The sequence below is a fragment of the Dendrobium catenatum genome, unplaced genomic scaffold (genome assembly GCF_001605985.2).
Source record: "Dendrobium catenatum unplaced genomic scaffold, ASM160598v2 fragScaff_scaffold_1638, whole genome shotgun sequence".
Taxonomy (NCBI): Eukaryota; Viridiplantae; Streptophyta; class Magnoliopsida; order Asparagales; family Orchidaceae; genus Dendrobium; species Dendrobium catenatum.
Window position 1 is genome coordinate 1,882,902 of NW_021320100.1, and position 66,489 is coordinate 1,949,390.

The 66,489-nt window shown below is 35.5% G+C and overlaps 2 protein-coding genes across 5 annotated transcripts; one reads left to right on the forward strand and one right to left on the reverse strand.

Annotated features, from left to right (window-relative positions):
• The first annotated feature begins 15,645 nt into the window (after positions 1-15,645).
• Positions 15,646-60,301, forward strand: LOC110113468. Of its 4 annotated transcripts, none has more exons than XM_020846089.2 (24): positions 15,646-15,957; positions 17,624-18,008; positions 18,311-18,427; positions 18,500-18,582; positions 27,326-27,472; positions 27,698-27,846; positions 27,928-28,058; positions 28,187-28,309; positions 28,483-28,556; positions 45,189-45,773; positions 45,982-46,093; positions 46,247-46,384; positions 47,686-48,015; positions 48,159-48,432; positions 48,517-49,802; positions 49,897-50,296; positions 50,392-51,326; positions 51,403-51,468; positions 51,544-51,669; positions 57,387-57,631; positions 57,703-58,833; positions 58,965-59,088; positions 59,162-59,381; positions 59,755-60,301. In XM_020846089.2, exons 1-21 carry the CDS (start codon positions 15,833-15,835, stop codon positions 58,820-58,822), a joined length of 6,951 nt encoding a protein of 2,316 aa, XP_020701748.1. In that variant the 5' UTR covers positions 15,646-15,832; the 3' UTR covers positions 58,823-58,833; positions 58,965-59,088; positions 59,162-59,381; positions 59,755-60,301. The 4 variants fall into 4 exon arrangements, with proteins under 4 accessions (XP_020701748.1, XP_020701744.1, XP_020701757.1 ...); XM_020846085.2 differs by having other exon boundaries at positions 59,767-60,301; XM_020846098.2 differs by lacking the exon at positions 59,755-60,301 and having other exon boundaries at positions 57,703-58,844; positions 58,962-59,088; positions 59,162-59,473.
• LOC110113189 lies at positions 59,708-60,555 on the reverse strand. The gene is made up of 2 exons (XM_020845652.1): positions 60,388-60,555; positions 59,708-60,232 (listed from the first exon to the last, which is right to left on the reverse strand). Exons 1-2 carry the CDS (start codon positions 60,553-60,555, stop codon positions 59,708-59,710), a joined length of 693 nt encoding a protein of 230 aa, XP_020701311.1.
• Between the last annotated feature and the right edge of the window lie 5,934 nt (positions 60,556-66,489).

A 66,489-nucleotide genomic window follows, 5' to 3' on the forward strand; every position in this document is an offset into this window, starting at 1 on the left:
ATCCTTCGGCTGTGGCGTGTACTAGGGGATTTGGTACTAATTCTTTTTATGGTGATTTGGAAGCATGGGTCATGGTTCATCCTGAATCTATGCCAGTGGTGGGGGGTGATCCAATGGATTTTGGTCCTGATGTGGGGGGTGAACCATTAAATTATGTTTTGCATATATCAAAAAATCGTGCTATTAATGAGGTTTTAGGGAGGATTTGGGAGCACTTACTTATTTGTTTAACGGTATAGCTTGTCCTATTTCATCCGATCTTGGAAATGAAGTCATTGCTCTTGTGGATTGTAGTATTTTGAGTTTTATTGGAACCTGAAGCATGTTCTTTGATAGTTTTGGTTTATGATGAGTTTGTGGAGGGTGATCATATTGTTATTTCTTCTGGTATTCCCTGTAACACAGGGGAGGATGAGAATGTGTCATTTTTTCATGTGCTGGTTGAGCTTATTTACTCTAATGAATTGAAAGCTAAATTGTCTTCCAATTTAATGGAAACTCATGTGGATCACTATGATTGGCTTGATGAGTTTAATTTTCTCTTTTTGGGAATGTTGGGGATGATTTGGATGATCCGATGGATGAGTTTCAAGAGTTATATGATTTGAATCTAAATCATATTGTTATAAAAAGTCTTTTTCTCATGGTGGAAGCAAACGTAGTAATTGAAAATCTAGAAAGAAGTAATTGGTTTTGGGTTTCTATATTCTGCTTATGGGCTTCAATTGGGTGGTGGGTCTTTAGTGTCTGGTTGTTTTACTTCCTTTAGCTATTGTTATATTTTTGCCTTTGACATTTGGGTGGATGGTTTCTATCTTGGTTGTTTGGGTTGGCCCTTTTCTGGTTGTGGGTTCATTTATGTTATGGGTTTGTTTTGATTTTCTCTATTTAGTCTTGTGCTTTTTGTAGGTCAAAGACTTCATGGTTGCAGCGGCATCTTCTGAGGTCTTTGATGGTTGCTACCTCTTTAGTTGGTTTTGTATTTGAGCTAGTTTTCTTTCAGTTGGAATTTTGTATTTAGTTTGTAACTAAGGCTCATAGGTTTTATTTATAATGATGTATTTTAGAGGGTTTTGGTTCCTTTAAGGATTTATAATTTTGCTTTTTATTAACGTGTATGCCCCTTATGTGGATTTTATCCAAAAAAAAAGTTGATGATAAAGAGAATGAGAAACACTCCCTTGTGTTCAATATTAAAGGGAAGCACATGAGATTTATAGTAGTTGAATTTGCATTAATCACTAGGTTGGGATTTGTAGATTTTTCATATGAAAATAAATTCAATGAGATGAATAAAATTACTTGGTTTATAGATAACAACTTGAATGGAGACAAGAACTTTAAGAAAACAGACCCAAAGAATATAGAAGAAAGTTATCACCCTAAAATTTGTTTGTAAGTGCATTGGTCGCACTAAGGAGAAACCAAGAGAGGAAGCTAAAGAACAACTATCTACTAGTTAATCCATGCCATCTTTAGATCAGTCGAAGCAACTTGTAGTTGTTGAAGAACTAAGAAACAACTATCTCATACTTGAGAATAAGTTTGGAATAAAACTTGAATGTTATAAGTAAATTTGTATGAGTAATGTATAGAGGGGGTGAAGGAGAATAAATGTGGATTAGGCCACACAAATAAGTGTAGATAAGGAGGTTAATAAGGAGTTTCATATTGCTAAATCACCCATTCTCGCTTAGAAGGATGAGAGGAGGATATTGGAGCTCCTTGCCACTAATTATTCCATTTCCTTGGAGACTCAAGGTGATGTAGTATCAGAGGCAAGAAATGCTAGCTCATCACTTGTCATTATATGTTCACGTACTATGAATCTATGATGCACAAGGCAAGATATGTTAGCCCATATCTTGTCATTATATGTACAAATATTATGATGCAAGAGGTTGTATCTCTGGTCATTGTGCTAGAGATGATGAAATTAAACGATTATCAATTAAAAAGAACCTAGAATAAGAAGCATAATGATATTATTTTATAGATCCATTATGCAAGAAGTGAAAGCCAATGGATCCAACAATATTAATCACCTTCACCCAATTGATGAAGAGCAATTATCTTTCTTCAAAACTCGGTTAGCAAGATTGGAAGATAACTTCGAAGGGAGGGAAACAAAAATAATTGATGAAAGTACAATGTGATTATAGCTAAATACAATCATGAATTGACTAAAATAGTATGATAAGTATTCATTAGTATGTTGATTAACTAACTTTTGACTATATAATTATATTGTGTTTCTTATTATAATTTACTCCTTTTTTATAGACCATAGATGCTTCATGTTATCTAATAAGGAAGTAGATGCTGAACTACCAAAAAAATGTGGATCATGCATCAGTATCTTATATGAATGATTCAATTAGAGCTATAAAGTAACAATCTTTACATACAACAAGTTTTAGAGAGAATGTCTCTGTGGTATCCTTAAGCCCGATATGCAGGTTATTGGGCTGTGGATTATGATGATCACCTGCTATCCACTTTTTGGATGGCCTACGGGCAACCAAAGTGGGAAAGACCCTACGATGAATGAAGCCAAAAATATACTTAGTTCCTCCCAGATTTACAAGCTCTTTAGTCTGTATATTTATGTACTGATTATTGTTTCATCTTTTTTTGCATATTCTGGATTTTTTTCGGACAACACCTGCTGGGAAGGACTTGATATGGACTGGACGATTATGGATGGTTGCAAATGCTGGAAGATGGAACGTAGGAGTTTGAGGATTCTGGGACATGGGGACTACTTGGATTGTGTTGATGATTTATCCTTTGATCCTGTCTTTACCTTCGGGTTTTCTACGGCTTACTTGGATCTGATATATCTACCTTCTGCTTGGTTGAGAAAGTCTGAAGTCTGATGTTGTCTTCTTTAATGTTCTTTATTTCCTTAATTCCTTTTATGTTGGTTTTTTAATAGGTTTGGTTTTCTTCATTCTATATTAGTTATAGAATGATTGGTTGTAGCTGTATTTTTATTCTTTTATTTCCTGCATTTGTTTGGTCCTTATTGTTGAACTTTTTATTTGTCTTTTAATAAAATGTGCTATGCCCCAAATATCCAAAAAAAAAAAAAATAGTTTTAGAGAGAAAACTCATTCAAGTGGCTTCATTTATGCACCTTATTGAAGATTAAGAGAGGTACCTAAGATATTAGGCTAATGCATATCTCATATATCATCCAATGAATTAAATGACACAGAATTTTTTGAATAAATGTCTTTTTTAGTATACTTCAACAAGTACTTCTTGAATACAAAAGGGGATTTTTATTAGAAATAAACTTTTGGGTATTTTTCTCTAATTAATGACTAATATGAACCATATAAAATTAAATCTCACAAGTAATTAAACTTTTTAATAACATATAAATGATTTTAAGAGCTCTTTTGTTTTTTTTAAGGAAAGTAGCCTCAAGTAATGCCTAGTAGAAGTAAAGTAACACCGCAGAAAAATGCTTTGTTATCGGTGGACAAAATCTGTCGGCAACAAAAAAAATCCGCTGGAAATATGTGCTTTCCGACATATTTTCGACGCAAAATGATCCGACGGTTATTCACGCGTCGGAAAATCTAAACCGGCGAAATATTTTCGCCATAAAATATTTTGATGGGTGTTCCGGTAAAATTCCAGCGAAAAGATTGAGGAACCCAACGCCATTTTTTCGTTGAATTATGGCATATAATCCATCGGCATTTCTGGCGAAAATATACGCCGGCAATACCGGCGGATAATCCTCCGTATAAATCACTTTTCACTCGAAAAAGGTATTATGTCAGGCTCAGATGGATGATGTAAAAACTCAAGAGATTTTGGGGCGTTATTATCTGGAGCGAAGACCTTGCTCCAGTTCCTCGGGAGAGAATTCAGAATACCATCAGAAGATGGGCCTAGAGGAGGGAAATCCTACTTACTAAAGGTTGTATCCATTACGAGGGGGTCCTCCGACCTCGCCGGAGGAGGTGAGCGAGGGAAAGTCTGCAGGAGGCGACGACGCAGAGAGGAAACCCTAGCAGGCTCGCAATTCATTCCTTCTGAACTTCTTTATTGTCTCTTAAAACCTTGGAGCTCATGTGATTGATGTGCTAAAATTTAAAAGCCATGTTCTCAACTTTCTGACCATCGTCTATTAAATGGTGTTTAAAGATTAGTGATGTAATCTGTTTTTGTTATTTAGGCTTTGGTGTATTTATTGCTAGAAATACCGAGTTATAACATGGAGACAAGAGGAGAATCATATGTAAAAAAAAAATGCGAACTTTTTTTCAAATTTTATTCACGTACTAAACCCTAAATCCTAAACCTTGTTAGATATTATAGTACATGCTATAACTTTGTTGAAAATATATTCAAACCTTATTTGAACTACTTGTGAAATGGTTGAACTTTATTCAAACTATATTAGGAATATGCTCAAACCTTATTCAATCAATGTTTGAATCTTTTTTTTAAGTTCAAATAATAGTTGAGTATGGTTAAAGAAAGTTTTTAACATTGTTAGAATAAATTCGATTATGATTCAAACATGGATAGAACTATGTTCAAACAAGATTGAAGACATTTGTTTTGCCTCATTATCTTGTATAAAATAAATTCATTTGAGATACTTTACAGGATACTTAGATGACCACTCTAATTAGATTTGTAGGGAATCGTTATTTTGCTCAGGTAACATACAAGGTCGAGGGTGTAATGCATGAATTTGCTAGATACTATTTGTGGCATTTAATTCTATAATAAGGGATAAGAACCCCTCTTTATGTAGCTTTTCAAATCTCCTAAGCTATAGCTATTTGCAATCCTAATTAATAACCTAGTGTTGAAGATGGTTGATGATAAAGAGAATCAATTCCTCATATCGAAAATGTTCACTCCGTTAGGATTTCTCGCTACCCCTCTCTCGACGCTGCTAGCCATCGCCACCGCTGTCGCTGCTGGTGTTCTTCAGGTAAGCTTCTCTCCTTTTAATTCTTTATCTTCTTTATCACTTTGTTATTCCTGTTTCGTCCACCTCTGGCCCGTTGCGGCTTGAATGGCAGTGAAACGTTTGAAGGACCCTGGTTTTTTATATGTTTTGTTAAAATCGCGTTCTTTCTTGGAGGCAATATCTGGTATTTCTTCTGATGTTTGTTTTCATGAGCTCAAATCGATTGTTTTTTACAATTTTCCCTCTCTGTGGATCTCGGAAGAGGAAATCCTCTGTTGGCTGCTCTTAAATTTATCTTGCTTGGCTTTTTTCCCTCTCGTCACCTCGTCGCCCTAGCCTTGACTCCATTAGAAGGTTTTTCTTCAATCTTAAGTTGAATGGTAATTTTTTGATTATCCTATTGGATTCGTTGCATGTGCTTATCAAATTGGAGAATGATCTCGATTATAGTAGGATTTTCTGTCACATATCCTATTTTGTTAGCAATTGCTTCATAAAAAATTACTAAATGGTCCCTTTTGTGAATATTGGTGTGGAGTCACCTATTATTCAGATCTAGATTTCTTTCCCGAACTTGAGGCTGCACATTTTCTCCCCCCCCCCTATGCTTTACGGCTTAGGATCTCTGCTTGGTCTTCCGTTGAAGGTGGATAATGCTACTTCTATTGGTTCATGTCCATCTATAGCGCATGTGTTGGTTGAGCTTGACATCACCAAAAATTATTTTGATAGAGTGTGGATTGGTCCTAAAAAGTATGATTATATTCAACATATTGGGATGGAAGTGTTCCCCCACTTTTGTGTTCACTATAAATGCATCACCCATTTGAGGGGTGATTGTCATCTCTTGTCCTCTGGCCTGAAAATTGCTCCTAATAATGTTATTATTGTTATTAATTCTAATGGGAATGTCATTATTGCTAAGAATAATTATTTTATTATTGAGCCTCTTACTTAACTCATGCATTGCCTGTTAATGATTTAGTGGTGAACGATGTGAATGAGATGATTGATCCTTCGACTGTGGCGTGTACTAGGGGATTCAGTGCTAATTCTTTTTATGCTGATTTGGAAGCCTGGGTCGTGGTTCATCCTGAATATGTGCCCGTGGTTGGGGGTGATCCAATGGATGTTGGTCCTAATGTGGGGGGTGAACTGTTAAATTATGTTTTGCCTATATCGAATAATCGTGTTATTAATGAAGGTTTTAGGGAGGATTTGGGAGCACATACTTGTTTGTTCAACGATAGAGCTTGTCCTATTTCATCTGATCATGGAAATGAAGTCATTGCTCTTGTGGATTGTAGTATTTCGAGTTTTATTGGAATATGAAGCATATTCTTTGGTAATTTTGGTTTCTGATGGGTTTGTGGAGGGTGATCATATAGTTATTTCTTATGGTATTACCTATAACATGAGGGAGAATGAGAATGTGTCATTTTTTCATGTGCCGGTTGAACTTATTTCCTTTGATGAATTGAAAGCTAAGTTGTCTTCCAATTTAATGAAAACTCCTGTGGATCACTATGATTGGCTTGATGAGTCTAATTTCTCCTTGTGGGGATGCTGGGGATGATTTGGATGATACAATGGATGAGTTTCAAGAGTTATATGATTTGAATCTAAGTCGTATTGTTATAAAAGTCTTTTTCTCAAGGTGGAAGCAAACGTAGTAATCGAAAATCTAGAAATAAGTAATTGGTTTTGGGTTTTTGTCTTCTGCTTCTTGGCTTCAATTGGGTGGTGGGTCTTTAGTGTTTGGTTGTTTTACTTCCTTTAGCTGTTGTTATCTTTTTGCCTTTGGCATTTGGGTGGATGGTTTCTGTCTTGGCTGTTTGGGTTGGCCCTTTTTTGGTTGTGGGTTCATTTCTGTTATGACTTTGTTTTGATTTTTTTCTGTTTAGTCTTGTGCTTTTTACAGGTCAAAGTCTTCATGGTTGCAGCGGCATCTTCTGAGGTCTTTGATGGTTGCTGCCTCTTTAGCTGGTTTTGTATTTGAGCTAGTTTTCTTTTAGTTGGAATTTTGTATTTAGTTTGTAACTGTAAGTTTTATTTAGAATGATGTAGTTTAGAGGGCTTTGGTTTCTTTAAGGACTTATAATTTTGCTTTTTATTAATGTGTATGCCCTTTATGTGGATTTTATCAAAAAAAAAAAAAGTTGATGATAAAGAGAATGAAAAATACCCCCTTATTTTATAGATCCATTATGCAAGAAGTGAAAGCCAATGGATCCAACAATATTAATATCACCTTCACCCAATTGATAAAGAGCAATTATCTTTCTTTAAAACTCGGTTAGCGGGATTGGAAGATAACTTTGAAGGGAGGGAAACAAAAATGGGTGATGAAAGTACAATGTGATTATAGCTAAATACAATCATGAATTGGCTAAAATCATATGATAAGTATTCATTAGTATGTTGATTCACTAACTTTTGACTATAAAATTATATTGTGTTTCTTACTATAATTTACTCCTTTTTTATAGACCATAGATGCTTCATGTTATCTAATAAGGAAGTAGATGCAGAACTACCAAAAAATGTGGATCATGCATCAGTAATCTTATATGAATGATTCAATTAGAACTATAAATGAACAATCTTTACATACAACAAGTTTTAGAGAGAAAACTCATTCAAGTGGCTTCATTTATGCACCTTATTGAAGATTAAGAGAGGTTCCTAAGATATTAGGCTAATGCATATCTCATATATCATCCAATGAATTAAATGACACAAAATTTATTGAATAAATTTCTTTTTTAGTATACTTCAACAAGTACTTCTTGAATACAAAAGGGGATTTTTATCAGAAATAAACTTTTGGGTATTTTTCTCTAATTAATGACTAATATGAACCATATATATAAAATTAAATCTCACAAGTAATTAAACTTTTTAATAACATATAAATGATTTTAAGAGCTCTTTTTTTTTTTTAAGGAAAGTAGCCTCAAGTAATGCCTAGTAGAAGTAAAGTAACACCGCAGGAAAATGCTTTGTTATCGGCGGACAAAATCTGTCGACAACAAAAAAAATCCGCTGGAAATATGTGCTTTCCGACATATTTCCGACGCAAAATGATCCGCCAGTTATTCACGCGTCGGAAAATCTAAACCGGCGAAATATTTTCGCCATAAAATATTTTGATGGGTGTTCCGGTAAAATTCCAGCGAAAAGATTGAGGAACCCAACGCCATTTTTTCGTTGAATTCTAGCATATAATCCATCGGCATTTCTGGCGAAAATATACGCCGGCAATACCGGCGGATAATCCTCCGTATAAATCCGTCGACCTGTTAACGATGATCTTTACCGTCGTAATATCCGCCATAAATTCAGGCGCATTAACATTTTTTAATTTTAATTTTTTAGAATATTTTATTATCGGATTGAAAATGATTTTTCCTAAACTAGTTTGGTCTTAGCTCAAAATTGACTCAAAAGTTAGAGGATTTGATATAGAAGTCTTATTATGTTTGAATTTGTTCCCAAAATAAATCATAATAAATGATCTTAGTAAGAGTTTTATTTTAAAATAAAATCAATTTTTATTCTATTTTAAATTTTGAAGAGAAATTTCTCTCTTATTATGATTTATTAAAAATAACAGAGCTATAGATTTAAGCTGCAAGTAAATTAGAAAAAAAAAAATAACAGAGCCAATCAACACAATCTGTGATGATCTATTCGAAAATTATCTCAATATATTCTAATAATTTTTTCTTAATATAAATTTTAAATTATTAATTTCATTTTGAGGTGGATAATATAAAAAACTAATTAAAATTTTTCATGTATTTTATTTATCTCAAAATAATTTAATTTATTAGAATATTTAGACTCATGAAATTTATTTTTTACATAAATTTGTCCTCTTCGGCCAATCACCCATACTAAGGATAATATAATGTATGATAAAGCCAGGCCACGTGGTCGTTCAATGCCACGTGGTCAAACCTTTTGGCCAATGGCCTATTGGCCTCCAATGGCTACCAACAAATAAAATTTAGAAAATTCAAAATACTTCAATAAATAAACAATAAAAGAACATTAAATTTATGAAATTATTTAATTTTGTAGCTCAATTTTAAGAGCTTAAGGCTTCATTTTTATTTTTCTTATGTTTTATACATTTTTAAGGATCGTCTTTAGGAGTAGCCAATCATCATCCTTATCTTAAAAAGATAAAAGGTGTAGAAGTAGAATTAGCTTAACCTATGCGTGTAAGTGAGTCAAGTCGACTCGTGAGCTAATTCAAGCTTGGCTTGATAAATGGTTCATGAGACGAACACGATGAGTTGACAAGCCAAGCTTAATCTAGCCTTGACTTGACTTTTTAGCTCACGAGCCGACTCATTAGCTCATCGAGCTGAATACAATCATGAATTAAGTTATTATTCATTAATTTTTCTTTTAATTTTCTCATTCTTTCATCATTTTATTATAATAATTGGTAGAATCATAATTATTTTTTCTATTTCATAGTAAACGAGCCGGCTCGAACTCGGTTAATTAATCAGGCTCAAGCTACACAAGCCAAGAATGACTCGAGCTCGAGTTGACTCTTACACCCCTAGTTTAACCTCATCCCAAATGGCGTAAAATTTTATTTAGATGATCCCCTCAACCTTATCCTAGAGGATAAATTTTAAATATATTTGTTTTTTGGGGGCCAGTGGGGTTGAGTCTATCCACATTTTGCAATTTGTTAGATTTAGATGTTCTGATGTGTTTTTTTAACCTAATCCCAAAAGATATCTGAATTGATATTTGTTTATTCTAAAAAAAAAAAAAGAAGATATTTGTTTATTCTAATCTTAGAGCATTGGAATTTGATTGTATTTTGATGTTTTTACTAGAAGTAGACCGTCTACTAAATTTAACAATTTTTTGATCAGAGATTGATTTGTTTTGGGAATTTTAAGTAAGCAACAAGACATATAAATATGACAATACTACAATCAAATCAATTGTGACATAGAAAATTTATTAGGCACAATTGGGGAAAGCTAACATGAAAATTCCATAAAATTTTGAATTTTTTTATGATTTACTTTAATTTTTTGAAGACGCCAATTTGTTAATTTTGGAAATTTAAGAAAAAAAATTGTTATTTATGGCTAAAATTTTGATGGGAGATAGAGAAATATGATATAGTTCACTACCATGTTATCCAACAATGTATAAAAATGATTAGTTCAATACATTATGAGAAGACCCATAGGGTACTTAATCCCTAACACTCGGGCCTTTGCCATGCTTGACCAAAGCTTGATCGAGGCTTACTTGAGATTGCGTAGAGCTTGACCAACTTGTTAGATTGAACTCATATATTTAAGTGGTGAGAAACTACTTATGGAAAACGTAGAGACATTTCCTAATTACTTTTCCTTCAAAGGCAGTCAATACGGGCACTCGTTCAATATAGTAATCTGAATTACACCTAATATTTGTCCAGTTTGTTCTTAACTAGAGATTTTTTTTTTACCTACACTCACTTCCGATAGGAGCTCCGGCGGCAGATTTCTCAAGGCGATACCGTCAACTCCTTACTGCGACACGACGCTCTGACGTTCTCTTCTATCTTGTGATGCATAATACGAGCGGCCTCCTCCCTCTCGCGAGTCCAGGCGCCGGAGGCAGAAGAAGGCATACGTTAAAACACGACAGGTTTAAAGGCCAACTATAGTTGGGGATTGGGACTGGAGGGAACTGAGGCCCAAGCCCTAACATTGTATGTCCTCCTCCAACAATGGGGCATTTTCCTTCCACTACTTGTGATTTTCATTCTTCTCCCATCTCTGCAGCCAATGCATCTGATGTCTTCGATAAGAATCTCCAGCATTTCTTTGTTCTCCACAAGGCTCCAGCTCGGAAATGCGAAAGAAAAACCTTCTCAACATACGGGAGAATGAAAAGAAAGATTGATATGTTGCTTTCTTCCCCAGTGAAAGTCGCGCATGAAGAGAATGATGCTATCTATGAGCAGCTTCGCCTAGAAGCCTTTGAAAATACTTGGTTGAAGATCGATTCTACTGTCAAGGAAGTTTTAGTCATTTTTTGTCGTTTTATGCTGTCGGCCCAATTCAGAATATTATCCGGATCGAGGTTGGTCATATTATGCTATCTCAATTTTCAAGAATAAAAATTTTTTATCTTTTTTTTATCAAATATTTATTTATGTTAGCAAAAAAATGCAGATAACTTTGCACCAGTAAAACTTTCATCCCGTAACTTTTTATATGTTATAGATATTATGATTATATACATTTTGAAAAATTTTGAAAAATTTTACAACGGGAGTTTTGAAATTTGTGAGATTTTAATATAAAAAAAAAATATTTTGACTATGAAAATAGTGGTGTAGTATGATAAAAGTCTTAAAACATTATTTTCTATAATCCATGATAATTTAGTTGTTTTATGAAAATGTGATTTTTTGTCTAGTGGGATTTTATGCTGCCTATCGTTATAGAAAATTTTGCAATTTTGACACATGCTCAATTACTTTTTAGCGACTATAATGTGATGATATATGTGCATATGATATTAAATTATATCTGTTGGAAGCCATAAGGTGCCATAATCCTTTTAGATTCTATTTGTGTCAATGAATATTATGGCGCCTATAAGGCACATTCTGGTGGCTATAAGTAATATTCTAGTGCCTACAAGCATGTTATGGTGCTATAGCCTATAAAAAAAAAGTGAGTCATATGAGGTCAAAATACTTTGAGATTCTGTTTTAAGTTAAGAAAATGTGATATAAATTGCTCTATGATATTAATTACAATTTGTTTATTGAGCATGTGATATAAAATCCCAATTTGATATTGATATAAAATGATTAAACATCATGTGTATACTAATTTGATAGTATTAATTTGAGATTTATATGATTTGTTCATTGATCTGATAGTACTGCCATAACGTATAACTTATAATAATGATTGTTTGCTACTTTATATATTGACATTCATACTCATTTACTAGTTTGTAGATTTTATTGTTTTTTTACTACACTATTTTATAGGTCTCTATATCATACTTATTTACTGTTTTGAAAATATTACTGCTATAACATGCGTTTTATTATTTCTATACAAATTCAGTGGCGGAGCCAGAATCATTTTTTAGAGGGGGAACAAATTCTTTTAAAAAATTCTCTCAACTTTTTTGCATTCGGGCTTGGGACCGGCATAGGCAGTTTAATTTTTTTTTAAAGATTGAATATTAAATATATGATAGAAAATACTTACAATTTATAGCGTCTGCTATTCATATTTTGAAAAAGATTATCAATTACAACATTTTCAATACAATACAATATTTCTTTCTCAATACATGCGAGTAAAGTATCATTCATCCACTGATCTCCAATCCTATTTCGCAATCGAGTTTTAATGATAGCCATTGCAGAAAATACTCTTTCTACTCCTGCTAGTTGTTGCAACCGACAAAACTAAAGTGAGTTTTAATAGCCTGAAAATAAGAGGATATAAAATATCTTTCTTATTATGTATCATTGTCTCAGCAAGATCTCCAATATCTTTTAACAATGAGAAATATAGATCTGACTGCATATCCATGATATACATTTCCAACTGATTGTCTAGAATTTCCAGTTCAATAGGAGTAAAATCACTCCTCGTTCATATTATTTGCTCCATCATATCCTTGATCATGCAATTTGGATATACTTAAACTAGAAGTTGAAAGCAATTCTTCAATGGTTTTTTTTAGACTTCTAGCCGTTGTATCAGGAACATGAATAATGCCTAGAAAACGTTCAACCACCTGACCCTTTTCGTTAACGAATTGAACCACAATAGCCATTTGCTCTTTTTGAGGAAATATCGCGTGCTTCATCAATCAAAAGAGGGAAGTAATTTTCTCCAATTTCTTTCTTTATGAAGTCTGTGATTGCAATCGAAATAGCTCTGGTGATGTCCTTTTGAATTTCTGGTGCAGTTAAATTTAAATTTTCTGGAGCATTTTTTAGCACCACATTATTTATCTCATTGTTATGTTCAGCTAAAGAGTGCAACAGCCGAAGGAAATTTCCTTGATTTCTGGATGTGTCAGACTCGTCATGGGCTCTAAAAGCTAGCCCTTGCCTTAAAAGAAAACGGACACAATCAAGTGATGCTTTTAGATGAGTTTGATTTGCAGTTGTGGAATAATATGTTTGCTTTTTAAACATAAAACCAATATGTTGACTTTGATTCATCAAGTCTTCACAGTTTCGTCGTGCAATATTGTGCGCACTATTATGACTCACAACATGAAGTTCAAATCTATTTGATTTTTTTTTTCAATTTGAAAATCCTTTCTTATTGAATGCATCAGCATCCTCATTTCCTCTACCTGTTGCTTTAAATAGATAACAATATAAACATTAAGCCTTATCTTTGCATATGCTGTATTCTAACCAATTAGAATATTTATCAAACCACGCAGCATTGAATCGTCTATCATTTGCCCCAAATTTGGTTTCAGGGAAATTCATGAATGCGAGGTTGGAATGGTCCTCTTTGCAAGTAAGATCGACAAACTTGATCTTGAATATTAAGAGAAAAGTCATAGATAGGAATTCGCAAACCAGGATCAGATGGAAGGTTCTCTAAATCTACATCTTGATTTCTTGATGATTCAATTTCCATGCAAATTCTTTTTTGACTTTGCTCCTCATCTTTTTTGTTTGTTTCATTTGAACTATGTGAAATCTTTTTAAAATATTTCTCCATGACAAAAACCTAGTTATTATTTTGCAAGATCAATCGACAATCGGTTAAGAACTTTACAAATTATAAGACCTATGTTAATTAACACATAAGATCCATAGGAAAACTCATAATATTGACATCCAACAAGAATGCAATGGAAGAAATAATACAAAGATTATTGAAAGAATAACTCATAAAATCAATCAATAATGCAGTAGAAGAAAACATAAACTTGTAGGAAAAATTTCAGTTGACCTAAATCTTGTAGTGGAGGCCAAACGAAATGAAAGAATATGGATATGAGAACAGGTCGGCGCCAAATGAAATGAGAGGGTATGTAGGAAAAATTTCAGTTTATCTAAATCTGATCGTATCTTTGGCCTTCGTCCATCAAACAATGAACGGCGTCAATTCAAGCTTCGGCGGGAGGAGAAAACTTAGAACAGGTCAGTGCCTCGGGCCCTCGGTGGTCTTGTCTCCTCTTCAAGCTTTGTCCGTTAGAGTTGGGAGGAGCGAACACAGGGCCAAACCGCCCAAACGCATCGTCGTTGGGAGCCTGGGAGGCGATTCCTCTGGAGCACCGAGCACGAGCAGTCCGCAATCGGGTTAGGGCATAGGAATTAGTTTCTTTTTTTGTTTGTTAAAGCAAGCGAATGATAGGAATTTCAATTTACCGAGGGGGGGCACGTGCCCCCGTGGGCCCCCCTCACTCCGCCACTGTACAAATTCATGATCATAGTAATTGTTAATGTTATAAACTGAATGATTACTTACACTATTTTTTTTACTATGCTTTGAGTTTGGTTAGAGGATGTCATTGACCACTTAGCTTTTTAGCTTATTATATATGGTTAAAATAATTTCAAGTCATAGAAGATAAACTAGAGTGCGAGACTGACCAATTACCGGATTTCTTAGGTTTCTTGTTATTTTGTTTCTTTTGTCCTTTAATTATTCTTTAACTTAGGAGGTGTTTTTTCCTAGTCCTAGTGCTGTGGGCCCCTTAGTATCTTCTGTAAATTTTGAGTTTTTTTTGTTCAAAATCAACTAAAATAATATATTTTCACTGAAAAAAGAATAGATTAAACAGTACATAATTTACACTTATCAACTCGTAAGTATTATACATAATTTTTGTATAGTGATTACAAATGTATATTAATATTTTAATCAATAAATTTTACTTTTGTTGATATTTTATTAGTAAAAGATATTAGATAGTCCTGATTATTATATAAAAGATAAAAAAATAATTCTTCCAAATTAGATGTTGGGGCAAGATAGTCAGAGAGACCGTTGTTGTGTGACAGTGGTAGGAAGAATCATAGTCGGGCCAGGGAAGTAGGAGGGACTGTAGGCGACAAACGACGGAGTAACGTTCATTCAACATTTAACAGTCTGAATGATGTAAAAATTAAGCGTTTTTAGGCTTGTTGGATTCGTCTCGTTGAGCCGCTTGATTCAACTACAAGCATGTCACATTTAAAGATCATTTGGTCATCCAATTAAAGCCTTGAAACTTCTAAATATACTTTAGATCATTGGTTTGGGCCCATTGGGCATATATTGATCTGATTTTTTTTTTTTTGCGTTAAGTTTGTTTTATCAATAACTATAAATTCGTTCAAATTGAAGTTCTTAAAAGTTTCTAATTCAAATGTATCCCCAGATTTATGCTAGATCAAGATAATTTTTGTGATGTATCATTATTATGTTTTCAATTATAGAATTAATAAAATAGTGCTTGACATAATTAAATATTTGAAATTTAATAAAATAAAATTAAGATTTTAAATTTTTTTGTAAAATGCAGGCTTACTTCTTAAAATAATTTTCTAGTAAAAAATATGCCCCAAACTAAATTTTAATATTTAGATAATTAGATGAAAATAAAAACTCAAAAACTTAAAATAAATGTAAGAAGGTATTAATTTTACGGATAATTAAATTTTAAGTATTATTAACGAATTTTGCCCTATCACCGAAGGTTCGATCCCTCCGAAATCTCTCCCATCCGTGTTGCCCTTTTCCAAAAACCTCTGCAGATCGAAGAACAGAGACAAAAATTTTGGATTAGGGGAAGGATAAAATCATAAGGAAAGGGCGACCCCCAATCAATAGGGCTATATCCAGGTCGCGCCTCGAACGAGCTACTATGGCGAAGAGGTCGTGTAGCAGAAGAGAACTACTCGATCGATGGATGGGTATTCAAGAAGAGGAGGAGGACGATGATCCGTCCCCTGCGAAGCAGGAGCAAATTCGTCGAGCCAAGGAGAGTTGGTTGGATTCCTTCACCTTCTCATTTCTTAATAGCTTTGGATTTGTTCATACAATTTATACATTCTGGGTTTTGGCTTCGTTTCTTTGCGGTTTTATTTCACTATATTCTGATTCTAGGGGAGAAAATTGCGGTGGAAGCTCTTGATACAAATTTATATGAATGCAAGCTAAACGACAAAACTATTTTGCACAATGAAATGGCACTCATACGTCTTTTTTTTGTTCGAGAGAAGATTATGGTGTCTAATATGTCAAATTAATTGATTGCTCTTTTTATCATTTTGCTTGCAGTTCTACAGAAGTTAGCATCATAAGTTTCTTACTAAAAAATTCACTAATTTTAGTAGCTGTTTGGGCCTTCATTGGCAGCGCCCATTTCTGTAGCAATATAGAGTCGACATTTATAGTAAACTATAACTCTGCAGCAGTTTATACCAACAACCAATGCTGGAAGTAGGTTTTTAATATTTTCTGAGGTTTGAGAGAAAGAGGGAGAGAATCATCTTCAGCTTTGAAAAAAGGAAAATCAAGACAGCTTGTCTCACCTAGTAGAGACGCAACATGAAATAACATATGGTGAGCCCAGAAGCGGTAAATCATCTAAATACCCAGTTCAAGCAAGGAATGTTCTGCTAGGAAGTACCAGCCTTTCATAAGATAGGTGAAGAAAACTAGGCGCATGTAAGCTTATGATGGCCTCAACCATAACAATCAGTCAATATACCAACAAACGGTGAGGATTTTTCGTAAGTTTGATTTGTAACAGGCAAGCAGACGGATTTGATTCATTTGGATGCTTCAGAATTTGAATGTTCACTGTTAATTTTCTAAAAAAAGCTGAGAATACTGTAGGAATAAATTTGAATGTGAGAATAATGAAGGAATATGAAGGGCTATGATTCAATATGAGTGGAATTACAAGTCACTTTTTTAGTAGTAATATGGGTATATAATTATCAAGTCAAATTTGTGTTGAATCAAACTTTTTTTTCAATTAGCCATCCTTGAGTCAAGCAATTAAATTTGATTTGATTAAAATTCGGGAGATTATTGTTTGAGTTTTAGGCATAATTCCCTTCTTTGTTTTGTGATTATTCTTCTTTCTCATCAATAAAACAGGTCAAAAATTGATATCATGTTTTATAGCATATTTTTTTCTTAAAAAAAAAAAAAAGAATCATAGTGGGTACTGTTTTTTTTTTAGTTCCATTGATTCTTGTTTAATTATTTAATTTCTCCCTTACATTCATTATTTGTTGTACTAGGGCATTATTTTTATTTTGGTTTTGATTTTAAAGATCTTTAAAGTGAAATCTAAAGCCTCAGGAAATTTAATACTATATTTTTTTACTTAATTCTGATAATACCGGAGGAATTTATATTCTTGACCTAAGCTTAGGCATTTTATTTAAATATAAGCTTCTTATTCTAACATGATAAGCAACATGATTTTCTGGAAGATTTGGCATTTTTTATTTCTCCAATTTTAGACATCTAGAAACATATCACAGTTCAATGTACCTCTCCCGTCCAGAAAGATAATTTTGCAGGCTTGCAATCCATGCATGCATACTTCTTTATATTTTTAACAACCATGTGTTACTATCATCTAACCTTTTGTAATTACTGCACTGTTCTTAAGCCATTTTTCCTATTTTGCCTGCAGGTTTTCTGATTGTTTTAAATTTTTAGCCAATTTGCCAAAAGAAAGTCATATATGGTGTGGCTATTCCGATTTAATGGGACCTCTTCTTGAGACTTTTCATTATTACTTCAATGACAAGAGCAGCGATTCACCTTTGAAATATATATGGAAGAGGATTTCTATGGAGTTGGGGCAGTGCATGCAGTGTATATTCCAGCATCATCAGGCTCAAGAATCTTATAATCTGGAGTATGAATCGGATGCTGTTGGCCCTCTTCTGAAAGTGTTACGTAGCCTTGATGAAGAAAGGGTTGCAGAGCATATAGAAAAGATAAATGCAAGGATTAAACATGGGGAATATGATGCAGACTCTTATAGCGTTGAAGTTATTAGCATAATGTTTGAAGTATGTTATCAGGCTTAGATTATTTATCATTTATATTATTGCAAAATCATAAGTGATGAAGTTTTATAAATAAGAATAAATATAGTTCATGAGCCAGCTGACTGCCTTTTCCATTTATATTTCGTCCATAAGAAGTTTTCTTAAAATATTGAATTCTGCTTCTGTTTTCTACTAGTATTACTTGATTACTTTGGAGGATAATAAGCTGTACTTTACATGTAGAAAGACATAAAATCCTGTTGAAAATACTTAGCAACCAACTGTATTCTTTTAGAATTAATTTGATGGTTTAACTGATGCAGGTTTTGACATATCCATTGCTTCTAGAGGACCAGTCTTTGGTCAATGAGTTCCAAATTTTTCTTGACATAATCGACAATTATCATGATGTCACTTTAGCTGGTAGTCAACAATATATGGTAAATCTATTACCTGAAGCTTTCTTTTCTTGATTTCAATTTGACGCTGAATGTCTAGTCCTCTTTTATTAGGGTGTCTATGCTCTACTCTTTCTTAAAAGTGGAAGGGCTAGAGCAATTGGTTTTCGCCTTGCTGAAAGTATGGGAAAGTTGAGGTAATGTTTTCTTGAGTTCGACTAACAACTAAAAGATTGATGTGTGATATTCTACGACAATGATTCACTACAGTTTCTTCGTATCCTTATTTTGAGTTATAATGATTCCAATCTCCCTTTTATTCTTCCTGGAAATGATTTGCTATGTGTAAGTTGCCTTTCCAATAAGAATAAAACATGTCTTTGTTGTATTTTTATATACATTGTCATCTTGTTATTACTACTTCGCTACCTCATCTGGTTGATATGCATCTTTAAACAAAGCATTTTGTGAAGGTTCCCTTTCAACTGTTTTATTTGATTGAATGCAAATTAGCTTAAACAATCTAAAGACATGGAAATAACAATGTATAGGATTGGCCTCCATGCTTGTTCAATAGTTTATCTTCATTCATTCTTGAATGATCTGTAGTGGCCACATAAAAGTTTTGATTACATAAAATTCTCTGTGCTATAGGGAAAGTACACTTTAGTCTCTTCAATCTTCTTTCTCTGAGAGATATGTCAGCTGCTTAATATTAACTGTTTTTAATTACAAAGATTGTAATCATAAGCATTGTTATCCTTGCTTCAAGAATTATATGAGATATAAATAGACCTTGTAAAATATGTACATTTGAGGATTAGACGATTAGTGAAACAAATATCAGAAGAGATATTTATGGTTATATGGGTTTTTGCATCTCCCAGGAAGAAGAGTGGCGTTGGAGCTCATATTAATAAGTTATTTCTCAAGTATGATTTTTTCAGTGTTTGTGGATATGCATCAATGCAGAGAGTGAGTGCAGATATATAATAGATGTTAATGGGGAAGAATGTTGATTTTGGAAGTTTTAGGCGGAGAATAATTTAAGAAGGGATAGGTGTTACGCCTGATCTTTACCCTCACTATTAGACAAAATTGATCGCACAATTTGCTTGCCCTCACCTAGATGGTTCTACTAATTATATAGAAAAGAATAGGCATTATAAGGTAATATTTGGGTCATTTTTCATTTAGATCTAGCCAAACACGGAGGCTATAATTATATTCCAAAAGAACAAATATTTATAGCTATACTAATAGATTTGCAGCCATTATTAACATATGAATATCTATGGTATAATATTAATGAGTATCTAGCTGATATTTCCTCTCAAATTGATGTTTGTTTTTTAAGAAGTTCAGTTTGCTTGCAAGTCACTGATGTCGTTATTGTGTCATGACATTCATAACCATGTTTATAATATGAACATCTGTATAAATGGGATGAAGAGAAATTGTACAATTGTTGAAGGCTTCTCGAATTAAATGATAATCAATTTTAAATATTTTGTGTGCTCATGATAAACATGGTTGGCAACAATTTGAATGACACTAGTATTGCCTGCATATAGAGGAGTGAGCTTATTTTAAGAAAAACCAAGTTAAGGTAGAAGTTTGTGAAGCCAAATAATCTTTAGAAATGCAAAAAAGATGGCACGATCGAGTAATTGTTAAATTATTCTAGTTGCCTAATAATTCTTGAAATAAAGGGAAATCACCTTCCTTACTATGATACTTTGGGTTTACTTCTAATAGAGTATCTGCAGAGGGAACATTTTGGAGAACAACCAAAGTAATAGAAATATGTGTGTACCTAGTTGGTTTAGGAAAATACAGGAGGGATAAGCATGATCTTTGAAAACTAATAAGCGAGAGCATCGACTTTCTTTGTATGAAATGTGGTTTGAAGTTGCTTTTACAAATGGCTAGTTAGATCTGAATCTGTCTTAATAATAATTCTGTCATCAACATAAACTAGTAATAATAACTCTGTCATCAACATAAACTAGGAGAGAGCAATGCCATTAGATGTCTTGTAAAGAAATGGTGATAATGATGAGTCATATTTGCTCCGTTCGATGGAGAAATGAAGTAAGAGATCAAAATTTATTGAATTATGCATAAGGGGCCTTTCAAACTGTATTAAGACCATGTAAATCTCATTCTTTTGATCACCATGAAAAGTGGCCATTTTTAACATCCATTTGGTGGAATGGCCGTCCTTGTAATGCAACAATTAAGATAATTACTTGTGATGTAGTAATTTCTTGTGACTCTAGTAAAATTTTCTTTACGTCCCATATTCTTATTTTGTTTCCAATGAGAAATAATATGCCTTATAGCAATCCTAAGTACAATTCAAGTGACGCTTGATTGAGTGAGCCCATTTGCAGTCAATGACTTTAAAATTTAGAGGACAATAATTACTAAACTCAAGAGCCTGAAAATTTTCATCCATATCCTCCTAACAATCATGTTTGCTAGCATCTAAATAATGCTAATGAATGAGAATCGAGTCCAATGTGGTGTGAAAGTGATGAGGACATCGACAAACGTTTTCGATGAGTATATCAGCGCAAGAGGCGTAGATCGATGTCCACGATCTATAACCTTTATTTTGATGCTATGTATTAATTGATATTTCCGATTGTACCCTTTCTTTTAGTTGTCTTGAGTTGTAGCCTCAGGGGCATTTGCGTCATTTTACTTTTTTGTTTCCTTAGGCCTATATATTATGGCTGCCTCTATTGTATTTGATAATGTTGATGAATGAAATTTTCTTATTGTTGATCTCTTTGTGAGTTCGTGAAATTCCCAAGATCTCTTTGTGAGTTCTTGAGGAGGTGGTACTTGAGGTTTGTAGCTCTCTAAATTTTCCCTTTCCCCTACACCCATCTTCTTCTTCCCCTACCTAACCGAAGCCTCACCACAGCCACAATAGCTCCATCGCCGGCCTCCCTTGGCCGGCCCAGCCACCGGCGGCCCTCCCAGCTCCCACGGCCGGCTGCCAGCCCACCGGTTCCAACTCGCCCCCCCTTGGCCTCCCACCTTGCCGCCGGCTCTTCCTTGACCCAACCCCTTTGAATTTCAAATTCCCCTATATTAAATTACTTTCCTAATTAGTTTTTCTCTATTTAGAAAAGTCATTTAAGGGAATTTAAATCTATTTTGAAATTCAAACCTCTTCCCTCTCATTATAAACCAAATTAGGAAGTTATTTTAAATTTAATCAAATCTGAAATTAAAATCAGATTTGATTAGAATTTAATTAATATCTTTTGGGCCCCACTTACTTAATTCCCAAGCCCCTCTCTCCTCCCTATATGGCCGGCCACCCCACCCTCACACACTCTCTCTCTCCCATTAATAAACCATTAATCCCCCTTCCCTCCTAGCCTAATTTAAAATTTAAAATTCTGAATTTGAAATTAATCCCTTCTTTTATTGGAAATATGAAATTAAATTCAGGTTTATTCCCTCCATCTAGCCCCCCCGCTACTAGTCTCCCTCACCCGAGCCCCAACCCCTCCACCCTCACGGCCCACCTCCTGCCTCTCCCTCTAGCTCACGGCCAAGCCCATCCCCCTCCCAAACCGCCACTTCCACCTCTCCTCTCCCTCTTTTCTCCATTGGTGCTCCTTCATCTCCCGACAAGAATGCATGGCGGATCTAGAAGTTGATCACGGCTTTGCTTACAACGCCCATGGTGAGATCAACATTCTACTCTCGCCCTTCTACGAATTGGATTGGGAGTACGACGGCACAGTAGAACGCTACGTCAACCGCATCGTGTATTGTCTTGCCGAGACCATCGAGCTTCAACGACCAAGAACCCCGTGTTACCTCATCGGACACTCCTTGCCTTCTCCAACTCCGGCTACCTTCCCAACAACCAAGCTCCTCGGCTCATCCTTCCTAGTGGTTATCTCACTTCTAGTGTGGAAGATCTTCCACCGCTAAGCCTAGAACCGTAGAGAGAGAGTAAATCCTCAAGGTGAACATCTCTATATTAAATTCTGGATTTGTGTTATAAGCTATTACATTACGTTCGCCTTTGTATTTGATTGAGAGTGTCTTGGTCAATCTTCATGTATTTCTTTGCCTAAGCAAGTGGAAGACTACAAATTTTAACAACTTACTTTGATTTGATGCATAACTTTATGATGGTTAACTTTTAATAAATTCTCTTGTAACTCCATTTATGTATCACATCAGCAAGCTATACCAATTTGGAGGACAAGATATTTTGCAAGATTGTTTAGGAGCAATGACTGAATTTGAGCTAGCAAGTTCAAGTGGAGGATAAATTTGGATAGGATCAGTGGTGGGTTTAGCTTTGGAAGTGGTAAATTGGGACCTTTTCGTTCACATACAAATCCATGTTTAAATTGTTTTAGAATATAATTTAATTTATAGAAATTAGGAAAAGCTAACACGAAGGAATGAGAATTGAGTCCAATGTGGTGTGAAAGCTATACCAATTTGGTGGACGAGATGTTTTGCAAGATTGTTTAGGAGCAATGACTGAATTTGAGCTAGAAAGTTCAAGTGGAGGATCGAATAGGATCAGTGGTGGGTTTAGCTTTGGAAGTGGTAAATTCGGACGTTTTCTTTCACATACAAATCCAGGTTTGAATTGTCAGAATATAATTTAATTATCAAAAATAGGAAAACTAATGTCCAAGTAGTGACACAATATGATGTTTATGAGCTAGTATATGAACAAAACAAATACAACCTGATGTAGGGATGCTTTTGAAAGAGGTGATAATAAGGAGATTTAAACTCCAAAACATGAGAAGGTAATCTATTGATTAACTAGACTACCGTGCTTGATGCATCAACCCAGAATTTAGGTGTAATTGAAGATTTTAGGAACTAAGTTTAAATAAATCTAAAATGTAATGATTCTTATGTTCAATAAAGTCATTTTGTTGATGCATATAGGGATCTGATTGCTGAGAAACAATTCTAATTTTTTTATGCATGTCGTTAAATTCAAGTGACTTATCTTCACCCAAAAGCCCTATCTTATTACTTTGATGTGAGATGAGAGTATGAGTTTCAATATAAGCAAGAAATTTCTCAAGGAAAGTTAATGCTTTATATTTCTGACTGAGAAAATAATTAAATGCATGCTTATTATATTCATCTATGAATGTTACAAAGTATTAAAGTTTGCATGCGATGTAACATGAGTAATATCTTATACATCGCTATGAATTAAGTCAAAATTGTTTGTAACATTATGATAAAATCAAGTCAAGATAGTTAATATTTTAGATCTTAGAAATGGAAGGATGTAAAGGAAATAGTTGTCCAACTTTAGGATTCTTCATGAGCATTATTCTAGTCACCTTATCTCTTATAATGCAATCTTTATGAGAAAATTTAACACCGCTATTATTATGAATCAGTTTTCTTACGGAGATAAGATTACTAGAAAACATAGAAGTTACGAGAATAATTTTCACAAAAGAATTAATATCTCTAATAGCTTGAATAGGTGATTGAATAGTATTAAATAATCTGAATAGATGATGACATATGATATGAACATATATTGTGAATAATGTGTGAGGTATCAATCATTTGATTGGATGCAGTAGAATCCACAAGCTATATGATGAAGGGGGTAGAGTATCATACCTAGTAGCTTTAAGGTGATGTAAAATGGAGGGGTTGGCCAAAAGAGGGGAAAAAGGGAAGGCGTCCACATACGTTGAATGTGTCCACATACGGTGAATGTGTCCACATACGATGAATGTGGACTTAAGGAATTTTCAAACTTGAATTATTAAGATAAGGAAAGAGAAATTATGACAGATCTTTAATTAAATTAAAATTGGGAGAATTAAGGAAAACCTCTTAATATAATAAAAGAATATCAAATTCAAATTAATTTAAAATTCAATTTAAAAATTTTTAAAACTTAAGATGCATCGAATAAGGAATGCCTTCAATAATCAATTTGAAAAGTGGAGGAAAAGAGGAAATAAGAAGGTGGGTAGGGCCGATGGCTAGCATGATTATGGGTGATTGATACGAGGGTTAAAGATATTTAGAATCTTAAAATAGGAAAGTGGATTTAGATCAACTCCTATTTAAAATTTAAAATTGCATGATTTGAGAGACTTCCCTAAAATAGTTTTCCTCATTTAGGAAGTAAAATTCAAATTCAAATTCAATTGAATATGAATTTAAATAGTTTCCAAAATTAAAGGGAGCTAATTTAGGAAAGAATTTGAATGCTCGATTTTGAATCTTGGAGCCAAGGGATGGATGATGGTCGGCGGCTTTGGGAAGGAGATTGGGCTGGCAGTCGGGTGTCTTTTGGTCTAGAGTTTGGGTGGAGTTTTCGTCCAATAGGAGAAAGAGAGATGGGGAAGTGGCGGTTAGGAAAACAAGGAGAATAATAAAAAAAGAAGAAGACAAAACTGCGAGCCTTGGAATCTTCCGAAGACTAACGGGTGATACGTTGCCCATCTCCAAGGGACTTCAAGCCACTAGCCCGGACCCTTCCTGCGGCTGGTGAAAACTCTGATTCCTTCCCATAGGAATATCACTAACGTCCTCCCAAAAGAACACAAGTGCAGAACACATTTTTATTATAATTCAATCATACCTAATACAAGAGAAGTGGCCTCTATATATAGGCCTAAAAAAAAACTAAAAGACAAATTTGCCCATTAGGCTTACATAAGACCAGACTCTTAAATAAAAAGGGTAAAAAAAGAAAATTACAAAATTAAATCAAAATACAATTAATAAACTAAAATAAAATGGAGTGATCTCGGCCGTCGATCTTTGACTCTTCCTTTGAATATCGTCCACCGTCGGATGTCCGCATCATAAGGCTTACAAGGTCTTAATGATCATATGCTGAATCATTCAGAAGTAATACCAAATTTATCCATATTTGCTTAACCAACAACAAGATCATTAATAATGTCTTGCTTAGCATTCGATTTTCAATTATGATAACAAGTGCAACACTGGTTAACAATTTGCTCAGGCTTCTTATCGTAAATGCAACATTACTTTGCACGGTTGGCAACAAAATGTACATAGCCTTTGCAATTGAATCATTGTACCTGCTGGATCTTTTCGCTTTTCCTGTGGGGATGTATGTTGCCTTATCATTTACTCTTTCTAAGTAGTTTTCTGAAGCACACATTCAAAGAAGAGAGGTTAGATTCATCAAATTGGAGTATCTTCAAATTCAGATAAAAATTTTATTTCTTGCTTTTATTCATGACCCTCTTGAACAACCAATAGTGATTCACTAGGTACCTGCACATATATTATGTCAATCAATTTAGTCCATAAGTTTTGAAATGTAGAGAAATAATAATGGATGGAAAAATCTCCTTGTGTGTTACTAGCAATCTCATATTATAATCGAAAATGTCTAAATACATTGTTTTGATTATGAATTTTTTGTAAATACTCCCACTTATTTTTAGCTGCCTTACATAGCCTTAGATTGAGGATGATAACTTGATTAATGAATATTAAGATCCAAGTTATGACTCTTGCATCTTTGTTTTATCGTTAGGCTAATGTTGGAAATTCTGTAAGTGTAGGAACACTCCCATCATTATCACCACAATTTTTTCCCATAATAAAATGGCTTAATTGTTGTTAATATGATTGACATGATGCCTTTTGGAAAATCTCCTAACGACTTGATATGCCTAGAAAAAAATAACTCAAGATTATGACTCTTTGGCATAGTGCTGCATTTCCGAGATAAGGCGAGAGACAAGGTTTCGAGCAGTGCTATAGGATTTAGTGTTGAGGTGAAGCAGTGAAATGGAGACCATGACTCTTTGATGTAATGTCGAGACAAAGAGACAAAGCGAGATGTTGAGTTATGAGCCAATGCTATAAGACGAGGGCTGAGATGAGGCAGAGAAGAGCCTCTTTTGAGAAAAAGCATTTGCGGCGCAACCCCGTGAGAAGAACAATGGAGTGAGAAGAACAATGGAGTGTAAGATGGCTTGAGATGCGGATGCAAACACAATGCGAAGTGATGACATAACAACACAAGGCTGTTCATCCAAAGATGCACATTACATAGGTGTAGTGCTGCTTGCTCGTACAACGACAATGAGGCCACAAGACCTAGTGAGAAATATCGATAACTGTAGGACTAGTGCTACTGAGATGAGGAAGAGATGAAGAATTAAATCAATTGATTTGATATCCTAGCAGATGCAATTGCTTGCACTTTTTGCTTGTCCTCACCTTGAGGGTTCTCCTTATTATATAGAAAGGAACATATATTTTAAAAGTTAATGTTTGAATGATTTTCTCGTTTAGATCTAGCCTAAGAAGGAAGCTATAGTTATATTCCAAAAGAACAAATATTTATAACGGTACCAAAGATTGTGGTCATAATTAACAGATAGATATCTACGTTATAATATTAATACATATTTGGCTGATGCTCACAGTGACAAGATTATTATGCTGTTGTTGCAAAGGGTGCTTGTTTGTTCATGGAGAGGAGGCATCCTTTGTATCATTGTATTATCCAACTTGGTAAGTGGGCTTGCCTGCTAGACGATAGACAACAAAGAAGCTGCAAGCTACTCTTTTTTCTTTCTATTCTTATTTTTTTTGGCTAATGTAAAGTTGGTACTTATACGTATGTGTTAAACATGATTGTTTTGACAACAATTTCTCTCTTCGTTAATGTCATTTAATGCAATTGTTCCTTTTTAAGTCAATTATTTAAAACTGCTTTGCCACAGTTTTGGCGACTTTGAAGTGACACTTTTGCATTGCTGTGAGAGTGGTGTTACTTCTGTTAGATGATATAATTCCAAATCTTTTTGTTACTTTTATTCAAAGCTGCTGTTTTGGCAATTCAATATGCCTTCTTTGATACGCCTAAATTTTATTTCTGATGTTAATATGATTGTTCTTTAGGAGTGCAGCAGATTTGGATCCTTTGCAGCCTCTTTTAAAGAAATACATTGGCTTATTGGGTGCTGAGGTTCTTCCGTCAACCATTGATGATTCAAGGCCAAGAGTACAGCTTGAGCGGACAACTGTTTGGATTGGAGTTAAAACTCTGTATGTAAATGGAAACTAAGGAAAATCTGCCTTTGTTTTTCTTGCAGTAGAATTGTCTTTTCATGGAAAATACTTGCTGTAATAATTTCTGGTTTGTAGTGCTATCCTTGCATGGCTAATCCATGTAAAAGGTTAATTGTTTTGGTAGAATGTTTCTGAACCCACTCTTTCTTTTTGTTCATCTTTTTAACTTTTTGTCTTTTGTAATGCCTGTTCCTACAATAGGCTTGGCTTTCTTGAGGCCCCAGCATATGAAGAAGGGGTATTAGAGAGATACCCTGTTTTCCTGAACATTGTTCTTAACCATGTCAGTGGTGACACAGCGGATTTTTCCTATGCTGTTGCTTGTTTGAGGATATCCTTTGAAATTCTTGGTGAGTTTTCTACTGGTTTATTCTCTCATAAGTGTAAGCATCTAATATCTTATTTTCTTTTCAATCGTGACCTACTTTTAGGGAGTAAACTTTGGCTGAAGACTGCATTATCACCAAGCGTGATGCGAAACACTCTTTTGGGTCAGTGTTTTCATACCAGAAATGAGAAAAGCCACAAGGAAATTTTTGATCTTTTCCTCCCATTTTTGCAGGCAAGCCAGTTAATCTTATTATTCAGGCGAAGTATTTTGACAAGTGATTTTTTTTCTATTTCTCAACGCTTTGCTCTCACTTCCTGCAAAATATGAGTAGTTTGTGATTTCAATTGTACATTTTCTAGTCTCTTGAAGCCCACCAGGATGGCGAGCATGAAAAACAGAGAAGGAACTTACTATACTTTCTTCTTCATCAAGTAAACCAGAGTAGCAATTTCAGTGACCTCATGAGAAAGAATGCTCGCAAGGTTTGCTTTTTCATTTCATTGATAATTTAATTGATGATCGCTCGTTTAGGTTCATGTATTCTGCTTAATGCATACTTGTTATTCTTTGCCAAATTAAGTTCATTTTTTTATTTTTGCTTGTGTATTTCTATTCATATTGATCCTTTGCTTATCTTTTGGTAAAATATTATCAGATAGCACTTCTAATTGTACATCGCGGATACAAAATGGTTCCTCCCTGTCCACCCTTTGAATGTGCACATATGTGGTATGTACTGAACAAGTCTAGGCCCCAAACACGCTTTCTGCTGATTTTTTCTACATATACCTGCCTTCACTTTGATGCATTATTGTGCTTTCATTATAGAATATCTATTGAGAAATTCAGCTCTTATAAATTTAATAGTTTGTCTTCTCATTCTTTTCACAGTTCTACCTTGCATAATGAATTTTTTTTTTAGTTGGTTCGATTAAAAAATTATAGGAGCTTTCTTCTTAAAGAGATAAATAATGGTTTTTTTATTCTACGTTCTTCATTTTGGATTTCACCATGCTACCACGTGATTTGATTTTCTTTTCATCATCATAATTAGCCTTGTCTTCGTTTCATATATAGTCGATAAAAAAGTTTCTCCCTTTTACACATTTGAGCGTGCTTTTAGGTTATAATTACTTGAAAGAGTCTAAGCAAAAAATATGACATTCCACTAAAAAAATGTTCTAGCATGTTTTTGTTTAAAATTTAAAGTTATTTCTTCTTAAAAAGGTTTTTTTCTTTATTTTTTTTCATGTTTTTTATATCTTAAGCAATGTCATTTGTTTTTTTTTTTATTCTGTTTTTACAGTTGGGTATTGGTTTGTGCTAAAACAGTCAACACTGTGTTATCTACTTTTTTTTGGTATCTTAACTCTACTAGAAATGACCAAGTCCTTTATTAACTATTCTATTTTTTTTTGTCTATGTGCTCATGGATGCCACCTCACTATAGTCCGTGTGCATTATTTTATTATAATTAGTTATACAGCTAATTTTTAATTCCTGATTTTGTATACTCTTCTTATGTAACACTTCTAGGGTTGTATAAATAAGGGTCAAAGGCTGGAATAAAACTCAATCAATTTGTGCAAGTCTTCGTTTGTCATGGTATCGAAATAAGGACTCTAAGCCTTCTTTCTCGTCATGATCATGTGAGGGATTTGCCATCTGTTAGGAAGGCTTTATGAAGATCGGAAAGGATCCCGTGAACATTCTTAAGGATCTGGCTTTAATGTTTTACCCTATCTAAGCAGAGCCCCTCATCTTTTAATCCCTTTGATTGGGCCACTTCACACTTGTGCTCTGTTCTGCTAGTTTACCAATTCAGCTTCTCAATTCTCGTAATCACAATCCTGTGCTTCCCGATTGACTTTGGCTTCTTTGCAATCCGCAATGTCCATGTTTCGATAGGGTTTGGCTTCAACTTCTCACAACTTAATCAGCTTTGAATTCACAATTTCCATGCTTTGATCGTGTGATTTATCTTCAACTTTGCTCGATTCTACCTGCATTTCCATTCTACGAGTGTGATTTGGCTTTTCTTGCCCAATTGATGGATTCAATCTTAAATTGGGCTAATCTTTTCTCAGCGACGGTGCTGTTGAAGAAATTTAGTTATCCTCAACGGATTGCATATTTTGTGATCGAGCACGACATAAGAAATATAATATATTATCCTGAAGGATAAAAATATCATTTCCTTATATACTCAATACCCTCAATAACAACACGTGTTGGAGGAAATGCCCGAAAGCTGAGGGCTTATGATGTGATTGAAACCAACAACTGCCTCGGACCCTAAAACTATGGTGAGGACTATTGAGGGGTAGTGACTCGAATCTAAGTCTAACAGAGTGCAAATGATTGCAAACAACATCTTACGCGAGGCATGACCAGCCCAACCTCCAAATTACTTTTAAGTTTTAAAACCAGGAAGTCCGGTCTCAATGCATATGAAGAGTAAGAAGGTTGTTTTGTTTAGAGGATACAACTTACAGCTTGGCTTTGAGGCCAAGATGTGTCTGATCATGAAAGATATGCATAATGCTAACTCACAAATGTATATTTTTTTATTTTATGATTATGAATTGAGGACTTTTTTACATGAAACTCACTGGGCTATGCATAATCAATTAAAATTTTAGAAAATTTGGCTCTTTGAAGGGAGCCATGTAATTTTTCTTTTTATTTGAAAATCATGAAGCCTAATATGAATTTTAAGTTGTTTATATTTTAATGGGTAGAAAATTATTTTTGTCATAAGAGCCTACCGCATCAAAAGTCCAGGCCACCCCCAAGCAAAACAAGAGAAGAAACCTAGGAAAAAATATATTTTTCTATTGCACAATTAGGTAAACAAATCAGCACATGCTTGCATATATAAATAAACCAAAATAGAAGGGTAAATAATGTCCCAGTTATTACAATCAAATTTGACTGCTAAGTTGCCCGTTATTATACAAATTATTACAAACTCTACTTGGGCTTCATCTTTAGCAGATACATCTTATCGATCCACCTCTCTTTTAACTAGACCTCACAAGTTTAACACACAATTCCTAAATCTATCAAATACGTGTTTGAAAAGAAAAAGACTCAAAATCTGCAAGACAAATGATTACGAGCAGTTTATATATAAACTATGTTGCACCAATACGGATACGGCGACACGAATACGATATGATACGGGACACATCAATTCTTAAAAATACAGGATACGGGTACGACGCATACATGCCATTATAATTTATAAATCATACATAAAAGTTAAGAAAGCTATCAAAGCATAATATTTGAAATTATAAAAAAAAGAAAGTAACATCATTTGTATCCTTGTAGCTTATAATTTCAAAATAAAAGTAAGCATTAAATGTCTAGTATAACAACAAAAGCATAAACATAAATTGTCTAGCACATGGAGTTCAACAATTCAATAGAAGGAATGATATAATTAGCTTCTTCAGTGGTTTGTCTTTGAACTTCTCTATCATTTTCAATAAATATCATAGCTTCTAATTCAGGCTCATCAAGTGAAAGATTAGTAATTTCTAATATTCCCATATCATCAAGAGACTCAAATCCATCTCGAAAATGAGAGAACCTCACTCGCAATCGTGGAAGTAAACACGACGGGTCCTTTTTTTCAGATTTTTTTTTTGTTTTTCAATGGACACGCGTGTCGGATATGCATATCCTTTTGAAATTAAATAGTATTTTAATTGGATACTTCAAAGTCGTATCCGACACGTATCAATGCCGTATCGGAGGCGTATTCGTGTATCGGTGTATCAGATACAACACACCTTCATAACTAGGTGTATCGGTGCAATATAATATATAAAGCATGAGCAATCATTCAGAATTTGCTTAGCATTTAAAGTGCCAAGTCCATGTTTCTATTCTATTAGCCACATCTCTTGGTGGGTTTAAGCAGCATCTGTCATGCAAGCATTTTTATTTATGATTTATTGCGTATCCTTTTGGACATGAGTAGAAAAAAGAAAAATCATAATCCTAACATGTCTAAGGGGTTATGCACCTAAGTATGTGAGGCATGTCACAGTATGAAAGGTGTCTTAACAATTGAAATATCACTTAGAGTTTGGGTCTAAGAGAGAGATGTCCAACATGTAGCTTTTGAGTAAGATGTTGGAGGATTCTCCTTAGCTTTTGGAGCTAAAGAGAGGAAAAATTTTCTGCAACTTAAAAGTTTGATGAGATGAGGTGAAACCTGTAACTTTGATTCATTGTCCTCTATTAGGTCGTGTGTGTGAAATAGCTTTGATTTCTCATTGGCCTCGTCTCTGGGTTAGATCCGACACACAATGGGAGGAAGAAGCCCCCGGGAAGCTCGACCGACCCCAAGGATCACAAACAACAGGCCCATCTTCCTCCTCTCGGCTAGATGCGTGAACCGCACGTTGAGGTGGAGACTCCCGCTCCCTCTCGACTGGGGCAGACACACGCAAGCAGAAGGCCGGCCAAACAGAACTCCACAGTCACTCTTCACCTCTAGACGCACGCACAAAGCCGCCAGACGCACAATCTGGCTGCCTTTGGTTCGGACTTGCAAGTAGGTGCAGGCCTCGACTCCCACCTCCCTCTCGCTAGGTCGGACACACGCGAGCCATGTGCCTTCTCCCTCCTCCGGTTCTTCTCAGGACGGACACACGAGGAAGGGTGCTCACCTGCCGCTTTCTCTCTCACATTGGTTCAGATGCAGGAAAAACGGATATGCTGAATGAAATGAGCCGAACTGCTCTCTTTATACCTCTAATAAGGTTCTGCCGCGAGATGTGATTTATGCGCTCAGATGACTGCTATAACCGTAGAAATCAACAAACTTGATGAAAAACAGCTGCAAATATTTGAAAATCTGGACAAATCTCAAATCTTCATTTCAAACAGTTAATTGGGCTTGAAATTGAGTCTGAATTGGACCCAATTCGAATCAATTTTGGTCAATTCGGGTCCAATTGGGTCCGATCGAGCCAATTTTGCGAAATTGGACTCGAATCCGCGCCGATTTACACTGAATTTGTTTCGACGAGGCTCAATTCGGTTCGATTTGAACCTATTTTGGTCGATTCGATTGATTTGATTTTAATTTAATGAAATTGAATTTAATTTGATTAAATTGATGTTCAATTTGAGTTAATTTGCATTCGACGACGATCGATTAAGTCGATCGAGCGCGATCGAGTCCAGTCGGGCTCGAATCGACTCGATCTAGGCTAATTCGAGCTCGACGTGAAAATAAACGTCATCCGGTGCGCTTGCTTTCTCAACAATGATAGCTTGCTCTTTTTTGTTACAACAACTTTATTTCGCTCGGGCTTTATTGTTCTAATTGATTGGACTACAAGGGATGCTTCATTATTTTTGATCTCATTAAATTGGTCAGACCTGACCAACTTTTTTTTGCACATTGCGATGAGGCATTGAAATTATGGCAAATACATCAAATATAACAACAAACCATTTGTATGTTTTTTGGCGTGCAACTTACAGGGGAAAATTATTCTACTTGGGAATTTTAATTTTGATTTTTTTGTAATGGGAAAAGAATTACTGTGACGCTTTGATGAGAGTAATCCTGCTTTTTTTGAATTACCAAAACCAACTCATTGACAAAATAAAGATACAAGAGTTATGACATGATTCTAAGTATTCGTTAATCAGGTGATTGCTTTTAATCTGAGTCTATATAAGATGTTCAAAAATATTTGAGAATATTTATGTAAAATATGAAATAAAATTACAATCAAGATTATTGTGGGCTAAGATATTTGAGGCGGTAGAGAGTAAATTTCTTGTCTTAGTAATGCACAGATATCAAACACACAAGCAGAAAGAGAGAAAGCAAAACACCCAATCTTTTTTACGTGGAAATCCCAAAGAGGGAAAAACCACGGGGCCTCGCCCAGGTGAAAAGATTATACTAAATTTGAGCGAATTACAAATATTGACCCGTCCCTTGACTTAGGAGCGGTCAAATTACATTAGTTTGGAGAGTTAGGCCAAGATCTGGCAACTATCGGGCGGAAATCTGTCGGTGTCCGGGTAGAGGTTCGGTCGACTAGGAAAGATCCAAGAAAAGTTGGGTGAGCGTACGACGTCACTCGGCTGGGCGGTGGTCCGACAAAGGTCGGGCTGAAGTCCGGCGGTGGTCGGCGACCGGGAGAAGGTCCGGCGGTGGATCGGTGACCGAGCGGTGGTCTGACGAAGGTCGGGCTGAAGTCCGGCGGTGGTCGTCGGCCGGGAGAAGGTCCGACAGCGGATCGACGGCCTGGCGGTGGTCCGACGAAGGTCGGGCGGAAGTCTGGCGGTGGTCGGCGGCCAGACGGTGGTGGTGGAGCTCTAGTGGCTTAAGAGCTCTCTCCAATTTTTAAAGAAAAGTCCCCTTCATGTAGAGAGTGGGGGTCTATTTATAGGTTTTCATGAGTGACACATCCCATAAATATAGAGAAGATTCGGGGTAGGTTTGGAGTGCTCCATCGGATGACCCATATTGATTTCTATGATCATAGAGAATTTATCGGACATTTTAGTGTCTTAATGATATCAGAATTTGATTATCTTAGGCTCGTTGGATTCGTCTCGTTGAGCCGCTCGATTCGACTATAAGCATGCCACGTTTGGAAGCTGTTTGATAATCCAAATTGTAGTTTGAACCTTCCAAAAGCGCTTCATGTCTTTGATTTGGACCCATTTGAGCTTAAGATTGTGTCGAATTTGGTGTCGTTGGGTTCGTACTTTTGAGATGATCAATTCGACTATAAATTTGCTTAAATCGGAGTTCAGATGATCCCATTTTTAATTTTGGAAGTTTCCAACTTGATTTTGCCTCGAGATTCGTGCTGTATCAAGACTATTTTTTGGTGACATATCAAAGATATTGTTGCCATGTATTTTCTATTAGAATATGAGATTGTTAGTTGCTTCTAAGAAGATCTCTAATACAAGAATTCTTTTTTGAGTTTCAAAATTTAAGAATTGAGTTAGCGGATATAATTTATGTAAATGTACCTTCGGAATCTGTTTTAGCTATGCAAGAGGGTTAAGAATAAAATAAAAGAGATTAATTCTTAATGAAATTTCTTTTTGAATTTGAGGCGGTTTGTTCTAACTTAATGAATTGTGACCCTCCATCTTTGGAGGTGTCCTTTGGAGAACTACATTTGGAGCAATGGCTTGCACCACAAATTATATTTCAACATCAAGCACATGAGAATGTATTACATATGCAACTCACGAGGAAAGTATAAATGGAGAGACACGTAAATATGTAATATTACACTTGCAAGGGTTACCGGCATATTTAGTGCTAATTTTGCAAAGAAGTTTGCAACTATTGGAAGAGGTCAAGGCATGTGATCAAGGAATATCGAAAATGTCTGTATAATTGACAATTAAATTGAAGACAAGCTCCAGTGAATAATTAGGTTTTTGGTTTAGCAGCTATAGATAAATTTGAGGATCGAAACCTTTTCAACTTTGGGGCTTAAAGGTACGAATACGCTACTCTCCTCATATTAGTTTGTGGATTCTTGTACTTCTAATCTTATGATTGCTACTTAATGTTTACTCCATATTATCTTATCAAATGAATTAACATCCATTTAGATTGTTAATGGTAGTTAGTTACCTATCAAAATTATTGTAGATATTAATAATACATTGAAGTATGTCCTCGTATCTCTTATACACTCAACTAATCTCATCTCAGAAGGAAGATTGATTTATAATAATTATGATGTTCAATTTTATTGTAATGATTGCACTATGCAAAATCAGAAGATGGGCAAAATAGTCATAAAAAGGCCTAAAGTTGGACAATTATTAACCTTGCATCCTTCCTTTTTTGAGATTGTTTCATTACTGTGCACTACAATAAATGAAAAGAATGATCTTTAGCATAAAATATAGATCATCAAAACTCTATTATTTTATCTCACTTAGTAAACTTTAGTCAAAGTTTATTTGGGAAAACAGATAAATTTACGTATCTTTTTTCATTTAACTGCTCAACAGAAAAGTTGTTTTTCCTGTCATATGGTGGTCGTGTGAAAATTATTTTTACTTGGTTCATAGTTCTGTATGAGATATCACTCCTAATGTATGACATATAAATTATAAATATCTTGTAACTGTTGACCCATTTCTAAAAAAAAAATAATAAAAAAAAAAAATAAAAAAAATAAATAAATCTCACCTGCTCTGCCGCAGCCATCCCTCACAACCCACGTCGCTGCCCATGTCGCACAATCTCCTCGCGACATCGAAGGGTCGAAGGAAGGGAGGGATTCAGCTGCTCTCTCTCTCTCTCTCTCTCTCTCTCTCTCTCTCTCTCTCTCTCGATTTGCGGGAAGGGTAGGCATGCTTCTTTATTAATGTTAATTAATATTAATTAATATTAATTAATGTTAATTGTAATTAAACATTTTTAATTTTCGTTAACTATTATTAATTATAATTAATTAAAGTTTATTATTCCTAATTTCAGTTAATTAATATTAATAAGAATTAATTATAATTAACCAAGGTTAATTATAATTAATCATGTTAGTATTAAGGTTAATTATAATTAATCATGTTAGTATTAATTAATCATTATTATAATTAATCAGTCATAATTAATTGAAAATTATTATAATTAATTATAGTTAATTAATATTAAATGTGTTAAAAATAAAGAAGTTTGCAAAAAAAAGCACTTTCTTACCTCGTCATGGGTGTCGGGCCGGCAAACCGCCCATCACGCTTTTCTTAGCGTGGTGGGAAGGGAACCCGGCGCGACACTTATGACGAGGTAAGTGAGCGACCCCATTGGCCCCAAAATCCTGTCCTCGGTGTGTGCGATGGGCTGGTTAACCACCTATACATGCTTTTCTTAGCGTGGTAGGAGGGGATCTGGTGCGACGCATATGACGAGGCAGGTAAGCCCGGTGCACGCTCTTCTTAGCGTGGCCGTGACAACTCTTAAGTACCTGTACGCGGCTTTGTACCTGCAGGGAAATGACTGCTCTTTTCTTGTAACAGGTATCAAAGACCCATACACGCTACAAAGTCTTTACACGGCCGCGGTGTCCTCGTACGAGGGCACCTACCATACACACTTTCTTTAGCGTGGTGAGAAAGGCCCAATTTTTCGTAGTTTTCCCCTAAATCGGGGAGACGCCGGGAGGTTGTCGAAATTTCGGGTGAATATACGACTGCACTCAGACCTGTTTTGAACTCAAAAAGGACAAGAACATGAACAGTGGGCTTGGGGCAATGAACTGAACATAAAGTTGAGCCTAAACCAAATTTAAATGAATTCAAATCTAATCAAAATTGAACAAGACTCAAACTCAAATAAACTAAGTGTGGTGGACATTAAACTTGAACAAGACAAGGATTTCATAAGACTTTGGACAATCACTTGAACATGCACTTGAACTCGGACTATATAACATTAAGCGGGACTTATAAACTCGATAAACTTAAGTCTAAATGAAATCAAACTTGGACTCAAACATGTACAAAGAACAAAATTTGAATCATATACGAAGGAACTCGAACTACAAGAATATTTGTATGGCCAATAGTGACTCAATGTCTTATGAAATACATCGATCTTTGTAAACAAATATGACTAAGGCACACTGCAAGACCTCAATGCATGCAAATAAAGAATGTAGTGTACTCTTACAATAGTCTCTATGAGATCAGGTGCATCGTACCTACAAGAATGACGAATGGTTACAGAATGCATGGGTGTTCCCCCCACACGCACTATTGAAATCTCCAACATGAGTGATAATGCCTGTTGATTGAAGAAGGTGACACTGGAGATCAATAGTGGACCCATCGTCGCAAATAAATTGTGAATAGCGAAGGTGGGCATGATGCGGATGTTATAGACTCCTACGACAATCCCTACAAGATTGAGACGACAACACTACCACTTGATAGTGGAAGATCCATCCCTATAAATAAATGCAATCATTAAACCACCTGAGATTGATGAAAGGTGGATATGATACCGATGCAAATGACTCTCCTACTAACATTTTCAAGAGATCATACCAAATATGATACATCCCTACAAACAAGCACAAACGCCCGCCTGAGATCAGTGAAAGGTGGATATGATGTAGGAACAATGGCTCTCCTACGAACACTTCTAGGAGGTCGTAGTGGATACAATGGGTCCCCTGCAAATGAACACAAGCTACTTGTTGGTAACAACAATGGGTACATCGTAAGTACAACGAACCCTTGTGGGTACAAGTACAGATGTCACATATGACAACAGTGACCAAGATCTACGAGTACGTCGAGTACAAGGGCAACTCGGTGTATGGAGAAGGACACCCCCTGATTAGAAGGAAAGGGATATTTGAACAAATTAGAACTAAACATCCTGGTGTTCCAGAGTTTCTTCTTAGTTCTATACTTAAGAAGAAAATAATTCTGGTGTCCACAAACACCAGAAATAACAAATCTACTACACTAAGTAACTTGAAAGAGTTTCTTTCAAGGCAGTGCCCACGAATTTCAAGAAGGACCTCTCCGGTGAATGAGAAAAGGGGAGTCAACATCAAGATGATGAGATACCTCATGACATCCAAATAATACCGCCACCCGATCCGCAATACTTGTACTAGCAGACAGAAGGCTTATATAAGCTCTCAAATGAAGCATTGTGTGCGTTGAAATGGCGATTACCTGCACTACTAAAATATCTCAAAGCACCCCCATATATGCACTGTAGTTTGTATGCACTTAGGTACACAAAGGGGTAATTACAATCAAACACCCGCATGGGCCCCGACGAGCGTGTTATTGGTACACACGTGACGTCTAGGGATGCTACGCGGGTCAATAAGTGAATTCCTGTTCGAGCCTAATCCTTCTATATGGATCAATATAAGTCGATAGGGTTTGAACTATCAAATAAATATACGGTTGTGGCGACTGATGTATTTGTTTTAATACATTCATATCAGTCCTTCAAGATCTATAATCAAGAGAATTCACTAACAAAAGCATAAATCCTATAAAACCCGATCCTCCTAAGCAGATAAATAGGAGTAGACAGGGTTCGAACATTTGTTTAAAATTGCGCAATTAGAGGCGCACCTTGAGGCGCGCCTCTGCGCAATTCCTCCCAAAAGTGCCTTGAAACCTACGCAATTCCGTCTCTGTGAGAGGCGTACGCCTCACTGGAACTAAGGCGCGCCTCAGAGGTGCAATTCCTAGTGAGGCGTACGCCTCAATGGGATAGGGTCCACTCACTTAAATTGAATCTTTTTCTCTCCTTATACCCGAACGACATCAGCAAACCTGAATTTTCCCCCTCCCGCACGCTCCAGTTCGTGAAACAGAGGTCCCGCACGCCGTCGGCTTCCTTCCCGCCGCTTCTCCCGCCGGCGCCGCCTCTCTCCGGCGACAGGTGCATCGTACCTACAAGAATGACGAATGGTTACAGAATGCATGGGTGTTCCCCCCACACGCACTATTGAAATCTCCAACATGAGTGATAATGCCTGTTGATTGAAGAAGGTGACACTGGAGATCAATAGTGGTCCCATCGTCGCAAATAAATTGTGAATAGCGAAGGTGGGCATGATGCGGATGTTATAGACTCCTACGACAATCCCTACAAGATTGAGACGACAACACTACCACTTGATAGTGGAAGATCCATCCCTATAAATAAATGCAATCATTAAACCACCTGAGATTGATGAAAGGTGGATATGATACCGATGTAAATGACTCTCCTACTAACATTTTCAAGAGATCATACCAAATATGATACATCCCTACAAACAAGCACAAACGCCAAACCGCCTGAGATCAGTGAAAGGTGGATATGATATAGGAACAATGGCTCTCCTACGAACACTTCTAGGAGGTCGTAGTTGTCACAACCCGGCCCAGTTAGCTCGTATATACGAGGCGGGAACAAAGTAGGACGATCAAAACGATTTAATCATCACATTTCAAATAAAACATTTTCCATAATACTTCAATATAAATATAAAAGCGTCTCTAAACTTTTTCCAAAACATGTTTATAACATTCAAACCATTATAAAAGAAGTTCATGTACAAGGTGGTATAAACTTAATCTATTCATTCATGATAAAACCACCCAAAAATTTATAACTAAAACAAAACAGTAAGAACCTCTCACCCGTTGCGCGACGACTATAAATAAACCTCGGGTGATCCGCCATCACTTATGAGAGGGTTCTCCTGAAAATTTCCCAAAACTAGGGGGTGAGCTACGCTTAGTAGAAATTTCTAATCCTAAACATGCTCATATTACTTAAAAATGAAATGTACTTTTTTAAACAAAAAGGGACGTGCTTTTCTTTTCTTTTCTTGCTCATGATATCTTGTTTATATCATATGAATGGAAAATAATTTAGGTGTCACATGCATATGTCATTTAAATATGTATGAAATGAATGTCATCTCAGTTATTTAACATATTCAACCGTCCCGGAGTACCAGGGGTGTACTGATCAGGTACACAAACCTCTTTTGGCCATTACTTCCTTTTTCCTCTTTTGCCCAAGGGCCATAATGTGCTTTTGCACCGTCTTTGGTACTCCGTAATCAATCATGCATAATCATTTCTATATTATTTTCATATGAACATATATTCCTTCCTTTTCATACAAAGTCATATATTTCCATGAACTAATGTATGACATGAATCTCAAATCATGAATTAGATAACTTATAATAATTACACTTAAGCATGAAAGAAACAATGAAGTAACTAGATAGCATGTGTATTGCAGGTGTAACAACTATTCCATTTCTCAAATCATGTCATAAGAACTTAACAAAAATGATATAAGCATGATAGCATGAAAGAAACCATGAAGTAACTAGATTGCATGTGTAACAACTATTCCATTTATCAAATCATGTCATAAGAGCTTAACAAAAATGATATAAGCATGATAAAGAAAAGAATTCCTACCTCCAAAACCTATGAAATCCGTTTCTTCTCCGCTTTCTTCACTCTTCTTCTTGCCACTATCTATAGACAAATAACTCAATTTAAACTTCTTGCCAATTTAAACTTTATGTTTCACAACTTCTTTTATAGGCTTCCCATAATCTTCTTCCACCTATCTATAAGGTAAAAGAACATCAACCTCATACAAAATTGTGATTTTTGTCTAATTAAATTTCGGATTTAAATAAAATATAAAGTATGAGAACCTAAAAATTCATCATAAATCCTTCTAAAACGTTCCTCTATCTTATACTTATAAATAAATCCTTATTATTTTCGGAATTAATCATAAAATAATGAAGAAAATTATTTTTCTTTCTCAAAATTACAATTTCTTATATTTAGAGACCTCTCTAAATAATTTGAAATACCTTTAGTGAACATGCCATACTAGAATCCCTAAGTTTGTAAAAACCCTAAGCTTTCCCTAATTTTTAAACTCAAAATTCTTTAAGAAAACTTTGCATTTCTTATACCAAAATCCTTTCATCACATTCTTCTAACAATCCCTATAAAATAAAGCATAAAACAAAAACCCTAATTTCAGATTTAATGTTTTCCTTTACGAAATCATCAACTTTAAAACATAAAAATATGAATATAAGCAAACCCTAAAAGTTTTCTAAAGAAATGATCCAAAAATTCAAACCCTAAAATTTTTCTATACAAAAAACTCAAGAAATCTTTCATATTTTTGAAGAAACACTTACCCCAAGGCTTTCCCTACGTTTTTCCTAAAGATCCCTCGCCGGAATCTCGCTGGCCGCCGTTCCCCCAAGCTCTCTCGTCGCCCTTCTCCTCCTCTTCTCGCGTGCGGCCGAAAGAAAACAACAAGGGACCGAAAATGTTCGGTGCCTTAGGCATATGAGGGGGCTTAAGGAGATTTAGGAAGTCAAATTATGCATGTACCCTTATCTTAAAGGTTTTCTTTTAATTCATGAAGGGCAAAATGGGTAGAAAAGGCCAAATATTACTTAAACGAACTTCGGCGAATTTTAACTCCAAAACTGTGCGAAATTTAATATAAGTTATTTATACCGTTTCGATCGAAATTTCGAGACGAATTTAATAAAATTTATTTCGTCGAATTACGATGACATCGAAATTTCACTTAAGTTCGTCGCGACGCATCGATATGCGTGCGATGCACTCAAATGAAGAATTCCGGGTTTTACAGTAGTGGATACAATGGGTCCCCTGCAAATGAACACAAGCTACTTGTGGGTAACAACAATGCGTATATCGTAAGTACAACGAACCCTTATGGGTACAAGTACAGATGTCACATATGACAACGGTGACCAAGAACTACGAGTACGTCGAGTACAAGGGCAACTCGGTGTATGGAGGACACCCCCTGATAGAAGGAAAGGGATATTTGAACAAATTAGAACTAAACATTCTGGTGTTCCAGAGTTTCTTCTTAGTTTTATACTTAAGAAAATAGTTCTGGTGTCCACAAACACCAGAAATAACAAGTCTACTACACTAAGTAACTTGAAAAGAGTTTCTTTCAAGGCAGTGTCCACGAATTTCAAGAAGGACCTCCCCGGTGAATGAGAAAAGGGGAGTCAACATCAAGATGATGAGATACCTCATGACATCCAGATAATACCGCCACCGGATCCGCAACACTTGTAACTAGCAGACAGAAGGCTTATATAAGCTCTCAAATGAAGCATTGTGTGCGTTCAAATGGCAGTTACCTGCACAACTAAAATATCTCAAAGCACCCCCATACATGCACTGTAGTTTGTATGCACGTAGGTACACCAAGGGGTAATTACAATCAAACACCCGCATGGGTCCCGACGAGCGTGTTATTAGTACACATGTGACGTCTAGGGATGCTACGTGGGTCAATAAGTGAATTCATGTTCGAGTCTAATCATTCTATATGGATCAATATAAGTCGACAGGGTTCGAACTATCAAATAAATATATGGTTGTGGCGACTGATGTATTTGTTTTAATACATTCATATCAGTCATTCAAGGGCTATAATCAAGAGAATTCACTAACAAAGGCATAAAGCCTATAAAACCCGATCCTCATAAGCAGATAAATAGGAGTAGACAGGGTTCGAATCATTGGATAAATATGCGGCCACGAAGTTGACCGGAATATTTATTTTATAAATTCATATTAGGCATTCAAGGCCCTTAACAAAGAAAATTCACAAACAAAGGCATGAAGCCTACAAAACTCGATCCTATGTTGACAGCTCAACAAAGTTGATAAGGTTCATTCACAAAAATAGAAATATTTTCAAACGGAAATGACCTCAAACACCCCGATGATGGCCGCGTTGAAGGCAAATATCAACTGGAGGGGTTAATTCCAAGTATTCAAATGTCCTTCAAGCTCCACCCAAATACCCACAATAATTCAAAAAAATCCAAATATTCCAAAATCAATCCCAAAATCCAAAATATTTAAAATTGAAATCCAGCTATCAAACAATTAAAGCAAAATCCATCCACCCTTCTCAATAGTTTGCCGAGGTGGGCAAATTAAAATTTACTTCATCTCACAAAGAGCTAATGCCTAGTCGAAAATATCACTAGTATCCATTCTCAAACAATCTGCTGCCAATAAGGATTTGGTACATGTCCTCTAACCGGCTGTTTTGCCACCAAATGACATCGCAGGATAAACGGTTATGACCCGGGACTCTCTGAACCGAGTGGTTTTGCCGCCAAATGACACCACGAAATACTGTTTATGGCCAGAGCCAATACACTCCTTAATGACATCAAATTCTTGAGATATGAATCGATAGGATATGATCAATAGGGCATAAAGCCCTCTATTAGCTAAGGTGGATTCAAATTTGTCCCCTTATACAAACATTCTTTCCAGGTCTACAAGGTCCCCTTGGACGAAGCAACCCATGGCTGCCGATAAGGATCATTATGTCAGGTTGGGTCAACTACCTCCTCTGACTAAGTAGACCAGGGACCACGATGGTCCGGGACGACAGAACCATGGGATCTTGATCGGGTCCATCAACCATTCCCCCACCATCCGCTTTAAGTGAAAGATGGTGAAATTTCTATTTTAAATATCAAATCTCTACATTTTCTACTTCAAGCCCATGCTGCTACTATATGCCAGATACTACGTATCTTCAATGTATCTGATTGATGACTAGCCTTAATCGAAAGTTCTGTCTCATTATTGGGAGGGGTAATTAACTATAGGGGCTTGCGCCTATAGGAAACAAAAACTCAGATCATAAAGTCCTCACAAAATGAGGGCGGAATCTTTCGTAGTGTCTTATCTTACAAACCCATCTACCTTCCAAAATTTACCCCGGAACTTAATTATGTTAAAACTCCCTCGCCAAAAGCAAAAAACAAACAATAGTCGGGTGGAGGCCGGGGCCGAATTTTCGGAGCCCACAGTAACATTCATCGATGATTAAGCAAGTATTTCTAGACTACTTTCTTTGTTAAAAATATGAAGTGTTCACCGTCTTTCAAAACATTATTATTTATATTGGAACCCTTTTTATCTCACATTAAAATTTTATGAACAGACTTTGAGAGTGAATATATGTAGCTTGACTGTCATTATTTTCTTCAAAACAAAAGAATTTTTTCTTAGATATAGTATCTCCTATACACTTAAAAAAATGGAATCACTGAACGTAAAAATCGTTACCTCTTAGGCATTATTTGAACCTTTTTGTTGGAATAATCAATTTTGCTCAAGAAATACATGCCAAGAATTCCAATGCTACTAAAATGGTTGGAAATGTAGTGTATTATGATAAGACCAAGTGTATTAAAGTTGATTGTCACTCAATTCGGGAAGCTTTCAATTCTCAAATCATTTCTCTTTTGAAAGCATTAATCGAGCAGAGGTATCAGCTTCTTTTAAGCAAATTAATGCTTTCTTGTTCAACTATAATCAATTCGAGGGGATATATCAACGTTTGTAATTAATATCAATCACCCTTCATGAATTACAGCTAGATCCGTGCCTTGCATGCCATCCCATGCCACCTCATTAAGTCATTTGCTCATGGATATCACCTCACCAGTCCGTATGCACTAATTTATTATATAGATAAATTTTAGTTCCTGATTTTGTATACTTCCTATTTTATGGCTGTATAAATATGGGTCAAAGGCTTGAACAGAATCCAAGCAATTTGTGTGCGCCTTTGTTTGTCAGTATCCTGGTTAGAATACTTGTTATTATTGTGATGGCAAACTTCTCTGGACAAGGGATGTCTCATCTCAACTTTCTTTGTGTGATTGAAACAAATCTTGATTTATTGATATTTAACCGTGTTCTTTGTGGATAAGATTAACTTAATTTTGTTTATAGGGGTCCAACTTTGGTGAATTCTTTGAAGAATTTGTCCTTACATAGTTCTCTTCGGCAACCAGCATTTGATCTTATCACAACAATTATAATTTCTGACGCATCTGCTCTGATATCTCTTAAGCAGAAGGATAGTGCTATTCATAAATGTAAATTAAGCACCCAAGGTTATTTCATTGACGAGGAAGATGAGCCCATTTTATCTGAAGATGTGGAAGAAAGGGATAACAGTTGTTGGACCGAATTTAACATGCTGAGCAAGCTCGCTTCATCTGAATGTACATGTTGGACATGCATTCCAATGCTATGGACTGATTGTTTGGTTGAAGTGGGCCCCGCAACTCTCCCCATAACGTTTTCAAAAGCTGTCTTCTGGGCTTTGTCACGTTTATCTGTGTTGGAATTGAACTTCAGTGTAGATATATCACTCTCAGTTCGGGACTGGTTGTCCATTCACGCTAGTGAGATCTCTTCATCATTTGGGTGGCAGATTCCAACTGGTTTTGATGACGGTGGGGAAGGGAAGGAGTCAAGAAACTCCATTAAGGCATCATCTTTGGGCATTCCATTATTACGAACATTTAAGAGGTTTTCGGTACTTTCATTATTGTAGTTATGTTCTCCATTATAATTTTGTCATTGTTTGATTTATTTTAGTGAAATTGAGTTTCCTGTAGTCTTATGATGTGAATTTGTGGATAACGAGTGTTATTCTATTGGATTCCTTGTTGCTTGAGCAACATAAGATCTTTCTTCTTGGCATTGTTTTGATTAATTTTTTGGTAATCATTGTTAGGCTTGCTGCTGAATTCATCTTGCAAATGGAAAAACTTGAGCTTCAGAAACAATGGACATGGGAACCAAAAATGGCTGAGAGCATGATACTTTCGCTTGTAGACCCTGATGATGTGCGATTCTAACTGTTTTTAATTTATTAAAAATTCTTTTTATTGAAGATTATTTAAACTATGAAATTCAAATGTAAAGAAAATAACATGAACTTCGTAATCTCATTTTATTTGTTTGCCTGACCTCATGACATAAAACTGTAAAATATGCAGGTTGTGAGGAAAGCTGGTAAAATTATTTTGGAGCATTTGTCTAGTGAGAGTCTTTTGACTTCTGGACTCCAGTTTCTTTGTTCTAGTGCAACTTCTCTGTCTTCCATGCTTGTGGGGTTAAGATTTATGTTTAAACAGGTAACTTATAGATGCTTTTTAGCAGGTCTTATAGATCCTTCATTAAAGGCGACCTTATCTTTTGTATGCTATCAAGTATGATGACGTGGCTGAAGTTTTGTAGTTATGAAGCATTCTATGTTAGTCTTTCTCAAGTAATTTTTTATAGCAAACCCAGAGAACAGTGATTTTTCATGTTTATGTTATTTTCTTTTTAATTTTGGTTATTGCTTAAAGGAACTTTGCTAATGGAAGAAAGAGTTAAATACATTTTAACTTGATAATTGAACACAAATCATATTTTTGTAAGCCGTTCAAATTCAAAAGGAGAACAAATGGCAGTTGACTGAGTTCACCTTTATTTAATGCAGTTTCACCGCTGTAATAGAATACAAAATTTGTTTGAGGAGTGAGCAGACCCAGTTAGGCCACAAGAAAGTTCCAGGAAAGTTTAATCTCCTAAACTAGGAACATTGAAAGAATTGATACACATTCCTTGCCGCTACGTTATGAGCGTGTTTTACTATAATTCTGTGTACCTTTGCTGTATAGAATCCTGCTTTATTTCCAGCACTGGTTGCTGAGTCTCAAACGTAGGGTTAAGGCTAAACACACCAACCTTTCTTTAGCTCGCAGTGGCAGGAGCCTCAAGCACTGGATACATTGGTTATTGAATCATCAAAATTATGCCATTTGTTTTTCAGGCATGAATTACTTGCCAGCTCTCAGGATTGATGCCACCAGAAATAGTTCATATTTCAAAAAGGTGGTCAAATAAGTTCTTTATGTTTACACCTGAATTAATGATTCAGCTACCCAAAGATTGTTAACACATGACTTATTTAGGAAATCCAAATTGTTTTGATTGTGGTACATTGTAATTGTCTGAATCTATATGAATTCATAAAATTTTATCAAGTTCATTTCTGTACAATGACACGTGTAAATGGAAGTCCTAATTATTATTACATTGCATTTGTTTATTTGAAAGTTTGCATTCATGGATGCATCTATCCATTAACCGCTATGCATGCATCGGGAACGGTACATCCTGTTCATGTAAGATTTGATTCATGCATTGACATTTGCATGCATTTGGGAACGAGCATGCATTTATTTGTGGATGGATGTATTTCTGTGAAGTATGGATGCATTCTTGTATTGATGCCAGCTTGTTTGGCTGAGTGATTGGTCTTTGTTTGCCTATTTGTACATCCATTTTGATGCATGCATGTATGGCTCTAATTTCTGCAACAATCTTTTATTTTACTTGATGCAAAATTTAGTGTTGTTTCTGAAATTTAACTATGGTTAATTTGTAGGTTCATTGTAACCCCATGATTGATAGTTTTCATAGTCTCCACCATGTGTTCTTTGTCTCGGGGAAACTATTGAAGGAATTGGTAAGATCTCCCATGAAAGCACCTCCGAACTCTCAGTTGTATCCAAGCAGAACATTGTCTTCGCAGGGGGGTTTTTTGCCGCAACCTTTCATTAATCATTTGCCAGCTAAGCCTTTTGAATGCCAACCTAATCAAGTGGACATTAAATCTTGGGAGAAATTCAGTTGCTTGCTTTCTGCTACCATGTGGTCTCCTGTATTAAAATGCCTAGTCGAAGGCAAGGAGCTTATAAATAACACAAAGTGTCAGGTAGGATTCTTGAAGTCTCTTCCTTTAAATATGCCATTGTTAATAAAATTATATCTGGCTGTATCCTCTGCACTTTTCATTCATTTATCATCGGCGCAGTCTTTTTTCCTTGATCCACCCCAAGTTTCAGTTTGTTATTTCAGATGACATGTGTTCGGTTGCTGGAAACGCTCCCTGCTATTTATGAAAGGCTTAGTTTATCTATCTCCAATTTGTCAGGAAGTGTGGTGCATTTGGTTCCTAGTTTATCTGACTTTAAATGGCTTTCAGATTTGGTAGATTGGGGTAGATCACATCTTGTGGTTATCATTAGGCACTGGAAGCAATGCATGCAATCTTTGTTGAACATACTGAAAGATTCATATAATGACTCAACTGCATCCATGATAAGTTCTATCGAAAAACTAATGTCAGCTGGTTAGTTTTTTTGGTTTTTACATGTCAATTATAAACTGTACCATTTGACGACTTTTTAATTGACAAACTATGCTTGCATTCCAGATACAATTATGGTTGATAGTTTACAGGAGGAGATTCTTATGGTCTCTTGTTGTCTTGCTTCCTTCAGAGATGACAGAAAAATTATCACGCCAAAATCATTACCTGTTGAAACTCGTTCATGGAAAAATGTGTCATATTCAAATGTATCTTTGTATTTTGATTCAAATTCAAGTTCTAATGTTGTTAAAATGAATAACAAAAATATAGAGAAAGAAGTTGTTGTTCTTTCGGATGATGAACCTGATGAAGTGGCGTCAATGGAGGTGGTAGCCTCTTGCTGTACTAATTCAGAGTCGCACCTGTTAAGTGGGACTTCTGTTCCAGCTACTTGTAAGGGCTTGCTACCAGATAGTGAGACCAAGTCCGTGTTTGCTAGTTCTAACTATGACATGCTTGAGCCCTTTCCTTCTGGAATTTTTGTTGAGGACGACCCTTGTTCTTCTCAGGAAGAGGATAATCTTGTGAATAATAAAACATCTTCTAATGAAGAATCATTTTCCCGTAAAATTGGAGGTTCTCATATGCAAGAAAGAGGTCATGGTATTAAGGCTTTAAAAAATAGTAGCTTTGTTAAGTCTTCTTCCGACAGGGGTCGAAATGTTCGAGCCCAAAATGGTCAATCATTAGTTGAAATTCCTCCTACCAAGATAACTAGAACTGTTACACGCCCAGAGCAGGCAGTTGCTATGATCGAACAGTTGGTTCAAGTTGACATTAATAATCCTTTGGAGCTTGCACTTGACCATGCTGTTTGTTCAAAACCAGTAGTATCGAAGCCAACAATGCTTGCTCCCAAAAGAAAAGTAATCCAACTTCAAATGCCTGCCAATCAGAAATCTTGCTTGCTCAATAGAATGAACGTATCTTCGAGAAGACTTAAACCTCCTAGATTGGATGTTTGGTACAAGTCCATCTTGGAAATGGATTACTTTGTGATAGTGGGACTATATTCCACTGATGAACTTGACAAGACAACCTCAAATTTCAATGAAGTTCCTTTACATTTCCAATCTTCAGATCATTATGTTAAAATTTTCCAGCCACTAGTTTTGGAAGAGTTCAAAGCTCAGTTGCGCCATTCATTTTTAGAGTCATCTGTAGAAGACAAGCATTGTGGCAGTCTTTCTATAGTTTCTGTGGAAAGGATTGATGATTTTCATATAATCCGAGGTCGTCCTGATGAGAAAGCATCTGAAATATCTTTAGGTTGTCTGGAAAATGATCTGGTTCTGCTCACAAAAGATCCCCTGGAGAATTCTGTCCAAAGTACACACGTTCTTGGAAAGGTAATGTCATTGTTGTTTTATTTTTCTGCATTTTGTGTGCGAATGTCTTTTTTTTTTTACCTTTTTAGTACATTTCATGACCTTTGTATCTCAGGTGGAAAGGCGTGAGAAAAGTGATAAAAATTCCTCTGTTATTCTAGTGATTAGATTATATCTTCCAGATACTTTCTCACGCTTAAATAAAGTTAAGCGGCTACTAATTGAACGGAGTAAATGGTTTTTAAGTCGAGCTATGAGTATAACTCCTCAACTGAGAGAGTTTCAGGCTCTTTCATCTCTCAATACGATTCCTATGCTTCCCATCATCTTGAATCCTGCTGATCATTCTCCTCGGCATACCAAACCGCAAAAACTAGACCTAAGTAAGCTCTCTCAGTTCATGCAAGACACGTTGAAGTCATCATTTAATGTCAGTCAGCTCCAGGCTATTAGTGATGCCATCAGAGCACATGCTTCACGAAAATTTGACCTCTCACTCATCCAGGGTCCCCCAGGTTCTATTCCCTTCAATTGCAATTAACAGTTAAAAAATGAATGTCTGTAGCTGTAAAAATTTAGAAGTTCTGATCTATGCAAAAAATTGATGCAGGAACTGGTAAGACCAGAACTATTGTTGCTATTGTTGGTGCGTTGCTTGCTCTTCAAAGAGTCCCAAAAAGCTATTCATCCAACGTGTTAACCGACACTAACAGAGAAGTCAGAACCTTCTCCAATCCTAGGACACATCTTACCCATTCTACAGCAGTTGCAAGAGCTTGGCAAGATGCGGCTTTTGCAAAACAATTGTTTAAAGATGCAGAGAAAGAATCTTCAATGCTTATAGAATGTGCTTCGAAAGGAAGGGTTCTTATCTGTGCACAATCAAATGCAGCAGTTGATGAACTTGTATCAAGAATCAGTGAAGGGCTTTGTGGGAATGATGGAAAAATATACAAACCTTTCATTGTGAGAGTTGGCAATGCAAAAACTGTTCATCCTAATTCTCTGCCTTTTTTTATTGACACACTTGTTCAAATACGGCTGGAAGAAGAACTAACAACCCTGGGAACTGCAGATGGAGGAAATGACTCTACTGTTGAGACTTCAAGATCAATTCGTGCTAAACTGGAGAAGCTAGTTGAAAGAATACAGTACTATGAATCCAAGCGTGTTAAATCAAAAGATGGGGATGCCAACGTGAAGGGTACCTCTGGTGGTGATATTTCTAAGGAGGATAGTTTTAAAGAAATGTCCGATGCAGAAATAGGGGGAAAACTGAACAATCTGTACAGGGAGAAAAAAATAATTTTTCAAGATCTTGCTTCTGCTCAGGCGCGAGAAAAGAAGAATTCTGAAGAAAGCAGGGCCCTTAAGCGTAAGCTGCGGAAATCCATCCTAAGAGAGGCTGAAATTGTGGTGACAACACTCAGTGGGTGTGGTGGTGATCTGTATGAAGTTTGCTATGAATCTTCCTCTAGCGGTAATTCAGGGAAGTTTTCTGATCAGTGTTTCTTTGATGTAGTTGTAATTGATGAAGCAGCCCAAGTATGTGATTTCCACTTTATTTATTTTTTGGAAGTTTTTATTTATGAGGGTAATTTAAATTTAGAACTTTTTGTAGGCTCTTGAACCTGCAACTCTCATTCCACTGCAACTTTTGAAGTCAAATGGAGCCAAATGTATAATGGTATTAATCAGAGGTATATTTTAATTTATTCATTGTCCATGCTTCGGATCTAATTTTTGATTGTGCATTTTGCAGGTTGGGGATCCCAAACAGCTTCCTGCTACTGTACTTTCCAGTGTGGCTAGCCAATTTCTCTATGAGTGTAGCATGTTTGAAAGATTGCAAAGAGCAGGGCACCCCGTGATACTGTTAACTGAACAGGTGAACCAAATTGCAAGTCAGTCTCTAGATTTTTTTTATGGGATTTCCTAATTAGAAGTCATATATTCTTAACGCCGGTAGCTTTTGTTTAATGTTTCTCACCAAATTTAAACTGATGCATTATCATCCATCCAACCAAAAATCCTGGAAAATTTAATTGATAAGACCTCTTATATATAATTTGTACTTAATTTTTCTCAAATGCTAAAACTTTGTCATCTCCTTTCTAATCGTTACCTTTATAACACCAAAATTTTAAAAACAAGGAGTAAACAAATATTCGATGTTTCTCTTGCCCTTATGTTGATAAGTATTTAAATTTCTGTAGTTTATTAACGCGGAAGCAGGTGGAAGATAGCATTGGGTTTGGCCGTTTGAAAAGTGCTTCTACTTGTTTTTTCTTTTAATTTTTTTTTAAAATTATTTTCTTTGATTATGATGGACAAGAAGGCTGGGATGCTGAAGTTTTGTACATGGTCTCAAACTCACTAGTTTGCAAGAGAACTCGCCTCAAGTAGTCGAACATGATTCAAGAACTGGTACTATTGGGTGAATAAAGCCTAATTGTTGGCTCTAGCGACTGCTATCTTTAAAGTCTTCCTTGACGACTACTCAAGAAGCGATGATTTCGCAAGAAAAATTATTGATTAAATACTCATACTCAAATATCCAACTATCAACTGGATAACTAATTAAAAAAACCAGCAAATAACTCATCAAGTTGGACCTTTCAACCAGGCTACATAACTATTATATTTTCTTATATTTTTTGTATTGTCATATATGTAAAAAATTCTGTAATGCTGAAGTCCTAACTCCAATCTATATATAGGAGGTTGTGGGGTGAGCCAACTTTTTGCAATTTTACTCAATCAATCTCTAACTACTCAATTCTTTGCACTCAAGTCTATTTTACTAAAATCATAGAGCTTCTTACTCTTTAATTCTTCCTTCTCTCTCTACTTTCTTGTTTGCTCTTTCACTCATTATTCTTAGTATAGTTTGTTGTGATTCATGGTTAATTGTGGATTCAATATCCTAAAAGGTGTGGTGAGTTTGGATCATACTAGTGACTAAAAGAGAAGTACTCTATGGAGTAGAACAACATCCGAGAGGAGAAAAATCTATCCTTTTGTGTTAGAACATTTGCGTCGGTAGAGTTGGTATTTTATGTCTTAACTTTGAAAACAATCAATACACATAGATAAAAAGTTGTAGAAGATTAGAAAAATTTTATGTGAAAAACTCGAGAAGGGAAAAAACTACGGGGCTTGACCCAGTTGAAAAATCTGTTATATATTAAGAGATACAAAAACCCTTCCTTCCTCACAATTGAAGAATAAGAAGACTATTTGAGAATAAAATGTATGATTTCTCTTTTGTAGGAATTACAAATCTCTGGTGTCCGCAGGCGAATAATTGAAACCCAATAGCAGGGTTCGATTTTGATTGTAGTTTGTAGACAGTAGTGGCGATTGCTGGTAGTGGTTGTAGGCGAGAGTTATGGTTGTTGTCAATAGAGAGAATTGTTGGTGGTCGTCGGTGGCGGTGTGAATTGGTGGTTGTCGTCAGCGGCGACGAGCTAGAAAATACAAGAAAACTCTCTTCTTCTCTCTACTCTTTGATCTACTCTATGTAGAGAATGATGTTCTATTTATAGGCTTTTTGAGATGAGCATTTTGATTAATTTGACTCAAATCCAAAGCACTTCTTCATTTATAAATAGCTTGATTTCATGTTTACTATCCATGGCCTCCATATCAAAATGAAGGAAACTTAATTAGTCATTTTAGTTATGAAGAAATTATTTAGAGGGAAATTCAAATTCTATTGTATTCTGTAGAATCATTATATATATACATTTTAGGAGAATAAGCAGACAAGTGAAAGACATTTAATCTAATTAATTATAATAATCATATCCCACGGTTCTCCAACTATAGCCCAAGGATTGCTGACGTGTTAATCTAATTAATTATAATAAATAGAAGAGGAAATAAATTTAATCTAATTAATTATAATAATCGCATTTGTGGATATATATGAACAAAGGCAGAGCATCCAAAACTTTAGGTGAAAGCTTTGATGATATGAACCGAACATGAGGATAGGCTTTAAGTAGAGTTTGTTTAGGTGTTTCAAATTTTTGTACCCGAGTAGGTAACCTATTTATTAGGTATGCAACAATAAAAATGGCTTTTTCCCATAAATATTTTGTTACTTTTGTGAATAGCATAATAGATCTGGCAACTTCCAAGAGTTGCATATTTTTCCTCTCAACTATCCCATTTTGTTGAGGCGTATACGCGTATGAACTCGCTTGGATTATCCCTTGGCTTGATAGGCATTCTCTCATGATAGAATGGAAGCACTCTCCCCCATTGTCTGATTTTAAGATTTGAATTTTTGAATCAAACTGATATTGAATCGTAAGTTGAAATGATTTGAATATTTTTGCAACTTCAGATTTTTCCTTCATTAAATAAACTCAAGTGAATCTTGTATGATCATCAACAAATATTACAAACCACCTTGCTCCACTTATATTTTTAACCCTTGAGGGTCCCTAAATAACACTATGGATCAAGGAAAAGGGTTTAGAAGGTTGATAATGAACGGGTAAGATGATCTGGTATGTTAGCCAATTGATAAGTTTAACATTTGAACAAACTTGGATTTTTATTAATAAATAAATGGGGAAAAAGCTTTTCAAGATACATGAAATTTGGATGACTTAACCTATAATGTAACATGATAATATCTCTATCTTGATTGACTCTAGAATGTCTCTCAACCAATTGACGTACAATAGGATGATTCTTAGCAGCAATTAAGGTTTGTATGAATTTAGGTGTCTTGATGTAATATAACTCAAAACGCATCTCAGCATTGCCATTCTTCTCCGAATCCAGTTCCTGAAAAATACATACATTATTGAAGAAAATTTTTAAGCAATTACTATCACAAGTCAATTTGCTAATGGAAATTAGATTGCACTCAAGATTGAGCACATAAAGCATCGATTTAAGGGTGATAGCTTATGTGACAAAGACGGAACCAGTTCCCAAAACTTTGGATGTTGAGTCATGAGCAACCTTAACTACTCGATTTGAATGATAAAGTTGATAGTCATGAAAGAGTGTAATGTCTCCTGTCATGTGATTGATGCCCCTGAGCCAATAACCCAAAATTTTGACTATTTTATACTTGAGTGAGCGTGTATGCTGGTTTCATCTTCTGGAGTAGGAAGAAGAGAAGAGTTGTCTACAGATCCAGAGTTTCTGGTGTTTAAACCGGTAATATTTGAGTAGGAGGATGAGATCTTGCTATCCATGGACATGGTTGGGGTTCCTCGATTGAAAGATAAGATGAATTTTTGGCAATGGCTATCGGTGCTTGAAGAGAGGCTATTGACAAGATGATGGATAGTTACCGTCGGTTGAGGGTTTGGAAGAAAGGAAGGAAGGTTTGCTGCTGGCACTCAAAGAAGGCTTAGGATTTTCTTAAGTTCTGATACCATGAAGAAATTGTTTTGAGGGGAATTCAAATTCTATTCCTTGGAATCATTATATATATACATACATACATACGTTCTAGGAGAATAAACAGAAAAATAAAAGACATTTAATCTAATTAATTATAATAATCATATCCCACGGATTGCTGATGTGGCCCTGCATTGGCTACGTGATTCAACACCTTGCAATATGGCCTTTTTCAGAATTTTATTCAGTGATCAATCTTATTACTTTTCCTACGTTCTTCTTCTTGTAAAGTCTTGAAACATTTATCTAGAAGAAAAAATTATCAGACATATGAACCTACACCCAAATAAACCTCAGCTTGAAATGTTAATCTAACCATCTCAAAGTTTTATCACTTCAAGTTAATAAATTGTTGAATACCCCCTAGGTCTAGATGACTGAATTGAATAATTTAATATGCTGAAACTCCGCTATATTCAATCATGCCACAATGACCTCTGAAGCACTATAGATGAGATGAAGTCCTGGTGGCGATTTTTAGCATTGTTAACCTATCTATAAAGAAGCTTTATTTCTTCAGTGACATAATGAGGCAGTCCTGTGTTTCCAGCAAGTGTCATTAGGCTTATAAGAATACTGCATGACACAATCACGGGGTTTTATTTTAATGGTCATTTTTTATGAAAATTTTGAAATATTTTTATTTTGTTGTTTGGTTTAGTTAAAAAATCTACTTAACTAAAAAAAATAAGCCAGACAACTGATGCACGCTATCAAATATTAATGAAATCAGAGATGATCAAATCAATACTATTGGTGTCCAATTGAAGGGTGTCATTGCTGTATTGCTTAGGCATTTGACTAAGTTTGTTGCTTGTATTTGGCTGTCTTCATTGTCCATGTGTTGCATGATGTTCCTGGTGTCATTGACCATCAACACCATCATTGTTCTTGATAGGTGATCATTATTTATTGTCTAGTACTACTGCTATCTTAGACTGATAGTATTCCTGTCATACTCCAACTATTGTAGCTATTGTCGCCATCGACAGGCCTCAATCATCGGTGTCATTAATTGATAATATCTGCAACTATTTTCCGATGACTATTGCGGTCATCATTGAGCACCTTTGTTTAATGAATGTTGCATTGGGCGAATGCCTCTGCTGTCCATTTGACAATCACCATTGCTACAATATGGTGATTTTTTATTGCCAAGATCCGGGGAACTGCTATAGTCGATTCTTGACAATTAAGGCGATGAAAAATGATAATCGCCACCACTAATATGATTAAGGTTTCATTTGGGATATTTTTCTTATTGCTTTCTACAACGACTTTTTAGTACAAAATTTTTTTGAACTAGGAATTTTTGTACTAGAAAGCTATTTTGGTATTCAACCATCTATTATTTTTGTTAGACTGGTTCAATTGGTTAAGCCAACACTTAAAAATAAAACTAATCAATTTTTTTGGTTTATTTCGTTATACGATAGAAAATGAAAGAAATTTTTGTTATTTTGATGGCTTGGATAACCAAGTTGTTTGGGTTCCTTGCTTTGGTCATCAATCCAACCAAATTATTCGATCACACAATCCTACCACAACATTCTTATTTTAACCTTTTATACGGAATGATAAGGTTGGAGCTTTCCTCAAAGTATTTCACTTGCCTTGTTCAAATATGAGCCTCATTCAGTTGGCCCAGTTGTTTTCCCTATTGTATTTGGCTTTCATGTTTCAGGTGCCCTTTTCATTCCAAGCCAACCTACTTTCATTGCATGTGTTTCTGCATTGACTTATCCTTGGTCTAGTTTGAAATCACCAGTCCTACGTTTTCTAATTGATGTTACTTACAGTCGTTGATTGACATTTCATGTTTCCTTCTTAACTTTTAAAATTTTAGCAAGAGTTCTACATGACCCCAAATTGATTTTGTATATTTTCATCTGTACTTCAAGAAATAGTGCAATCCTATTAGTTGCTGCACAATTAAATGAGCAATATTAACCCTAATCTGTGGTTTGCACATCTAACGCTTCATTTGTTCTTGGGCTGGATAGAATCAGTGATAATTTTGATGTACTTTTTTTGTTGTATATTTGTATTAAAGCAACTTTTTGCCACTTCATAGATATGGAAGTTTGTTAGGGTTTGATAAATTTGTTCTAGAACTTTTTTTAGCCGAATGATATTTAATATTTTCTTATCGTTCACTATATTTTCGGTCAGTACCGAATGCATCCAGAGATATGCAGTTTTCCATCATTGCACTTCTATGATAACAAGCTACAGAACGGCGTTGGTGCAGCAAGCAAATCCGCTCAATTTCATGAGCATGTTTATTTGGGTCCTTATATATTTTTTGATATCCCTGATGGTCGTGAGCATCATGGAAAGAGTTCTGGCTCTTTGTCGCTTTATAATGAGGCTGAGACTGAGGCAGCTATCACTATAATGAGGTTCTTAAGGAAAAGGTAATACACTAGTTTTTCTTTAGGCTTTTTGAGTGATCATGCCATATAACATGTCCTAACTATTATTGCAGATACTCTTCTGACTTTACCTCTAGAAAAATAGGGATCATAACTCCTTATAAGAGCCAGCTTCATCTCTTACGGTCTCGCTTTTCCAGTGTATTTGGGTCAAGTACTGTTTATGACATGGAGTTCAACACTGTAGATGGATTTCAAGGGCGTGAAGTGGACATTGTAGTATTGACAACTGTTAGGTCTTCCATCTCTAGTTTTACATCGGTGGGGACAAACTCAATTGGTATAGGCTTTGTTGCAGATATAAGACGTATGAATGTAGCCTTAACAAGAGCGAAAATTTCTTTGTGGATAGTTGGTAATGCAAGGACATTGCAGACAAATCCTCATTGGGCAGCTTTAGTCCAAAATGCTAAAGAAAGAAATTTGTTCATCTCAGTTGTCAAGCCTTATGATTCTTTCTTTGAGAGGAGTGTATCATTATCCGGAGGAAACTCATCTTTTTCCAGGGTTGATGTCCATCAAAGTCATGCAAAGAAGAATGAGAGGGCCAAATCTCGCCGTGAAATTGAACAAGACAAAAATAATGAGAGAGATGCTCACAGAAAGAAGACAAAGCTTGCAGGAAGCAAACCACTGGTGCATTCAACAGGGAAATCTGGGCTAGTTGGCTCCAAAGGAAATAAAAGAGCGGCAAATGACAAGAACAACAAATTCACTGTCACTGATGCAACAACGGCCCATGAAGATGAAACCATCAAACTTCAGAAGCAAGATGATGGTTTGGCCAGTTCTGGAAACACCTCGCAGAAGAATGCCAAGTGCAGCAGAGGAGGGACCAAAGTTATCCCTGAGAATGTGCAGTTAAGAGCAGATTCTCTTCTGAAAACAGTAGATAAAGTAGTCAACAAGTTTTCTGGACATTCCCCACCTAGTAAACCAAGAGAAAATACAACAAATTTGCTATCATCTGGAAAATCATTTCAACAAGAAGGCACTATAGAAAAGTCTAAGCCATCAGATGTCAAAACTACTGCAAAAGACTTGTTGGCAGCTAGGAAACGACAGCGTGATGACATCGAAGCATTGCTGCCTTCGGCTCTAATTTCTTCAAAGAAAATTGGAAGGCCATCAAATGCTGCTACTGTCAAAAAACCACCTCCGCGCAATAACTGAAGGAGTCTATTGTAAGCCATCCTAGATAAGATTCATTTTCTAGTTTGCTTGTTCTTAATTTGGCCGCATTCGAGTGTGTAGGTATTTGTGCTGGAGTACATTCTAAGCCATCCTTCTATTAACCTGTGATCTTTATTTTCAGGTTGTGAAATCTTTTTGAATCCCTTAGTTCCTCTCAACTTTTGGGTTTTGGCCAGCGGGCACATGCGCTTGAACTCGTGTGCAAGTTGGGTGTCAAGAATTTAGTTGCCATCCAAATGTTAGAGGTACACCAATTGTTCCCTATTTCTCTATAATATTGATGCACATTGTCTCATTTACTATGTTTTAAACTTTCAGATCTCGAATTCAAAGATTTAGAGAGGGTAAATTGAGCACCCACTGCCCTCCTTCACTGGATTATGAACTCAATGTACAACCCTAGTTCTGGTGAAGAACAGAAGAAAGCAATTCTCACATGCATTAAAACTGCTCAGCAGAAGTGAAGCTTACAAACACATTATCCAACTCTCCTCTCATCCCATCAGTTTTGCTTTACGTGCTACTCTAGATCTATCCTGTATAGAGTCCACCTATAACTTCAATTCATTATATACTTGTTATTCGATCACATGATTCTTAATCAATCATCAATGATTAGTTTTTTGTATCTGTTTCTTGTGCATCTATACATTTAAACTAAGGCTTCGTTTGGGACGACTTTTTTGTTGCTTCTTAAAGCAGCTTTTTAATTTTCGTACTAAAAAGCTGTTTTAAGAAGCAACAAAAAAGCCGTTCCAAACGAATCCTAAATCATGAAATTTAAACAAGGTAATGAGGGATAAAACTTTGTTTCTACTAATGTAATGAATACTAAAACCATCTTAATTGACAAAAATACACACATTATGGAGCAACAACTTCCCTATTTTCATTATTCTCATAACCCACAGTTTTTTTCCTAGGAACAATATCAGTAATGTACAGAACTGCAACAACTGCACAAGTAGAGCCAAAGACTAGCACTGGGCTATAGATCCAAAGGACGAGCGGCATCGCGGTGAAGAAGAGACGATTACCAATTATGCTCAAGAGAATCCCCTTATCCAGCATCATCAACAGTTGCTCAACCGTTATTCTGGTTTCTGGGAGTACGAGTGTGTTAATGGCCAGAGCAAGCTGGTTCAGGTAAGTTATTGAAAGTGTCTGGAGAAAGAAGACAGCCATGAAGGCGAGGATGAGGATGGCCGACTTGTGCGAAACCTCGACCTGGTTCAAGTTGGTCAGGACGAGTTCTCGCTTGTCGGAGATGGTGCTTGTGAAGGCCAGAAGTCCACAGCAGATGAGGAAGGATGATGAGGCTACTAGCGATGACCCCATCAGGCTGTTTCTCAGACTTTGAACTGCAAGTACGTTCTTTTTGTCATTCTCCTGTGGTAGGAAGACAATTCAAATTAATTATAACAAATTTAATTATTTATCAAAATTAATTATAACAAACAATAGCAATAAAAGTATAATACATTGTTCATCGCATATAAAAAAAAGAAAAAAAAAATAAAGAAATTTTCATATGTTCTTATTACCTTCAGCATGGCTGCAACCCACATACTTTGTCCAGTATTGCTTACTCCTATGCTTGTTCTCTGCGGGTGCTTCTTAATCATTACCAATAGCCAGCAATGATATACTGTAGAAATTACAATTCCCAATGGCACAAATGTCAGATCCCAATAAAGCCTTTTCCAAGCCATTCTCTCTCTATCTCTAACTCTTTCTCTCTCTAACTCTCTCTCTCTCTCGCTTATTTGATCTTCTAAAATTATACAGTTTCAATTTTCATAGCCTTTAAATATGATCAATCTGTAATGGAGGCCAAGTAATTTGGCCACTTTTTCAATCTAAATATGTTTGACACCTCGCATATTGCTGCAGTACACGCTACGTATGTTTGATGATTTCTATTATTAGTAAAAAAATTCATTCAGAATATTAATTAATCAATGAGAATGAAATAGTCAAAAATACCATAACAAGCATGGCCTTGATATAGGACATTGTAGTAGTACGGTGGGGATACGTTATAATTTGAAAATTTTTTTTTTTTGCTTTTACACCGCATTGAATCCCCACTGTGCATCCTGATGGATTTAGGCTTTTAGTCGAGTATGCTTAATATTGATATGTTTTTTTTTATGTGATAATGTGAGATATATAGTTCAAAAAGGGTAAGTATTATTTTATTCCCTCATGCTCAGGCTATGTTTTATAAAAAGTCCAAGATTTTGAAAATCCTTTATTTTGTTCTTTAAGATTATGTTCATATTGATTTGTTAGTTGAGAATTTTGACTATCAAATAAAAAATCTTCGATTTGAGTTATATATATATATATATATATGATGTGTAAATTTATCTCAATTGGTCTAAATGTCCTCCCTCTAAAAAAAAAGCCTTGTATGTATTTTGGTACCCCTCGTTATATAGTTGTTTGTTAAGAGAAATTATTACGTGCTGAGTCTGGATGAGGATGATTGTCCGGACTTGTTGCGTGTTTACAAATACTCAGTTGTGAGTATTACTGTGTATTTTACGAGTATTTGTTGAGCATTTTGTGAGTATTTGTTGAGTATTTTGTGAGTATTAAATACTCGACAAATACTAAGTAAATATGCAGCAATCAAGATGATTCTTCCAGTCCGGATTTCGCACGTAATAATTTTTTTTAGTTAATGCAGGAATATTAAATATACTCTTGATCTATATATTTTTGCTAGAGGGATCTAATTAATTTCGAATTAGAGGCATATTTGAGAGGCTATTTTCTTTTTCCTTTGCATCTCCATTTGAATGACTTGTTTATTTGATTCTTTTTTTTTTTTCTTTTTTTTTTTAATTTGATTCTATTCTCTTCATTATAGGTTGTTGTTAGGGTTTTAGCTGTACCTTTGATGCTTATCATTTTGTTTATTATTTTTGTCATTATAGTTTTTGAGGCTAACGATCTTTATATTAAAATCTGAATATTTGCATTTCACGACATGCAATATTAATAATTATTTATGATATGTGATCTCTAAGCAAAAAACCAATATCTAACACTTGGCATTACACACTGCGTGCTTGTGCAGCTATTGCAAGTTTATGAATTATTAATAATTAAATTTCTTATAAAATTATTATTGTTATCTTTTATTTTTTTTTAATTGGCCGTACAAATGTTTTTTTATAAAAAATTGATAGTTAAAAATTTAAATATATAATGATACCGTACGTACGTATTGGTTAATGATAGGAAGGAGTACTGCTCTTTGTATGTACGTACATATTTTACATTGTTTCTAATAGAATCTGTGAGATAAAAAATTATATCTACCGTTGCTTAGCTTCTTTGGTGGGCGAGTGCGATTAGAACCCTTTTAGTTTTCAAGATATATTAAGATTCAAGAATTAATTATATTTTAAATTAGATTAAGTTTATGAAAATAGGTGTAAAGTAAGCAAAAAAAAAAAAAGTTTGTATGAACATCAAAGTCTTTTGTTATACTTTAAGATGAGTGTAATACATATCAAGTTAATCATGCACTAATCTCATAGTCGATTTAAGAGCTTTATGTCTTATCTTGTTTTCCTTACATATTGAATTTTTTTTTTCATCTAAAGTGATCTTCTTGCCCTAGTTAAATATGTGGGTTGATCATGAATAAATTAAATTTATAGCATGAAAGCATATTGGTTATATTGAAGAATAATATCTCTACTTTTCTATACCCTAAATAGGAAGAAGGAAATGTCTTAAAAAAATAATTCGATAAAAAAATTGATAGGGTTACCTTTAACTTGAAATTTATAATAATTTTATTATTTCTTCATTGGTGTAACACCTCAAAATATTTATGTCTTGCTTCAATGAAGACAAAGGGGGTCAAATTTTATTTCTAAACATAGATAGATAAATACATGAATAAAATAAATCAATAAAAATCTTGTGGATTTGAAAATTCAATTTCAAACTTTTGAGAATTATTCTTAATTGTTGAGAGATAATTTATGACTTTAGGGTAGTTTACTTCGATAATCACATGAGATGATTTTTTTTTTATTTTTTTTAGGATTAATTTTCTTCTTTCACAACTCCATATAAACCGGCAATGTGATTGCTTCTATCTCTCGAGAGTTTATTGCTTATATTTTGATGAAGATAATTCTAAGACTTTTTGGAATAGTTTTCTTACTATTTTTTAAAACAATTTTATAGTATTAAAAAGTTGTTTTAGAAAACAATAAGACGGATCCGAATTCAAAATCTTATGGGAGAAGTTAATCTGTGCGGATGTCGAACACAACTCTACATCCGAAAACCAATTAAAATGAGCCATGTCAGCAATGTATATGCTGCCATTGTAAACAGCTTGGTCGCGGCTGATGGGTTGCATTGTCATGATTTCATCACATTTTTTGCTTTTTAAACAAAATAATTAACTTAATATAAATTATGTGTGTTAGGTAGGGGAGGGTTGTGGACTTTCTTTGGTTCACCTTCCTATCTCAATTACCAAAAGCTTATAAATCCCTTACTATCACACTATTTTTAGGAGAATATTTAATTGGGGATGGTCATATCTCTGACAGCGCAATTGTTACGTTTTTTTGAGGTCCCCAAAATTGTTTTCTGACGTTTCAGACTCAATTTTGATACTTTCAGTGCTAAAAGGGGTATACACAATCAATTTCAAGCAATTTCAAAATTTTGGAGAGTAATTTTTTAATATTTTTAGCTCAAATAGACGTGCCAACTTTAGAAAATGCTAAATTTGTAATTGAAGGTATTTTACTTTGATTCACGGCCAGGAGAGGAGATCCACGTTGATGTTTAGTGAGCGGTCGTGACTCATAATTATCTGAAAATTATAATTTTGCATTGGAACGATTTGAAGAGCTCCTACACATATTGTTGGACTCTACAGGCTTTTACATTCAAAAATAAGGGATCAACTGATATATCATCAAAAACTTATCTTGATTGAGCACAAATCTCAAGGTAAATTTGAATGGGAAACTTTCAAAATTAAATTCGGGGCCACAAGAGCTCCAATTTTAGTGAACTTATCGCCGAACTGAACGTCTCGAAAAGATGAAGCCAACGACACCAATTTTGATCCAATCCGAGGCCAAATGGGTCCAAATTGAGGGTCTGAAACACATTTAGAAAATTGAAAGCATACATTGGATGACCAAATGTTACATGCTTATACTCGAATCGAGCGGCTCGATGAGAAAAATTCAACGAGCCCAAGTTTGTCAAATTTTGTTATCATTAAGGCATTTAAATACTAAATAAAAGGTCAATGATCAAGGGAGTCAATATCGGCCGTCCATTAACATGCCTTCGATATTTTTCTTATTTACTGGTCATGCAACTCTTAGGAAACTACAAATAGACCCCTCATTCTTCATTGAAGGAGGAGGAAGCAAGAGAGAGAAGAGAAGAGATGAAGAGAAATTTGGAGCTATGTTGCCATGCACCAGTTTCTCCTCCTCGACCATTGCACGGCCACCGATCATCATCGGATTTTCATGGCCATCAATCATCATTGGACTTTCGTCAGGTCACTTATCATCACCAGACTTTTGTCCGTCCATCGACCGTCGCTGAACTTCCGCCCAACCACTAATCGTTACCGGACTTCCGCACATTGTTGGTGGAATTTTGAAAACATGTTTTGAAAAGATACTAGTTTTCTTTGGGGATTCCAAAATTAAGGTTAAGCTCTAACTCTAAGGTCGAACCAACTCGTTAGAAGGAATATATTATCCCGGGGGAAAAATATAAACTTTCATAACGGTGTTCAGACTCAGAATTATATGGACTCATCTTGAATATTATAATCGGGTCTAAAGAGAACCTTATATGGCCCCGAAGGGACAAAACAGGGTTCAGCTGAATACCCAACTTACAATACTCAAGAAGTATGATCGTCGTATTTACCTTCGAACTTCCACTCTACCACCACTATACTTTTGCCCGACCACCATTACAAGAAGTTCATCAACCCACATTAACTTTTGTAATCTGATCGTCCTTAAGTTTAAGAAGATTCTTTAAAATATATTCAAATACTAATGTAATTATTTTAACTGGGCGTGACCCTGTGATTTTTCTCCTTTTCTAGAGTTTTCTATATAAAAATCATGGAGTTTCTAATTTCTTTGTTTGTGTGCTGCGTAATCACGGTTTGTTGTGATAAAAACAGGCTTAGGTCCCGCCAAGGACCTTTAGGCCAGTAACATTAATCCCATTATCGCTATTATATTTTTAAACCAATCGAATATTATAAATATAAATTTTATTTAAGAAGATAGAAAGTGTAATAATACACGTGCTCCTTATGCATGGCAGTATATTCTATAAATAATATTGGCATTCTATCTTAAGACCTTTTTTTGCCTCTTAATTGCCCTTTAATCTCTCATGTTAAAGATCAAAAGATATAGATCAATATTAAATATATGATTAATTAGTTAGGTATTATATTACATATGTTGTGTCATGGAATATTTGCGGCAATAGAGAAATATTAAATTTAATGTCTTAGGTTTGTACGAAGATCTATCACACAATCAAATAAAAGAGATGGTGCAGCGTTCATAAGAGACACCAGAGTTTTTACGTGGAAACCCCTAAAACATGAGAAAAATCATGGAGTCTGACCCAGTTTGAATGAATCTACTAGTGTTTGTAGTCGATTACAAATGAGATCCTTCATTAGGGGGAAGCCCTTGGTTTGATGTATCAAATATACATCACATAGAGTGCAATACATGATGAGAATTAAAAGAATCAATATTGACATGCTTGTTTAGTCGGCAAGGCTATAGTTGATAGGCGACGGAGGTCAGAAAGATTATAGTCAGGTGACGGTCAGAAGGATCATAGTTGACGTGTGACGGAGGTTGAAAAGATCGTAGTCTGGCGACAAAGGTCGGAAGGACTATAATCTGCGGGTGGAGGTCGGAAAGATCGTACTTTGATGACGGATGTCAGAAGGACCGTAGTCGATGAGTGATGAAGGTCAAAAAGACTATAGTCTGGCGATAGAGGTCGGAATGACCACAATCGGCATGTGACAAATGTCGGAAAGAATGCAGTCTGACAGGTGACAGTGATTGGAATGATCGTAGTCGGCAGGCGACATTGGTTAGAAAGACTGTTGTCTAGCAAAGGAGGTTGGAAGAATCGTAATTGGCAAGCGAGGAAGTTAGAAACACCGTTGTATGGTTACGAAGGTCGAAAGGACTGTAGTCGGCGAGCGACGGAGGTCAGAAACACCATTGTATGGCAACAAAGGTTGGAAGGACTGTACTCGGTGGGCAACTGTGATCAGAAAGGCCATTGTCTTGAGACAAAGGTTGGAAGGACCATAGTTGGAGGCTAGGTGGAAGGCCGACGTTAGTCGGTGGATATGCAGAAGTTAGACTTCTGTTGGTGGCCGGGTGTAAGTCCGGTGTCAGTTGGTGGTCGGGCATAAGTTAGACATCAATTGGCGGCCGGCTGTACGTCCAACAATAATTAGAAGCCGGGTGGAAGTCCAATGTTAGTTGGTGACCAGATAGAAGTCCAACGTCAGTAGGCTGCCGGATGAAAGTGCAATAATAATTGTAAGCCGGGTGGAAGACCAAATGTTAGGG

Coding starts and splice junctions, on each gene's coding strand:
- LOC110113189 (XM_020845652.1), bottom strand. CDS start 60,555: ATGGCTTGGAAAAGGCTTTATTGGGATCTGACATTTGTGCCATTGGGA. Junction 60,233..60,387: donor GGGTTGCAGCCATGCTGAAG/GTAATAAGAACA, acceptor TTCCTACCACAG/GAGAATGACAAAAAGAACGT.
- LOC110113468 (XM_020846089.2), top strand. CDS start 15,833: ATGGCGAAGAGGTCGTGTAGCAGAAGAGAACTACTCGATCGATGGATG. Junction 45,774..45,981: donor TTATTACGAACATTTAAGAG/GTTTTCGGTACT, acceptor AATCATTGTTAG/GCTTGCTGCTGAATTCATCT. Junction 51,469..51,543: donor ATGGAGCCAAATGTATAATG/GTATTAATCAGA, acceptor TGCATTTTGCAG/GTTGGGGATCCCAAACAGCT.